Source organism: Lactuca virosa, chromosome 2 (genome assembly GCF_052849685.1).
Source record: "Lactuca virosa cultivar CGN04683 chromosome 2, Lactuca_virosa_CGN04683_v6, whole genome shotgun sequence".
NCBI classification, from domain to species: domain Eukaryota; kingdom Viridiplantae; phylum Streptophyta; class Magnoliopsida; order Asterales; family Asteraceae; genus Lactuca; species Lactuca virosa.
Genome location: NC_136427.1, coordinates 214,989,407 through 215,061,217, shown reverse-complemented (window position 1 = coordinate 215,061,217; position 71,811 = coordinate 214,989,407). Strand labels below are relative to the sequence as shown.

At 37.6% G+C, this 71,811-nt stretch overlaps 2 protein-coding genes and 1 long non-coding RNA gene across 3 annotated transcripts; 2 read left to right on the top strand and 1 right to left on the bottom strand.

Annotated features, from left to right (window-relative positions):
* Positions 1–24,772: 24,772 nt before the first annotated feature.
* LOC145160174 (transcription factor BEE 2-like) lies at positions 24,773–27,488 on the top strand. The gene is made up of 4 exons (XM_079079281.1): positions 24,773–25,348; positions 26,774–26,938; positions 27,021–27,155; positions 27,224–27,488. Exons 1-4 carry the CDS (start codon positions 25,109–25,111, stop codon positions 27,290–27,292), a joined length of 609 nt encoding a protein of 202 aa, XP_078935407.1. The 5' UTR covers positions 24,773–25,108; the 3' UTR covers positions 27,293–27,488.
* Positions 27,489–27,548: 60 nt separating this feature from the next.
* LOC145160173 (tubby-like F-box protein 2) lies at positions 27,549–29,836 on the bottom strand. The gene is made up of 5 exons (XM_079079280.1): positions 29,493–29,836; positions 28,778–29,367; positions 28,605–28,692; positions 28,387–28,516; positions 27,549–28,274 (listed from the first exon to the last, which is right to left on the bottom strand). Exons 2-5 carry the CDS (start codon positions 29,126–29,128, stop codon positions 27,644–27,646), a joined length of 1,200 nt encoding a protein of 399 aa, XP_078935406.1. The 5' UTR covers positions 29,129–29,367; positions 29,493–29,836; the 3' UTR covers positions 27,549–27,643.
* On the top strand, positions 29,828–30,312 carry LOC145160175 (uncharacterized). Its single transcript, XR_013738049.1, has 2 exons — positions 29,828–29,891; positions 30,042–30,312. It is a non-coding gene; the product is annotated as an uncharacterized LOC145160175 (long non-coding RNA).
* Positions 30,313–71,811: the final 41,499 nt, after the last annotated feature.

Here is a 71,811-nt window from a genome sequence, read left to right as displayed (position 1 = left end):
TTTTTTTCCTTTTCTTTTAATTAGATATATTAAAATGTAAATTAATAGTTATATAAAGTTAATGAAAAACTATTTCATTAATTAATAAAAATACATAATTGAAAAAAAATATATAACCGCAATAAAAGTACATTGTTAAAATTCAAGCAAAACTAAAGCATATTAAAATAATACGTCACACCTCATTGTCGATCATATCGTCTTCTAAATATTCGCATGAATCAACTTCAAACATGTCCGAGTCTTCATCTGTATCGTCAGACAAATCATCGTACCAATTGTCGTCGATGGGATTTAGATGGGCATTGAAAATATGTTCCACCGAATCAACGCAGAAGTTGTGATGTCCAACACGGTCGTATACTTTAGACGAGCATTAAAAATATGCCCCACGAACATGAACTTTGAGCTTCATTTTCTTGTAGATAAGTGAGTGATGTTTGCATAACGTTCCCGATAAACTCTGATTTCTACAAGACGTTTTGAATTTGATATATTGAGAATGTAGAGGTTTGTGGTGTTTGTATTGTGGTATAAGATGGAAGGTATGCTAATTATTTATAGCGGAAAAAAAGAAAAAAAAACAAATTTAATTACTTTCCAACGTTCAAAACAGGAAAGAAACATGCGGTGAAATCAAGGGTGGATTCAAAACGAAACTTAACCTGGGTCCATTATACATAAAAAAATATATAAAAGTGGAAAGTACTGAAAATGAAATGTATTTTTGGGTTTTTTTTTTCAACAAAAAATGAATGGTATTTTTTGTATAAGTAAGTACCAAAAAGCAGGTTTTAGTAAATAAGAGTTTTTGGAGTTTTATTTAGTTCTAAATAGGGTGCCCACTCTCAAGTTGGGTCTATACACCCCAGTTAAATGGTCTGTCTCCACCATCGGGTGAAATGGCCATGCACGGAGGGTTAGTGTCATTCCTCACACCCAGTAGATGTGGTGCTCACTACACAATGTAGTGTCAAACTAAATCTACCTCAGTGTGCGCTGTAACTCCTCACACCCGGTAGAGTAGATGTGATGCTCACTACACAATGTAGTGTCCACCTAAACCCTAAAACACCGTTGAGCCTCAAATGTGGAAAAAAGGCAGTACGCGTCTATATATTTGGCATTTTCTTATAGGACAAAGGTTCACTAAATCATAAGAAACAGCCATGAAACTTCTCATTAGTCATAAGAAAAAGACTTGAGTGATTTTATAATTTTAAGATAAACTGCATATTAATAAAGAGACAATCACAAAATTATTAAATGGATGACGTATTCAACTAAATGGCAATATATGAAACTTATTATACAAAATGATATTCAATTTTGTAACATTTTGATTAAGAAATTCATTTATGTGGTGAAACAACTTTTTTTATGCTGCGTAGAATCGTCCACTCGATGTTTTTTTTTACCGAGTATATCGTAGTTTAGGGAATTAGGTTCCTCAGTAAATACTACAAATATCGTTTTTATACAAAATGTTCCATATTTTGTTATATACTGTATTAAGTTATTAAGTACGTAAATGTAATCTTAAACACACTTTTCATGGATAAAACACATATTTTCAATTCTATATTATACGTGGTGAAATATCCGAGAGATAAAAGAGTTCGAATTAAAAAGTGTAAAAATCAATTTTGTTAAACTTAGGTAGATCTGAAATGCAAGGTTTATGGGACAATAATGAACTTGTTATCTATAGAAGACAATACTATAATGATATACTCTACAAAAAAAATCAATTTTGTTATACTTAGTAGATCTGAAATGCAAGGTTTATGTGACAACTGACAATAATGAACTTGTTATCTATACAAGAAAATACTATAATGGTATACTCTACAAAATAGGTACCACAATACGTGTGATCATATTCATATATGGTGCAACTTGTTGGTCATTATAAATCTAGTAGCAATTTATGTCTCGTCACCGTCTATTTTGTCATCATTGTCAGAGTCATAGACAAACGTAGTGTTGTAAGCATGTTTCATACTGAAGACATGTTTTGTATCGTAGATGAAATCATTGTTGTAGGTAGAATGTCATGTTGTTCATGTTGGTGGTGTCGACAAGATGACTGGTCCGATAACTCTTGGGCGGCCTTATGACTCCATTTAGGGATGGGTTGTCTGGTCCACATGGTATGCCCGATAATACATTAGTTATTAGTAGGGGATTTTATCAGATCAACAAACTGGCTCGCATGAGGTTTACCTTTGTTACCCAAACAAAACTACTTATTTAAAACCATCACCATGATGAAATGGATAATGGCACATATTAAAGGACAAACTAACATGATCGCTATAAATTTGAAGAATCTTAACTAGTCATTTCATTACAAAAAGATATCTAGGAAAATTATAGCATTGCCATTCTTAATATTCAAGAAATTATTATTTTTTCTATTAAAATACCTTTATATTATTTATTTTTTTGTCTATGGTGATAGCATTAATTTCGCTAGTTGCCACAAAAATTAAGAAAGCGACTCTTGAACAATTTCTGGAAATCTGTCCTTCGATTATACAGTATTTTGCATGTAATGAAAATCAGACACAAGACCTTATTTTTAGTGAAACGTAATATTTCAATAATCTCCACTGGGCCAACTATCTGAAACATGGCATGGTGGGCTCGTACTGTCATACATAGGACAATCGTCTGAAAAATGTATCGAACATTAAAAAGAATAGTGTTAGAATGTTTTATTATTATTATTATTATTATTATTTTCTAACTGATTGTTTTAAAATTTTATTTTTAAAGTGAAGATCTTTAATGTTTGAGTAAGACAAAATTACATATATATGGTTTGTGTGGTTTGGTGAAATAGACGGTTATAATATAACTTCAGAAAAATGGACAAACTCCGTTTTTATGATTTGTAGATATTGTATAAATGGTCCTTCCAACACATGGCGTCAAAAAATTCCATTAAATTACTATAAAATGACATTTACCCTTTTTATTTATTATTCATTTTCTTCATTTTTTTGTAAATTATTTTCTAAACTATAGGGACCATTTATGTAAAGAATACATTTGTAACTAATAACCCATCCCTTAGATCCTGCCATATTAGTTCCATTTTCAGGTACCCTTTTGATTCTCGATTTCATTTGGGTTTTCGACGACAACAATCGTAGAAGTGGGTGCTGACAGAGAAGGGGATGGTTGGGGTGGGAGGAGTGTGTCGTCGACGAAAGGGGTGGTGGAGGTGGACGTCAACATCATCGACAAAACTAAAGTGGTGGGAGTCTTGGAGCGTCACCAGAAGTAATAGCGATATCTAGAAATCGAACGAGCAGTGCCGCTCATGGTGCGATGCTGAAAGGTGCGTCCGAGTGTAGAGCGTGTAGATATGAATCGACATTGATTGAAGATCTGGGAGCCCTCAATCAACATCGAGAAGGTGTGTGGCAACCAAATCTGTAGTTATGGTTCAAATTTTATTTTATCTTGTGAGAACTCAATTTTCGCCGCTTATACTCCCGAGCTAAGCTTCAAGGCTAACCACCATTGGACTATCGACCTCCATCAATCTCTTCTCATCCGACCTTCCTGTTGCTCCATTGATCTCTTTGGTATCTAGGTATCAAAAATCAAGATTATCAAGGTTTTGAATATGTCTCCCTTATCAAATTTTGATTTTGGCTTGGATATTACAAGTAAGATTTCGTGGTTTATCAAAGTATGATTTCAGATATGATGTTTAAGTTTGTACCTGTTTTGATCGTGAGGCATGATTTTGGTTTTGATCTTGAGATTTTAGTATGTATAATTTCAAATTTGATTTCAGTTTTCAGGTTTGATTCATGGAATTATTTGGATGTTTTTAGTGGTTGTTGCCAAAGATGAATGCGAATGCTAGTAGTGGTTTTCGAAGATGAATCAGAGTATCAAAGCTGATGGTGATTGCCAGATCTTTAATCTAGGTCGAGCGGGTGGATGAGGGTGAGAGGAGATCAATGATGTAAATATAAGACTTATTTAATAAAAAAAATATACAAAAAAGAAAAAAGAAAAGGTAAAAAAGCAATTGTACATGCACTTACGGAGCTCTGTAGTTAGATATAACGGCTTAGGGACGGTCCGTGTAATGTCGACAAAACTTAAGGACTGAATTTGTCAATTTTTCTTTAGTTGTACTATAAGTGCCAGTCTTGCCAAACTACATGGACCATTTATGTAAATAGCTTCAGGTTATAGATTACAATTTTTTTTTCAAGATTCACTTGATATATAATATGTAATTTTTATCTGATAAAAATTTATATCTTAAATTAATTAAGGCAACAATACATAAGCTATAAAACACAACAAAAAACCCTTACTTTTAGTCACATCATACAAAGTAAGTATATAAGTTAAAATATCAAACTAAAAAAGCAAATTATTATTACTTAACAATTAAGTCACAAGCATATTAAGTCATTAACAATTTAACAAATTATCAAACCACCAAATGAATTAAGTCATTAACAATTTAACAAACTATTAAACCACCAAATCAATTAAGTCTTTAACAATTTAACAAACTATCAAACTACCAAATTCATAACAAATGTGTTGAAATTATAAGAAGTTAATGTTACAAACTTATAATTCAATATATCCTTTTGAGTATCCTTTTAATTATTGTTTGTTCATTTATTTTTATATATATAGCTTGTGTTTATTATGATTTTGTGCAGAAGGGTATATCTTGTACAAGTTGTGAAAGTATTGGACTGGAATGATGATATAGTGAAGTTATGAAACACGCGGGTCATATCCGATCCGTATTCATAGTCAGTGGCCCGATTGACTAGTCAGATGTATATATTGGTTGCGTATGTGAGAGTTGTAGAATATACGAGTCTATCTTCTTCCTGATCATTTCATCTTTATCTGATCATTAGGGTTCTAGTTCTTACGTTTATTTTGTTCTTATTCATATTATTCGTAAGAGTGTAGATTAGGTGAGTGACTTTGTAGTGAGGTTATTTTGTAATGAGAAGAGAGATATGTAGTGAGGTTTTGTTATGTAAGTACTCTTGAAAACCTTCTGGTTCTTAATAAATAAGAACCGTTGATGTTGTGATTTCTTGTGTTCAAGTTTCTTTTGATGGTATCAGAGCGTGGTTATGGTAGTTTATGATCTGTTCTTCGTCTAGATCGAGTTAGGGTTTCAGGTCTTCGGTCTGGATCTAGTTCTGGTTCATTTTGTTCTTCTCCTGGGGTTCTTTACATCTGTAACAGATCTAGGGTTTGTTTAGATCGTGAAGAGATCATCAACCTGGTTGTTCTCTTGTCACGTCTTAAGAGTAAACGATCAAGATAGTAGTAAACGTTTAGGGTTAACATTGTGTTAATCCTAACGGCCAACGCTATCACGACGGTCAACGTTAAGACTGTACAAACAAGGTTCTAAAATCAGGTTGGTTCTGGCATTTGAATGCCTGTTTCGTTTTTTCAGCGGTGAATCTGTGTTTCAGATTCATCGGAACTACGTTGCTGCTTGCTGAGCTTTTCTTTTGAGGATCCTTGTAAGTTTCGCACACTTTTCTGACTTTGTTTGTTTTTTGATTCATGATAATCTTGATAGATCAGTTTTTTTCTTCTGATCATAGTGTTACCTGTCTGTAAACTAGCATGTTCTAGACTTATATGTGTTGTGTACTTGTCTAAGTTTATAGAAACTATTGTGAAAAAGTGTGATTGTTTTCTGGTTTTCTGAATTTATCTGATTTCTTGATTGGTTACTCGTTTAATCATGGCTGATACACCACCAGAATCGTCTAGTAAAAATGATGTTGTTGATTTTGATGATCCTCTTTATTTGCATCCTTCAGATCATTCTGTGACAAATATTATAAGTTTCAAATTGCTTGGTACTGAAAACTTTAGGGTTTGGAAAAGCTCAATGACTAGGGCTCTTAAATCCAGAAACAAACAAGGGTTTATTGAAGGTACTGAATTAAAAGATAATAAGGATGCTATTAAATCTCTAAAGTGGGACAAAGTTAATGCTATTGTATGTTCTTGGATTCTTAACTCACTTTCTGAATCTATTTACATTGGCCATGCTTGTTCTGAGTTTGCTTTGGATGTTTGGAATGAACTTTGTGAAACTTATTATAAGGCTGATGGTTCAGTTGTTTTTAATATTCATCAACAAATTAATGGTCTCACATAAGGAAGTATGTCTGTATCTGATTATTTTAATAAGTTGGATGGTTTATGGAAAGAGTTTGATGGCTTAACAAAGTGTCCTGATTGCACTTGTGAAGCTGCTACTCATACTAAAAATCATTCTAAGCTCATGAAACTTATGTAATTTCTCAATGGTCTTGATGATTCATATAACCCAGTTAAAAGTCATATTCTTATAATGGAACCTTTACCTGATGTTAAAACTGCTTTTTCAATTGTATCCAGAGAAGAGTCTAATCAGAAACATGGAAGTGTTTCTGTGTTATCTACTAAAAATCAAAATTCTTCTGCTTTTGCTGGTAAAATTACTGATAACAAGAAATTTAAAGGTAGAAATCAGAATTTAATATGTAAGAATTGTGGAATAAAAGGTCATACTATTGAGAAATGTTATAAGCATATTGGGTATCCTAAGGATTTTAAACCCAAGTCTGAGTTTAATAAGTCGTCAGCAGTATCTGGTACTTCTTCTCATGTTATTGAAAGTACTAATGCTAATGCTTCAGTTGTTTCTTCTGATAAGTCTGGTCATCATTTTTTAACAAGTGATCAATACACAAAGTTGATGTCTCTTCTTCATGAAAGAGAGTTATCAGAAGGTGTATCTGCTAATGCTAATATGACAGGTATATCTTGTAATAATGTTTTTTTAAATAAAAGAAAATGGGTTGTTGATTCAGGAGCTAGTCAACATATGACTGCTACTGAATCACAACTTTCTGATGTTGTTGATGTTTCCAAACTTAATCTAAGAGTTGATCATCCTAATGGTTCAACTGCTAAAATAGATAAGATTGGAAACATTAGTCTTTCTGATTCTATTGGTATGTCAGATGTCTTTGTTATTCCTGATTTTCATGTTAATCTTTTATCTGTTCATAAGATTTGTAAAGAAAATAAGTGTAAAGTTGTTTTTGATGAGAATAACTGTTATGTTCAGGATTCACTGTCAATGGAGACTGTGATGACTGGTAAAGAATTTGGAGGTCTTTACTATTTGGAAAATCAATTGTTAAGTATGTCAAATTCTGTGATTAATTGTCATAAATGTTTTGTATCAAAATTAACATGGCATAATAGAATGGGACATCCAGCTGATAAAGCTCTAAGTACTTTAAACCAGTATTAAATTTTGATAATGAATCAGTTATGCCATGTGAAGTTTGCCATAAGGCTAAACAAACTAGGGAACCTTTTCCTTTGAGTGAACATAAGTCTTTTTGTCTAGGGGAACTTGTTCATTTAGATGTTTGGGGTCCCTATAAAGTTGCTGCTATTGGTGGTTTTAGATTTTTTCTTACAATTGTAGATGACTACACTAGAGCTACATGGGTTTATTTGATGAAGTGTTTAGTTGTTTTCATGAGTTTGTTATGATATTGGAAAATCAATTTAATGTTAATCTAAAGGCTATTAGATCTGATAATGGAACAAAATTTGTTAATCTAAAAATGAATAGTTTTCTTGAAGCCAAAGGAGTTATCCATCAGACTTCCTGTGTTCACACTCCACAACAAAATGGAGTGGTAGAGCGGAAGCATAGGCATTTATTGAATGTAGCTAGATCTTTGTTGTTTCAAGCTGGCTTGCCTAAAAAATTTTAGGGAGATTCTATTTTAACTACAGTTTTTTTAGTAAACAGAACTCCTTCATCTATTTTAAATGGTAAAACTCCTTTTGAATTAATCTATAATCATGTTCCAGTTTATGATAAAATTCGTGTGTTTGGATGTTTAGCCTTTGCTACAAAGTTAAACAATACCGATAAATTTTCTGAACGTTCTGAGAAATGTATTCTTATTGGTTATTCTAATGTTAAAAAAGGTTACAAATTATTTAGTCTTGATAATGGTTCCTGTTTCTTTTCCAGGGATGTGAAATTTTATGAGTCTGTCTTTCCTTTTAAGTTGGATTCTAAATCAAATGAAGTTTCTCAGTTTCTTGAGACAACTTTTTTTAATAATAAGGATCCTTGGGATCCATTTTCCAATGATGAGCTTTCGTTTTCTGAAAATTTTGATGACAATCAAAATAGTGGTGAGTTAGGGTGTAATAATCAGGATGGTGATAAAGTTATTGATCAACCATCAAGTGCAATTGATTTTGGTATTGATGGTAGTTCTAGTTTAGATGCAACAACATCTAATCAGGAAGGTACTCGTGGTTGTGAAACTTCTGGTTCGCAACCTGAGATTGTTGTATCTAATCCCACTAGTAGTTCTGAGGAAAATTTAGATAATAATATCGTAACTTCTGATTCTCAGTTGCTAGGTATTAGAAAATCTAATCGTGAGTCTAGATTTCCTCAAAAATTCAATGATTTTGTTATAGAAGGAAAGTATAAATATGGAATTGAAAGATCTGTTAATTATTCTTTTCTTAGTCAAGATAATAAATGTTTTGCAACCAATTTAAATAAATCTGTTGAACCACAATCTTATTATCAAGCATCTTTGGATCCTAACTGGGTAAATGTTATGAATGAAGAAATTGAAGCTTTGTATAGGAATAATACTTGGAAATTTGTGATTTACCTGCTGATAGAAAACCCATTGGTTGTAAGTGGGTGTATAAAATAAAGTATAAATCTAATGGTGAAATAGAGAGGTTTAAGGCAAGGCTTGTAGCCAAGGGATATAACCAAAGAGAAGGTATAGATTTTGATGAAACTTTCTCAACTGTTGCAAAAATGGTTTCTATCAGAGTTGTTATTTCTCTTGCAATTAATTTTGATTGGAATTTGTTTCAACAAGATATAAATAATGCTTTTCTTTATGGTGAGTTGGATGAGGATGTTTATATGACATTACCACTTGGTTACAATGATAAAAATAATAATAACAAAGTTTGTAAATTACTGAAATCATTATATGGGCTAAAGCAGGCTCCCAGGACGTGGAATGAGAAATTATGTGGTTTTTTACTTGAATTTGGATTTGTTCAAAGTATGAATGATTTTTCATTGTTTGTAAAAACTTCTAATGGTAATATTGTTATATTACTTGTATATGTTGATGACATAATTTTGAGTGGTAATTGTGATGAAGAAATCAATAAAGTCAAAAGTTTTTTAAAGTCCAAATTTTTAATCAAAGATTTGGGAAAATTAAAATATTTCTTGGGAATTGAAGTTATAGATATAAATAAAGGTGTTTGTTTATGTCAGAGGAAATACTGTATGGAATTATTACATGAGTTTGGCATGTTGAGTTGTAAACTAGTAAAGACTCCTTTAGATTGTAATGTTGTAGTTAGAGGAGAAGGAGTTGATGTTAATGATATATTGGTTCAGAATGTTGTTCTTTATCAAAAGTTGGTTGGAAAACTCATTTATTTGACCATTACTCGTCCAGATATTTCATATGCTATTCAGGTATTGAGTCAATTTATGCATTCTCCAAGAAAGTCTCATTTTAATGTTGCTATAAGATTACTTAGATATTTGAAGTTAAATCCTGGAAGGGGTTTTTCTATTACAAAAGGAAATCTAAATTTGAAAAGTTTTGTTGATGCCGATTGGGCTAAGTGTTTAGTATCTAGAAGATCGGTTACATGGTATGTTGTTTTTCTTGGAAATGCTATTGTATCCTGGAAAAGTAAGAAACAAGAAACTGTTTCTCGATCCTCTACTGAATCGGAATATAGAGCACTTGGTGTTATTTCTTGTGAAATTATGTGGATTTTAAAAATACTGTTTGATGTAGGGTTAAAAGATTTAACTCCTGTTTCCATTTTCTGTGACAATGAGTCAGCAATAAAACTTGTACATAATCCAGTGTTTCATGAGAAAACAAAACATTTTGATGTTGATACTCATTTTATTAGAGATATGGTATCAAAAGGTGTTATTGAAGTTCATAAGGTGAGATCAGATTTTAATCTGGCAGCCATTTTTACTAAACCTTTGGGAGTTGCTCAGCATGAATGGATTTGTAAAGGTTTAGGTCTTATTGATCCTTTTCAGAGTAAGTGTTGAACTTATTTGAATTATAAGTTTGCGGAGGGGTGTTGAAATTATAAGAAGTTAATGTTACAAACTTATAATTCATTATATCCTTTTGAGTATCCTTTTAATTATTGTTTGTTCATTTATTTTTATATATATAGCTTGTGTTTATTATGATTTTGTGCAGAAGGGTATATCTTGTACAAGTTGTGAAAGTATTGGACTGGAATGATGATATAGTGAAGTTATGAAACACGCGGGTCATATCCGATCCGTATTGATAGTCAGTGGCCCGATTGACTAGTCAGATGTATGCATTGGTTGCGTATGTGAGAGTTGTAGAATATACGAGTCTATCTTCTTCCTGATCATTTCATCTTTATCTGATCATTAGGGTTCTAGTTCTTACGTTTATTTTGTTCTTATTCATATTATTCGTAAGAGTGTAGATTAGGTGAGTGACTTTGTAGTGAGGTTATTCTGTAATGAGAAGAGAGATATGTAGTGAGGTTTTGTTATGTAAGTACTCTTGAAAACCTTCTGGTTCTTAATAAATAAGAACTGTTGATGTTGTGATTTCTTGTGTTCAAGTTTCTTTTGAAATGAATTAACCACTTAACAAATAAGCAAAGTATCAAACTATAAAAAATTACTATAAATGCATCAGGTTCTTAAAAATATAGCAAAGCTACCAAATTCTTCAAGAGTTTAATAAGGTGTTGTTTGTTTTTTCTAAAAAACTTCTTCTAACCACTTATTGCTGCGCCGCGCAGAACACACGTAACACTTGGCCCTTCGCAGTTTTTTGTTTTTCAGAAGACTTCTGACTTAAAAGCTGTTGTGCGTGTGCTGCGTGACACAACACTTGACCCTCTGGTTCAAACCTCTTCACAACTTACTTTAACTTATTGCAGCAGTCTGCAGAGGTTAAAAAACAAACAAACTTTTTATTACATGTTGCAGCCGTTTGATCCCTCTCTTCTGCTACAGAGGGTTGCAGAGGTGGTCCGCAGACTTCAGACATTTTCGCTTCGAAAAAACAAACGACACCTAAGTACATGTGTTGCTTGCGGTGTTTGTGACTGCCATTAGGATAGAGTACTTGTACCCGCTGCAGAAAGTTTAGGCCTGATACCTCTCACATGCCACCTTCGAGCACCTAACACCTTCTCAAATATTATGATCCAATCAATGGAATCCGGATCACCACCGGAGTCGGTTATGTGCTGAGTCTGTATTCCTGCTCATATTTTGGAGACCATTAGCGACGACAACGTCATCTTTATTAAGGACGTCGCTATTGGGTATGTACGGAGGAACCCCATCCGTTAGATTAACGAAATAATGTAGAGCCACGATTGAATCTTGACATCGACACACATATTGCTGAAGTGAAGTCTTTAGCGATGATGCTGGCTTTAGCGGCGACATTAGGCGCGTTAGACCTGATGTCGCCGCTAAAGCCAACGTCACCGCTAAAGGCTTTATTTCTTGTAGTGAAATTTGATCGTTCTATTTATGAACAATCAGAAGTTTTAAAATACTTAAAACAATTGTTACTATAGATACTCCTACATAGAAATAATTTAACAACTTAACATTTTTTTAGAGTTATTCATTATACTAGTCATAACAAATGGTCGTTTGCAATTTGTGAATATTTGCCCGTATAATTCCAAGATTTTATGACATAAAGTAACATACATCACTAGACATGTTCGTGAGTAATATTCAGTAGAGATATAACGTCAACAAAAATATATGCAAAAATATATACCAAAAAGGCATCGGTAAAGAATTGCATGTCACCTTTTCTCTACGATTATATATATTTTTGGCTTATTCCTCATGCATCGTCTCACCATGCAATAAGAATTTAAGATTGCTTGTTCATTAGTTATTATATTGATTCGATTGCATTTCCATACAATTGTACATGGACATGTCGTTCCTAAATTAATACGGTGCTTCACTTGCAACACTCATCATTACTCTACGAGTTTATGATGAAAACTAACAAATTAGAAGACCAAACACAAAGCTTATAATGATCTCTAATTAACGAAAACACAAAGCTTATAATGATCTCTAATTAACAAAAAGAAACAGTAAAGAAGGCTCACAAACATTATTAAGGATTACTCGGTTCTTTGTAGTCAAAAGAACAATTGAGTAATGGAAAATTACATGATATGATCTTTTAAAAGAACAAAACAACTTAGAAGGCCTAGGTATCATACATTCATGACTTTCCTTGCTTGTTATCATCTATACAATATATATATATATATATATATATATATATATATATATATATATATATATATATATATATATATAATTTATCTATTTTAGAAATAATTCGTTCTCAAGTATATGAATTTTGCTGTTGTTAAAAAAAAGTAGATGCATTTTATCGTTAATTAACAAATAACATGACCCTTATGTAGAGTTGAGTTGTTTCATCTGTCGATGTTGCATTTTGTCCTTTATATCAACATTAGTATGGGTTATATTCATTATTGTATATTTTCATGGTATAATCTGCTGAAATATAATCCTTACACATTTCACGATATTCTCATTCAATGTATTTATTGGAATTAAATATACATTTATGTTTCGTCACTTCGCTCTGAACTGTTCGTAATGCTTTGCCCTTATCCGAAATTGCAACTACAAGTTCACCTTGTCATTAGACTCTACATCTCAACACTTTGTAAGCCTAAATTATTTACTAAGCTTCTGTATGAGTGTTACGATGGTAATTCTATAGATGATACCACCAGAAGATGAATTCATTGTGACATGAAGATTCTATGCAATTGTCATTATGAGCATCTTGCAATTCATAATTTCAAGATCGAATTTGACTTTAGACACATTAATCTGTATAATCTTTATGTTCATTTTTTATGCAACAACTACAACTAATTAAAAAAATTTAATCCTTGTTATGCTCTTCTTTATTTTTTTGGAATCTTTCAAGCTAATTGTTTATAAAACTATTACCATCGTTAACATTAATAGTTTAATACTCTAAATGTAAATCCCAAATTCACAACCTTATTTGGAAATGTTTCATGTAGATTAATTCAATGGATTATATCCTCACATGCACAGGAGGTTCAAAGGAAGAATGAGTTTCCTGTAATATGTAAACAAGGTAAGCAACATAGTTTGTTTCAAGTGATTGCATTCTAGACCTGCAATATATGTGAAAGCTGTCGACAACAGGATCAAAAGCCACTTGTTTAAATCTGCAAATTACTTTTTAAAAGAGTGTCGCGTTTAAAATCTGTAGCTTCACCACGATTTGTTCCAACATTCATGCGATTTCCTGCTCTTAAAACTGCTTCGAGGAGTTTAAGGAATAACCGACTGTTCTTCAGTTCTTCACTTCCTTCTGCTTCTCAATTTTGATTCTATGTGTTGATTTTTGAATCCTTGTGAGATATCAAATAAGAAAGTTGTTGTTTCAATTGAAGAAGATGAAATTCCACGAAGCTATTTATGTTTCCCACCAAGTGTTTGATAAAATGCCCAGACCAAATTTTCTCTTGTTGCAGCTTTATTGTTCAAGATAATGTAGTTTGCCTAGTTTGAGCGTTCCATGTGCACACCAACAGTGTGTTCGTGCGCCATTTCCTTTCCTTCCCTTTTAACCCTTGCTTCATATCTTAAGCTTCATCTCGATGCTTGTTCTCTTATATGGTTTCTTCTTTTACAAGTTCGAGTGATATTTGTCTGTGCCCGTTCAGAAGCTTCCATTGTTGCCCAAATGGTGAAGTGGGAAGAAAGGGGATTGTGAGTTTTATTACGAGGGATGACGGCTAAAGTCGTTACATTGTCGGTATTTTAAAACCGTCTACTAAAGAGTTCGCGAAAAATGTTCTTGGGGGTTTGGTTTTTGATGTTGGGATCCTGGATCGTGTTTTTAAAGCGTCTACCACTACTGTCAGGAGTATCCCCCACAGTTGCCGCCTCGCTTTCTCTCAGGCTTTCAAAACAACTCTTTACAAGGTGATTGCCCAACTCGGTTTGGTTGATGCATGAATTTGTCTGTTACTTCTTCCTCGCTGCATTTTATAGGTGTTTAGGCCCAATGATAGACAAGAATGTAGGTCTGGAAATAGGAAATCCTTACAAAAAAGCTCCATTTTGAAGTCCTTGGATACATGGGGGAAAGAGGATGGTATCTACACATTAGTTAAAAATATGTTAAACAATCTCGAGGTTGGGGCCATGGGACATGGTCGAGGCATCCTTCAGAAGGAGTCTACATCGAGTAACACCAACATCAGGCAGTGTCTCCGTAAGGTTGCAGATGGGCATTTTACCGCAACAATGAAAGTGTTATGCTCATCGGGTGTCGCCCCATACAATGGTGATACTATTAATGTAGGGTTTTGAGCATTCTAACACTCCTAAGTGTACATGCAACCCTAAATATCTTGGATCTATGTTTTCTCTATTATACATGCAAATATGAATATCCAAGGCATTATACTAACTAGCATACAAAAACTTTGATTCGTATGAAATATAACAAGTTAGAATACATACCTCTTTGATATAGAATGACTCCACGAAGCTTGAGTGCCTAGTGCCCCAAGTGTGACACCTAAAATGGTTCACACAACACCAAATACACTTGGAATAACTTGAGAGAACATACACACTTCATGAAAATCGGCTAGCCCTTATTATCACTCATAGTGGCCGATTTTGTCAACAATAAGATGCTTATATAGTTAGTGACAATTAGGGTAAACCCTAATTGTCATGGCTTTCCATTTCCTTGGATCCATGGGTTCAAACATACCATGGAGCATCCATGGAGCATCTTATGGGTTTTAGCCCAACTTGACAATCCATGGAGCATTAGCCCACTATACAAGTATGGGTGATTTACATAATCAACCCATATATTTAATTAGTCTTCTTTTGATCACTTAATTAATTCTAGATTAATTCTTGATCAATACTAATTAAATAATCTTATTAATATATTATAACTTATAATATATTAACAAACCTTAAGTGTTATTTATCTCATTATAGTCTATCTAAATGCATGATGCCATGCAACCCAAATGGACCATGCCGGGTCGGGTCAAGTCTTACCAATTATAGTTATGGACTTAGACATTAATCCAACAGTCTCCCACTTGGATAAGTCTAAAACTATTATTGCGTATGACTTCAAGAACCGACTGACAATCGTAGCTCTCAAAAGCTTCCGTCGAACTCTGACCTTGCCGATGATCTCTGACCTTTGTCAATGACTTGTCCATTAGATAAGTGATCATATATTCCTCCATTCTAGATATCATATGGACTGAGACATGGATTATAAATCATTCTCTCTGTCCATCTGTTGTTTCCTGATTTCCGATTTATGATGACTGACTGATTAAACAAATCAAATCAGTCCTGGCTTGGCCAAGCACTCACATGTGTCATCGCTAAATCATCGAGGGGCCCACATATATCGCTTTTATCCCAAAGGTAAAAGGAATGGATAAACTTTGACTCATATGGCTTGTTCTACTACTTGTTGAATCATACACAAAGACACGTTTTATAACATCGAGTTACCAATGCGTTTTCGTGCAATCAATGTATAACCAAATCATAGTAACAACTCATATCTCTAGGTTTTAAGAATATAAGATATTATCGTCTCATGATCACTCGTGATAAAATCCATGAAGTGATTCAAATGAGCGTGGGTTGAATCCAGTGCTCAGAATTTATGAGCACTCATGAGTGTTATAGCACAACTTTGTCCACCAACTTGGACCTCTACAAGCCAACCCATGACAGTCTTGATTCATATCTACTTCCAACATATGACCGACTGTGGATGGTTTGAATAACTTAGTCATTCCGGAAGAATAACCTAGTTATTATGGAAGTCAAAACATGCAAAGTGAAACACAAGAATAAATGAATCAAATATGGTATCAAACCCTATGAATATAAATAGACCACTTTTATTTATCACCATACTGATTACTCATTATTCATTGTTTCGGTTTTATCAACTTTATACCTGAATTAAAACACTAGTTGTCCCATGCTCCAAGCATGTACACTATGTTTTTCTAAACAATAGCTTTGTCATACACCAAGTATGCACTCTATGTTTATCTATGATCCTTACTTTGTGAACTAGATCGATTGAACATAATTTCAATGATTCTCTTTTCACACTTCCAAATCCTTGTCGTAAATGTAAGAATTCCTAACATTTATCGAAATCTGTTTAGATTTTAAACTTATATGCACTGACCCTCCTGTAATGAATATGTACAAAGTCACAAAGACTTGTCAACAGTCATTATAAGGTATTCCAATGGAGATCAACTCCATGGAAACTAAGTCTCATATTCAAAGTACATTGCTTTGGACATGCTTCTTGCATTAAGTTTTCTAATCTTACATAGATAACTTCCACCTATGGAGACAACTCCATATTCTCATTTTGACTATCACTTCTGAACAAGAGATGCCTCTTTTCAGAATATGTCAATATGGTCCTTCCAAAATTAGCACTATACTTCCAACTGTCCCTGAGCAACCAATCTTCGGTAGACCTCAGATTGTCCTCGACAATTGCTTAATCATTTTAGTCATATCCAATTCTAGACCTTTTCCCTTCTTAATGCCTCTTGGCATTTGGAAAAATTTAGAAATGACAAATATTATAGCACATGAAATCGATCCTGTACCCAAAGCAAATGGTACATGATTCATGATGTCTCACATAAAGACATGATTCTAGACCAGTCTTTTGCTACAATATTTTTATTTGCCATGTTTTCAAAATTTGACTATGAAGAGGGATCCCGTAATCATAATCAAATTTTTAGAACACAATATATAGAATTTTCTTAAGTTGAACCAATCCAACATGAAATTCATATATATATTCTTGACTAAAGATGATTAAGGTCTCAATCTAAGCCTTTAGAACTGAAATGAAGTATATCCTCTCCCTTAATTATAGCAAAACAACTTTTTCAATCCCTGCAGCTTCACGAATTGAAACTTTTGTTTTCTATAATTAACATTGCTAACTTGCAACACTAACAATAATTATCATGCTCCCACTAACATGATGATTATTAGCATAACACTTATGCTCCCACTAGCTTTGACATGTACTCAGAAATCAGTTGGACTTCTAGAAATCAATACTTTATTGACTTTCTTACCAAAGTTCAGTATACTGATACGAGATGCTTTGATAAAACTTTATCAAAATCATACACCTTTCCTTAGATAGCATGCATGTTTGTAAAAAAATTTCAGAACTATGAAAAGGGATGCCGTAATCATAGTCTAAATTGTTTAGACCTTTTGCCATATGCTTCAAATCTACTTGGTGGAAGTGTTTCCTCACCATTATTTTCATGAATCGGAGAGAAACCTTATGACCCTTAGATTTTATGGTGTATGTGTTCTTATCCATGTGAATCGTCAAAACCATAGTCACAAGACAAGGATAATGACAAATCCAAACTCATATGGACTGAACTTATGCAATCTTAACTTCTTGCCACCTGACAGTACAGGGCCTGCCATTGCTTCCAAGTTGTTATGCAACCAATTGAGAACTTTCAGAACTCCTATGCAAAGCCAACTTTAACTGGAATGGGCACAGAATATGTCAACACGATAGGTTATAAACCTCAAGTTGTGTGCTAGTGAAGAACCTCAGGTTTTATTCTTGATTAGTTCTTGAAATTCTTTTTAGGATCTTTAAGACTCCCACTATCCTCTTGACATATAAGACTATCTTGCCAAATATTCAAGAGATAGTGCAGATTCTTTATCAAGACAAACACTTCACACAATTGGCCTTAGTTGGTCTTTGTTTTATCCAAAACATCACAACTTACCAATTTCAAATGTACAAGAGTAGGACACTTTTACTCTTACATTTGACAAGTGTTTTAAACCTTTCTTTAAGATATGTCACTCAAGTTACAATCTTGGAGTATGACTCTAAGAATTGTTTTGGAACGAAGTATGACTCATCTTCCTGATCTAACCATTTCAACAATTCATGACTCCTCTTCTTAGTCATAAGAATGCACTAAGATGACCTTTAGAGGACTAATTGTGATATGATTTCTAAATCATTAAGATGATCACAAACATGATACTAAAGTACTCTCCCATCTTTTCAGATTTGAGAAACTTTTATCTTTCTGCCTAATTTGATTCTTCCCATTCGTTCTGCCATATATTGAGACTTTTCCAATGTTTCAGAATTATACTTAAACTTGTAAGTATAACCATATTTACTAAACTTTAGTAAATCAAATAGTCTTAACGAGCTTTGTGGTGGACATGACCAGTGCACAAGAATGTGTACTCGATCCCTTTAGTCCTTCACTTGACTCACACATCCATGTGAACAAGTAGTTAGTCTTGATTTTCCAATGCTTGAAAGTTCTCATTCATCATACTATTCAACTTGCATGATTCCAAGTTTCGGTCCAATTGAAACTTGGGCGATGAGGAACTTTCCTGATTTGGTAAATTTAGACACTACCACAAATGAAAGAACCAAATCCATTTTCCAATATTGCTGTTAGTGGAATCATATAAGCAACAATTTTCCACAAATGCCATTGTAAGGATACTTCAAATAAATAAAATTAAACAATTTTCTTTTATTTTAAAACTTTGCGGAAAAACTTATCCTTATAATCCACATGGAAAATTGTTGTTACTTATTCCTTAGCAATATATCATAACTTCTTAAGCAACTGCTCAAAATTCTGATGCGATCGAAATCCACCTTCGCGATCAGAATCAGCATATACTTCCTTTAAGATTTCTCTCTATTCTTTGATTCTTAAAACATCAACATGTGACCCAGTCACATCATGTAATGAGGATCTCAGAATAGAACTTAACAGAATTAGATAATGGGCTCTACCTGCTGTAGAGTCAAACTTATTGACTTTAACATCCTTAGGTAAATTTGGCAGCTTTGCAATCAACGCCCCTTCCTTTGGCAAAATAAACATATGGACCCTTTGGTAATGGGACTATCTCAAACTTAGCCTTTCTCTTTACCATTTGGTCAACCGGGTTGACTATGGCCAATCCCTTTCCATTGGGAAGAGAATGCTTTTTCTGGATTTCCAGTGTCACCATTGTCACTGTCCATAAAGTTTTTGGGAAGTTGATCTTCTAATCAAATTTGCTTTACTATCGTTCCAAATCACTGTTGATTCAGCAGCACCAAGCAAATAGATATGATCATTAAGGTTCATGTCATAGTCTGTTTCATAGTTGTCCCAAAGGAACTCACTATGTGACTTAGAAAGTGATTGAACATCCAACTTTCTCAAGACTTTAACACCCAACTCTCCCGGCTTGTCAATATGTGACTTCATCTCTAAGATGTGATCACACATAGACCTTGCTTGCCATTAGGGCTTGAGTGACCTTGAACTTGTGGGTTAGGGAGAATAATTGGAGGAGGTGGAGGAAGTAAAGTTCCAAGAGATTTGGGAAGATCATAGATGTCTGAACTAGACATATTTTGGGAGATATTCAAGATAGTTGATCTAAAGTCCTTAATATAACACCCAATATGAAATATTAAGGCTAGGATCCAACAACCTATTTATAACTGGAAGAGGGATGCCGTAATCCGAGTTATAAAATAGTTGAAGGTAGGTAAATGACGATTTACCAATTTCCACCATGAAAAACGAAATAATTTAATTAGGTTTTTAATTGGATTTGAAACTCCTAGATCTTTTGAGATTCATTGAACTTTTCAATGGCATGTTTCAATCTCGAGTGTGCCCTTCAGGTTTTGTGACTGGGATGCCGAGGATCACAAAACAAGGTGTGAAGTAACCATGCACATATACTTGGTACCCTTAATATTTACCCCTCAATCGATTTGTCGGTTAACCACACGAGCTCCACCGATACTATGATAAATATTAAGTTACCCTTTGCCTACCTTGTTAAATCCAAGTTAGTGTGCCGATTAACCACACGAGCTCCACTAACGGTTTCTACAAAGTGTAAAGTGTAATTTCATGGATTAGCACCTTATTCACATTTTCCTAAGTAACTAAGATTGGGAATTAATAAAAGGTTTAGTTACTTAGTATTTATCATTAATACTTTTAATGAAGGGAGAATTATAGTCCTTGTCCTACCTGTTCGGCTAACGACCCTCCACCAGTCAAGGAAGCGGTGGGTGAGAGTGGACACCCATTAAGCTGCCATTTTATAGGCAACAACCTTATACCCCCCTTATAGACCGGCTTCGTGAATGAGACCTACTAATGGTAAGACTGACTTGCTCTTATACACATATATATTATTAACTTATAATATTATAAAGTATAAGGGTTGAATTTTAACTTTTAAAATTCTAAGGGCTTAACTTGGAATTAAAGTATTCATGAGAGAAACTTTACAAATTCCAAAACTTGAGGGCAAGTTTTGAAAATATTCAAAACCATTTAATTCCATAACTTATGTGTTTAAAGTAGTTTTAATTAAAACTCTTCAAGTTCCATAACTTGAGGACAAGTTATGGAAGACTTTAAACTATTAAAGAATGTAACTCTTCTTCTTTTGTAACTTATGGAACTAATTAAGGTTACACATTTTAATGATTTAATGAAGTGACTCTTGAACCTCCATAACTTGAGGACAAGTTATGGAGTCATAAAACCATTTAATGAGAACAAGACTCTTCATTTTGTAACCATTGCCAACTTTTATGAGTTTTAAGAAACTTTAATGTGACTTTTCATGTAACTTGAGGACAAGTTACACAAACACATTTTAGAATCCACTCTTAGATTAAAATGGATCAAAGACACATAATCAATCAACCTTTTCTATTAATCTAAGCAACTCATATGAACAAGATAATTGGAATCAAACTTTTTCATGTAATTAGCATAACACTTAAACTAATACAAAACATGAATCTATTGACAATTATCTTTGAAATTGGATTAACATGAACATTACCACATCAAAAACAAGTTTATAAGTTCAAAAACAGCTTATGGTAATGTTCCTAGTCCATTTCTAGCCAAAACAGTCGAATATATGCTGTCAGGGGGTCCAACTCGTCGAGTGCATGAACCAACTCGGCGAGTTGGATGCATTTTGCCTTGGACTCGTCGAGTCCCTTTATGGACTCGGCGAGTCTGTTGTCCAGACAGCAACAAAATTCGATTTTTCAGCCATTTTTGCAAGTATAACAAGAAAACAAGCCTAGGCTCTGATACCACTGTAGGGTTTTGAGCATTCTAACACTCCTAAGTGTACATGCAACCCTAAATACCTTGGATCTATGTTTTCTCTATTATACATGCAAATATGAATATCCAAGGCATTATACTAACTAGCATACAAAAACTTTGATTCGTATGAAATATAACAAGTTAGAATACATACCTTTTTGATGTAGAATGACTCCATGAAGCTTGAGTGCCTAGTGCCCCAAGTGTGACACCTCAAATGGTTCACACAACACCAAATACACTTGGAATAACTTGAGAGAACATACACACTTCATGAAAATCGGCTAGCCCTTATTATCACTCATAGTGGCCGATTTTGTCAACAATAAGATGCTTATATAGTTAGTGACAATTAGGGTAAACCCTAATTGTCATGGCTTTCCATTTCCTTGGATCCATGGGTTCAAACATACCATGGAGCATCCATGGAGCATCTTATGGGTTTTAGCCCAACTTGACAATCCATGGAGCATTAGCCCACTATACAAGTATGGGTGATTTACACAATCAACCCATATATTTAATTAGTCTTCTTTTGATCACTTAATTAATTCTAGATTAATTCTTGATCAATACTAATTAAATAATCTTATTAATATATTATAACTTATAATATATTAACAAACCTTAAGTGTTATTTCTCTCATTATAGTCTATCCAAATGCATGATGCCATGCAACCCAAATGGACCATGCCGGGTCGGGTCAAGTCTTACCAATTATAGTTATGGACTTAGACATTAATCCAACAATTAAAGCTTTGGAGGACAAACACCCTTTCAGGCCACCCCCATCCATGCCGAGCCCCATAGTTTCTGAACCTCCCCTTGTAGCAGACTATGATTGTATATTTGGCTGCATTAAATCTTTCCCTAAAGAAACTTCATGTGGGAGAGATGGCTTGAGGGCTCAACACATTATGGATGCCCTTTGTGGAGAAGGGTCTGCTATAGCCACAGATCTCCTACGTGCTTTCACTGTAGTGGTTAATTTATGGTTAGCGGGAAGATGTCCGTCCATTTTGGCAGAGTTTGTTGTATCCGCTCCTCTCACGCCTTTGATTAAGCCATACAACGGGATCCGTCCAATTGTAGTAGGAACTATATGGAGACGTCTGGTTTCCAAGGTTGCCATGAAAGCTGTGGGTAAAGAAATGGCCAACTACCTTAATGATTTTCAATTCGGGGTTGGTGTGTCCGAGGGTGCTGAGGCTGTGTTACACAGTCCCAATAAGGTGTTGAGTGAACACCACACTGATGGGTTTCTTGCAATGCTTACAGTGGATTTCTTGAATACCTTTAACCTGGTGGATAGATTAGCCTTGCTCCACGAGGTTAGGAGGATGCGCCCTTCTATTTCTTTGTGGGTGAATTTCTTATACGGGCAAGCAGTGAGACTTTATATAGGAGACCAACATATATGGTCTTCTACTGGGGTGCAGCAAGGCGACCCTTGGGGCCCTCTTCTTTTTTCCCTCGTTTTGCACCCGCTTTTGTACAAGATTAGAGACAATTGCAAGCTCCTTCTCCATGCTTGGTATCTAGATGATGGGACTGTAATTGGGGACTCAGAGGAGGTGGCTAGAGTGTTGAACATTATTCGGGTGAATGGTCCAGGTTTGGGTCTTGAGCTGAACATTAAAAAAACGAAGATTTTTGGCCCTCCTGTGATGGTGGGAAGCTTCGTGCCGATTTATTCCCAACGGATATAGGGAGACCGTCTTTGGGGGTGAAGCTCCTTGGGGGGGGGGGGCTGTTAGCAGAGTTGCGGGGTTTATTAGCGGGCTAGCCATGAAGAGAGTGGTCAATGTTGTTGATTTGATGGGTCTTCTTCCACAACTATGTGACCCGTAGAGTGAGCTCCTTTTTCTTCGATCATGTATGGGCATTCCAAAACTTTTCTTTGGTTTAAGGACATGTCAACCGGTGCACATAGAAAAGTCGGCTTTGTTTTTTGACAAAGGATTGCACGGGTCTATCGAGGATATGGTGGTATGTGGAGGCCCCTTCTTTGGAGACATCCAATGGCGTCTGGCTTCCTTACCTATTCGTTTCGGTGGTTTGGGTTTATACTCAGGATACGAGGTTTCCTCATATGCATTTGTAGCCTCGAGGGCCCAATCTTGGACATTATAAGACCACATCTTATGTGACAGTGACATATGTGGTATGTACTCTGATTACCTATGTGCTTTGACTCGTCTTCGCGATAGGATTCCGGGATTCAACTTTAGCGGTTTCACTAATAAGGACATCCCCCTAATTCCCACAAAATCATTGGCGTGTGTCCTTTTTAGCAAAATCGTCAAAGATATGGAAGTCGACTTCGACATGACTGTTAGACAGAAAAGCAGTTTTTGAGTGTCTTCGGGCACCTCATGCTTATGATTTTCTGCTAACTATCCCTATTGATGGCCTCGACCAACATATGTCTCCTGTAGAGTATCGAACTATCCTTCGTTACTGCCTCATGATTCTTCTATTCCCAATTGACGAGATATGCTCAATTTGCCGCAAGGCATGTTTGGACACTTTTTAATGGACATGATGTGGTTAGGGATGTTCGTTTTAATGCTTGACGGCATGCTGGTATTTCCGTGAAAAAAGAAGCGCTTGTGAACTTTTTGACGGACCCGCAGGATGGAAGATCCACACTCAGGCCGACTAACATTTTGGTTTTTGGATGGGTAGGAGGGAAGCACGCTTGTGTGGATCTTATTGGGGTCTCTCCTCTCGTCGGTTTGAGGAGCGGGGGTTTCACAGTAGGGCAGACCGCTTTGAAAGCCGCTGCATGTAAAGTGGCAAAACACGAGAATGCATGTATAGAAAATCAACATGTGGTTGTACCTTTTGCATTTGATACATTTGGTTTTCTCATACCAGAGGCGGCGGAGCTCTTCAACAGAGTCCAACGGGTCATGCATTCTAATGTTATATCTTATAGATCTGTATATGTTGTTTTCAAAAGAATTAGTTGTTATTCAGAAAGGGCTAGCGGCACAACTTATTGCCCGTTTGCGTTCCGTCGATATGTATTGACATCTATGATTTTGTAATATATAATTTCGATAGTTATCTACAAATTAAAAAGACATATTGTGTTTAATAGATCGTAATGTATGTAAGACAATAATATTTTAATGAATAGCTCCATTTGTCATGGACTCATGGCTTATTTTACTACTTGATAATTATAATTATTAAATAATAATTATTATTTCAAATCATATACAATGATATAATCTATCATTCTTAAAACACCCGTCCAAAAACATTTATAACCAAGAGTGTCAAATCAACTCAACGACTAAAAAACATTTACGTACAGGGCTTGTGTGAAGAAAAAAAAATCAACACGAAACAATATCAATAACTTGAACAAGTTGCTGGATTTCCCCTGAGATTTGCGCCATCGATGGTGATCAGATTTTGAAAGCGAAATTGATTGAACACCGCCTGCGCCTGCCGGTGCCAATTTTGGTGGTCCCATTCCATTCGTCTCTGTTCCACCCAACCTCTCCATCGCTATAAATCATAAATCTCCCCGGAATCAGATCACATCAACGCACAAGTTTAGGGTTCAGCCGGTTGATATAAAGTTTCAGGAAATTACAGTGGCGGAAATCGACGGAGATTCTCATAATGTCGGAAATCTTACAGATCTTCCAACACTCTCCACCACCACACGTTAAATTCCATGGCCATGAGTTTAACTGCTCGATGGATTCCGGTCTTCCCTCGCCTGGCATCACCGATCATTTTCAGTGTTCAGAGTTCGCCGGAAGTCCTTTCACCAACTTCTTGAGTTCGTCGGTTGATGAATTATCGAAGGTGACCACCATCATTGGGCAGAATCAGAACTTGAACAAGAGAAAACTTGAGGTTTGTCGACTAAAATAGTAAAATGAAAATACACTTCATTCAACTTCAATGGATATTTTTTTAATATTTAAATAATAACATACACACATTAATTAAAATTTGTTATTAGTAAGTTAGTATATTAAGTTGGGTTAATACCTTAAAAACCATTATTTATACACCATCGTTTCGATTTAACCCCAACTTTATTTTTTGTTCTTCATTTACCATTATATTTTAGAAAACGTTTCATTTTCTGGCCCTTGACCGGTCACCAACAGGTCATGATGACGTGTCGGTTCTGCATATTTTTCTAGGTAACATGTCTCGCCCTCAAGGAGAAGTCGTAGTTTCAACTATTACCTCTGTTTTTTCCTTTTTCATTTTAAGTTATTACGTTTTAAAATACCTATTCGTGACTGGCCAAAGGGCTAAAACGAAATTTTGTCTAAAAAACAATGGCAAATGAGGATCAAAAAAATGTTGGGGTTAAACGCAAACCTATACGTAAATGTTGGGGCTAAATACAAACAGAAAAATATGCAGAACCGACACGTCATCGTTACCTGTTGATGACCGGTCAAGGGCCCGAAAATAAAACATTTTTTAAAATATAATGGCAAATTAAGAACAAAAAATAAAGTTGGGGTTAAATCGAAACGAGGGTGTATAAATAATGGTTTTTAAGGTATTAACCCTATTAAGTTATATATGTTTTATTCTATTATTCAGATTAATTTGTTATGACTTCATTTTCTATTTAGCTTTATAATTTGTTTTACAATAAATTAAAAAGAAAACGATACATAATAAAGAAAATTAAATTATTTATCCTAAATTAAAAATGTGATTAATTTATTTAATTTTTATTTGAATAAAACATTAGAGTTAGAATCCATCAATACCCTTTTAAAGTTTAAACTGTTCAATCAAATGAGAACCTCCCATTCCACTTTATCCGTTCACAAAGCATGAAGCCATTAACTCTCATCAAATGTTTTTGTGGATGCCCTTCGGCTACAATAAATACATCATTGAGTAAAAAAAAAAAAAATTAGCGTCTAAACAATTTTACCCTCTTTTAATAATTATGAAAAAGTAGAGTTTTTTTTTTAGCAGGCGATGACCTCCGAGTGGTTTTATTAAGAAGTTATGAAACAACCCTAAAAATAAAATTAATCACATACTTGATTCTCATAAATGGTAATTATATCATTTCTTATCCAATAAAATTTTGGTTATCAAATATAAATAATTAAATAAAAAAAATTCCGTCAAAAGAACTCAAATATGACCGATGAGCGATGACCATCTATCATTCTTATGCGAATAAAAGTTTGAAAAATATTATCTACTTGATATGATTTTGATTATTTATAATCGTAATTCGTAAGGATACAACTCTCTTCATCCAATTACATGCAACATCTTTTCTTTATATTTTAGTTTGATGATGATGTAGAAGTGGACTCTCAAAAGCAAAGAATACCCAACATTAAGACAAACACTTGTAATGGCAACTCAAAGCCAAAAAGGGATTTGAGGAGCGATTACATTCATGTGAGGGCTCGTCGTGGAGAAGCTACAGATAACCATAGCTTAGCTGAAAGAGTAAGTTACCAAATTCATTTGTTAAACCCAACTTAAACAAAGCTCTAATTCATCATTTTATTTTGTGATATAATATTAATAGGCAAGAAGGGAGAAAATAAAAAAGAGAATGCAATTTTTGCAAGATATGGTTCCAGGGTGCAACAAACTCACCAACAAGGCAGCAATTCTTGATGAAATTATTACTTATGTTCAATGCCTTCAAATGGAAGTTGAGGTAACCCTTCTTTTTTCTTTCAATCTATGAAATTGATCCTACTAACAATTTACATGTCCTCTTTTCAGTTGCTAACCATGCAACTTGCTGTTTCAACCACAACTCCTACACTTCAAGATGGACAACTCATTGCCTAAACAGAGATGTTGAGTCTGACTCAGTAGATATGACTCAATCAGCAACTATTAAACATCCACTTAATCAGAATTAAGCATTTTATATAGTGTCTTAATAGCTATATCATATTGCCTAAACAGAGGAATTTTGGTAGAAGGATCAGAGACCCTGTTTTTTTGTCCACGTTCCAACTTAAGGAGGCTTACTTAGTACTTATTACTTATTACTTATTACTTAACCTTGTTTCTCATTGTTTACCCAAACATTATTCAATCATTTGTTTCAATAAAACATATATATTAAATGAGATTAAATATAAATAACACCAATTCATATATGTATGTCATGACTACAATGTCATTCTCATAATCTCATTCACATGCTGGTTTTGTGTCAAAGCTACTAAGACAAATCGCAAAGGCTTGAAAAGCAGACAACGGGTACCCATAATCCATAGTGAAAATATCTTGTCCAATTTTCCCAAATTGTAAAATCACTCTATCTTTTTCTTCATTTGACACATTGTAACAATCTTCAACAGAAGCTCCAATCTGAAAGTTTTTAACAGAAGCAACTGTAACTCGCCCTTTGAAATTCAAACACCAACATTGTAACTGTTCATGCCATCTTGGGGATTTGTTTTTGAGGACTAAAGAGTCTTTTATAGCGGAATTGGAATGAGATGGTTTTTCACTTTGTTTTATAGAATGTGAGGAGGAGAGAGAATGTGGGAAGGATTTAGGAGTGGGGGCAGTGCCCCCTTGTTGAATTGAGGAGATGGGAATGTAATGCATTGAACAGTTCATTCTTCGGGGGCCTCGTGTACGGAGTACATTGAGTTCATATGTGATAGTGGCAATATTGTAATTATATGCTGGTATGCGGGGAGATATTTGATTTGTGTTAATCCTCCGAGTTGAACGTGTGTGATTTGGTTCAAATGATTCATCATTTGGAGGTTGGCTATCGTACATTATGAATTTTGTTCCAAGAAAATTGGACCTATTGTCAAATATAACATAAAAAGATTTGGTTATTAAGATTTAAATGGTGTAAAAAAGGGATTTGAATCTTTGATACACAAATATTGACTTTCGAAATTTCCAAAACTTGCCTTAATTTGCCAACATAAGCAGAGCTAGCTCGAGAAAAATCATCTGCAACCAAAGAAATCAAGAATTCTGTACTTGTTGCCCTTCGGATTTTCTTGGATGCTAACAATAACTTATCACTCTCATCTTCAGCTGTCAATAAAGTAAACTTAATGATCGTAACATATGAATTCACATCTTAAAGTTGAATTCTTTCATAAAATTAAGCATCATTACTTACATGGAGTGAGTCCATAGTACAAACGAAAAGTAGAAGTTGCTCGATCTCTTTTTATGTAGCACTGAATTGGAGAATCACGAGGACCCGGCTGTTTTAAGTTGCAGAAACATAGGTGCAATCAACAATCAAGAATGAAGAATGAAGAATGAAGATAGGAAATTACAAAAATTAACCTGTTTTAAGGAGATGGGGAATGTTAACCTTCCACATTCTTCAGGAGTTTTAACAATCTCTTTAGTGATGTCTCTCCAAGGCTTACAAACCGATGCACAATAAACAACAACAGTTCTTGCAGGCCAAGATGTTTCACTCTCTTCAACTCTACGAATTATGTCTAAAAGCAATTCAGGAGGCAAGTGTGCCCATTGGCCTTCGGTTGTTGATTCTAATGGAGGTACATCAGGGGCAATATGTGATGATCGAGTACAATTTCTCCAGTGTTTTCCTTCGACTCCTCTTCTTGACATGCTTCCGATCACGTCTCTCATCTCCTTCAGCTCGCGAACAATGTTTTTGAATGACATTTTTTAGTAGTAGCTTAACCTGAGGCAGAAACCCTAGAAACGTTTGGTAGAGTTCTAGAGTTTAATTATCAATTTTGATGTTGTACAGATAGATCTGAGGCGATGACTTTACAAAACTGCATTGCTGACTTTGAATCATGTAAGGTGTGAACTCTGAAAACTTGTCGTATTTTACACCTTGTTTTTTAATTATCCTTTGACCAAACTTCACCAAAAATTAATTGCTTTGAATCAGTCTCCTGTTGTGAAATGCGAAGAAAAGTAACGATAACAAATTAACACGTTATCATACTCAGCTTAATGCAATAAAAATCAAAGTAATCTGAATAGGGTCAATTGAAGTGGAATGATGAAAAATGCATACCTCTGAGGCGATCGGATCAGATTGGGAATATCGGAAAATATAGTTTAGTTCGGACGATAGAAAGGAGTTTCAGATCGGAGAAATGGCGGAAAATGAAGAACGTCACGGATTACTTTTGGGTTGTTAGGATTACAGCAAATGATCAGATCCCCTTGTCGCCACAGTTTGCTTCGATCAAGGCATCTCCACCGTATTCACCGCCGCAGTCTCCGGCACCGCCTGACGAGCTCTCTCGGATGAAGAGAAACAACTCCTTCAATCAAGCGCCGAAGGATTCCCACGCCTTTAATTAGTATTATCTGCACAGTATACTGAGAGGATCTTCCAGATTGATTATTCTCCCAAAATCTATACCCCACTACTTCGTTAACTGATTACGTACACCGTAATCCGTATCAGGTTTTTTTTTTTTTTTTTTTTTTTTTTTTTAAATTAATTTCGTTAACTAATTCTCATTTCTCAAGTATCAACTTTAGTTCATAAATTTTATTTCTTACATATTTCGTCATTATTTTATACTTTTATAACACTTCTAGTCCCATGTTCTAGCATTCGTTAGCCTTCATCCGTTAAGGCCGCCTCATGTAACTTGAACATAAGGGTATTTCAGTCTTTTCCCACTAGCTCCTGTTCGAATCCGATTTATAAAGAAGGAAGCAACAGTGGGTTTCTCTTCCTCTTCCATCTTCATCCAAACGTATATTCTCTTTTGTTGCAAATTGTATTATACACATGTGGTGGATCTTTTGTAATAAGAACTTGTGGACATCAAACAATCCTAGTAGTATATTCTATTTATGCTATCAAGTGGTAATGGTAATGGTTTGTAAGTTTTCTTAGTTGTTCACTTCTAACTTCTAATTGTTAGTGTACCCCACATCGGTGGTGCGACACGGTCATATAAATGAGTATATATGTTGAATACTCATTTTCTCAACAAAGACTCTTTTGGAGAGACAATCTTGGATTCTATATATATTAACACTAAATAATTGTTTTCTTCATTGCAACTTTGCAAGGTATCAAGTGCGATTTTTTTGTTGGGTTGATCTAGTGATGTGTTCATGAAAATGTATGTAATTCCAAGACTAATTTATTTTATAAATGCCCTAGATGCTAAAAACAAATGTCTTGTTGCACAAATCGAAGATCGAAGCATTTCATAAGGACTGTTTGGGTGCTTGCTATTACGTTTGGGATGGAATAAATGTGACTTAGTAGATATGGTTTTTTTTCACTTTAGTGGGGGTAAATGATTATTTTACTTATGGTTAACAATTTTTTTTTCTAATAAAATTGGAATTAAGGACCAACCGTACAAGCATATAGAAACCTTAACAAAAGTTGGTGTGTGATTTTCAAAAAGTTGGACTAGAACTATGACCTTATGCCAATCACATATATCATTTCTATAATTTACTCATAAATTTACGTGTCTAATTAACAATTAACAAGTGTTATGAAATCACATACAAAAGGAATATATTTCTAATCAACTTTTATTTTAGGGCAAGGTAACAAAAAGCCAAGGTCTAATATATATAATGTCACGTAAAATATGAACTTATTGTGATGTTATAATTAAATTTTCGATATTTTCCAAGTCATACTTATGTTTTAGAAGTACACCAATTTGATATTTATATACATGTTGATTTTAATTAAAAATTTTAGGTACTTGTTTTGAAATTTGGACGTTACAATTTAGTACTAGAGCTATCATTTAAGTGAAATATATATCTATACATAAATTTTTATACTTAAAATAGGGGTAGGTGAGTTAAGGGGACATATATTCTTGAGTGATCATGGACTAGACCTTTTGAGTTAGTGTAAACTAGTAAATTATTATTTATAAAAGGAAAAATGACACATTTGCCCGACAAAGTATTTAGAATTTGTCCATTCAGTCTCAAAACTTTTTTGGTGCTTTATGAGGGAATAAACATTGAAATGACCTGTCTTTTTAGTCCTTTTAACTTATATTAGCCAGTTTCATGTTCCACTCAAGCATTTTTCCATATAAAAGTCATAAGATAGGTCAACTCAAGTGGAGTCCAGACTTCGAGATTTGTCAATGTCGATCCAAGACCTAATAATTCATTGAAATGATGTTAATTCCTCACAAATTTCAACCATTTTCTACTTAATTCATCTCGACCTTCATGGGTTCAATTCTTCAGTTTGTTCTACTATTTCTCACCTTATCAATCCCTCATATTCTCTGTCAAGTTAAAGTTATGCCGCCATCTTCATCTTCTACACCAAATTTGAAGATTCTATTGTTTAATTAATTAGCATATATAATCACTACAAAACTCGAAAGTATCGACTGTAGAGGAACAAGTAATCATGCTCACCCTAAAACAAGTCTAGCATGGATTTTGAGATTCTGGAATCGTTCTCCATGGAACATCAGTCGAGATCGAAAACCCAAACGAGAACACAATTCACTGACATGCTGCCATTTCCTCATAATTTTCAACCCTTTTCTACTTAATTCATCACGACCTTCATGGGTTTAATTCTTCAATTTTTTCTACTATTTCTCACCTTCTCAATCCCTCATCTTCTCTGTCAAGTTACAGGTATGTCACATCTTCATCTTCTACACTAATTTGAAGATTCATGTGTTTAATTAAGTAACATTTATAATCACTGTAGAATTTGTAAGTTTCGACTATGGAGAAACAAGTAATCACACTGACCCTAAAACAAGTCTAGCATGGGTTTCAGATTTTGGAATCGTTCGCCATGGAACATCAATCGAGATCGAAAACCCAAACGAGAATGCAATTCAGTATCAAAGCCGCAGGGATTTCCCTATATACAACTAGAAGTATTGTTATACTCTAAGGGGGTGTTTGGGAGTACTTTTTGAACTCTAAAAGCGCTTTTAGATAAAAGTGTTTATTGGCTTATAGTGGTGGTAAAATGAGTTTTTAAAAAAGTGTTTGGATTAGCTTTTATGGTGAAAAAGTCAATAAGTCAATAAGTTAAAATGTGTTTGGCTTAAAAAGTGCTTTTTGAAGTTATTTTGGTTGAAAAGCCAAAAGCAGTTTCCAAAAGCCAAGTTTTACATGCTTTTCAAAAAGTGTTTTTTGAAGCAAATGAAAAAACTATTCTGAAAAGTGCTTTTGAGTTTGACTTATTAGCTTTTCAAAAGCCAATAAGCCAATAAACTGTTTTGAAAAGCAATCCCAAACACCCCCTAAATACCATAGAAAGAACACGATACATAGTTCGTACCACCTTTCTGTATGACAGTTCCGAGAGCGAAAACACATACCCTAAATTTCAGCTCTATTTGTATGATTTTGACGTTTAAAATGTGATTTTGACTATTATATGGAAAAATGCTTAAGTGGCACATGCAACTGGCTAATATAGATTAGAGGGACTAAAAAGACAGGTAACTTCAAAGTTTATTCCCTCATAAAGCACCAAAAAATGTTTTGGGACTGAATGGGCAAATTCGAAATACTTTGTTGGGCAAATGTGTCATTTTCCCTTTATAAAATACAACCTTGGCATTGTAATTTATACTGTATTAAATTAAATTTCATATAAAATGAGAAAATTATATACTACCACTTTATAAATAAAGAGGGATACATAAGGGATACCATTAGTTGAGTCCATATTATATTTATCTTAACTTAATTGTGATATAATCTAGTGTAACCAAGAGGGTAGATCCTCAAAAACTCTATGCGACAGGGGTAGAATGGGTCGAGTAGGTTGTAGATATAGGCCATATTAGTGGATATGCATTATAAGATAGCTGTATAACCTTTGATAGTGTCAACAATGGAAATCACAAGGATGTGAAATCCATAAGTAAGAAGAAATGATATCCAAATTCCAAGAAATAAAAGATGAGGAGGTATTTAGAGATCTACAAGGCATCATGTGTTTGTTTGTGTAACGGTGAAAAGAGCAAGTGCACTTAAAGATGTAATTTTGTCACATCCCAAAAATTTCAACAAATATAAACTTTTCAAAACAACTCTTTTATTATTAGAAGTGTCACAAAACCATTGTTTTCGAACATTCTTTAAAATCAGAGTCTCCCAAGATCCAATCAATTGTAAAACCAAGGATGTGTACGGTGACGCCTTCGCATTGCCACGGTCCAATGAAGTACCTTTGTACCTGAAACCATAAACCAAAACTGTAAGCACGAAGCTTAGTGAGCTCCCCCAAAATACCACCACATAGCATAATAGCAAACAACAACATGTAACATGTATACAGAGCCTTAAGCATGACTGGAATGCCGCACCGGCCTACAGACTATCTGGAACGCTGACAGAGCCTTCAACATGAATGGAACATATCACCAGCCTACAGACTATCTGGAACGCTCACATAACCTTCAGCACGACTGGAACGCCTCGTTGGGCCTTCAGCCTATCTGGAACGTTCTCCGGGCCTTCGGCGTGAATGGTAAGCCTCTCGAGCCTGCAGTCTATCCGGGATGCCTTGGGTTTCTTGGCCTTCAGTCCCAGCTAGTCCGCCTCAACCTAATAACCAACACATATCCACACATACCATAACATAACAACATATCGATATAAACATTACCGGGTTTGTTGACTGGCAGCACAAAACAGTACAGTCTCAACCCAACCACACTACATCAACATATGCATAGATAGACATATAACCAGTCAACAAACAATCAGACAGATCTTATATATCACTAAGCATAACATCATCCTATATAACAGGATATAGATCTAACAGAGCAATACAGTGTACCAACATACAATAAACTAGGATAACAATCCAATGGGCCGACTTTAGTGCATACAACCCCAAGATACAGTGAGGAAAAATCACATCACAAACTAAACAAAAGCTGATAAGGTCCCTGACTCCGAAACTCAGCTCTCTAATCGGCACCCAATCCTACCAAAGACCAGTTCCATCAAAATCCCAAAATACCCTCAATGTTCAGACTTGGTGTAACGCCTTTTTTCGAATCATTCCCATTGTGGGGAATGGTGATCAGGGATTGGGTATCAGCAGGCTTCAGATCCTTCAGGAATTGAGTTTTGGAACCAGTTGGAGTTGGATAATGTAATTTGGATGCTTATGTATTCAGTTTGAGTCTTTGAGTCAAAGGGCATTTCGGTAAATTGCCAGCTTGGGATTTTATGGAAAGTGGATGTTCGTTCGGGATATCTTATGGCTATTATGACTTGATAATAGTGTAGAGCATCTCGATACCTTTTCATGGATATAGGGATGGTCGAAATCAGAGTTGTATCGAGAAAGTTATGGTCTTTAGATGATTTAGGGTTTGGGGAAACCCCTAGTACGCGGAGCATACCAAGGTGGTACGCAGAGCGTACCGAGGTGAGGGAGGTTACGCGAGGCATAGCTGGAGGGATGCACAACGTAAGTGTGAGGTTGGGTCAGGGTGCGAGACCTTGTATGCTGGGTGTACGAGGAGGTAGGCTGGGCGTACGAGTGTCAGGTTGAAAACCCTAATTTTTAGGGTTGTACCCTATATAAGCATAATGTTAGCCCTTTTTCTTCATTTCTAAGTCAGCCTCCACCCTCTCAAAACCCTAAATCGATCTTGTAGCCTCTTGATGGTGTTATTGATCTATTAGAAGGTTTTTGGTGCACATTTTGCCCTTGGAAGGAAAGTAGAGAAAATTGGAGTTGTTTGGCTTGGTGGAGAGATCTTGGATCCAGAATTACCATCTTTTGGGGAAGATCTTTGAGGTATCAAGTTCCCATCTTGACTTGTGTATGATTAGATCTCCTCATGGCTAGCTTATTGTGATATCGGTCTTCTTTTCGGGTTTATGGATGAGTTAGTTTGTTTATGGGTTTGTCCATTCAGATCTAAGTCTCTTTTGGTATCCTTGAGCATAAAGGTGCAAGCTTTATGTGTTTTATGGTTTCATGTATACACTAGGTCAACCTTTAAGTCCCTTTTGAGCTTAAGTTCTTCATTTGGCCACGAATGGACATAAAGTTGGCAACTTTATGTGTTAGCCCAACTCACGAAGGTCAGATATGTGTTGTGGAACTTTGTCTTAATGGATTAAGTGGGAAAATCAAGTTTGGGCTGATTAAGGTGAGTACGTTGGGCGCACAAGCAGGTACGCATAGCGTACAAGCCTCCAAGCGAGTACTCTGCGCGTACATACTTGTACGCCCCACGTACTCGGTCTATTGGACTTTGAGTGTTGGGCTTCAGTTTAGACTACCTTTTGGGCTTGGTGGTTTAGGGCCTTGTTGGACCGGTTGGGAATATGTGTTTTGGGACTAAGAAAAGCTAATGGGCTTTAGGGAAAGGCCCATGTAGAGGTTTGGGTCCAATTTGGAAAATTAGGCCATAAGTGGGCCTGGATGTTTATTGGTTGTTGGGCCATTATGATGAGGAGTTTGGGCCTTAGTCTTGGACTAAACTAGGTGAGGGGTAAAATGGTCTTTTTACCCCATGAATGGATGATTGGATTAGGTGTGGACCCCAATTATTAATTGGATGTTATTTGTTTGATAGCGCAGGGATTTTAGCGGATCTGCAGTCAGAGAGTATTCGTGGGATTCAGCTGTCTAAGGTGAGTCTCCTCACTATATCCATGGGTCGAAGGCACCAATGTCGGCCCATTACGTGTTATGTGGTATGATAGTTGTCTCTGTGATACTTGCATGGAATACCCCAGGGGGACACCGCGACAATTAGATATCAGACCATGGGGGAGCCCATGACATTCCAGGTAAAGACCATGGGGGGAGCCTGTGGCATACCAGATAAAGACCATGGGGGAGCCCATGGCAATTATATGTATCTTGCATGATAATTTGTGGTTGTATGTTGTAGGGTATTTTGGGGAACTCACTAAGCTCTATGCTTACAATTTTAGTTTATGTTTCAGGTACTTCGGTTTTCAAATTGAAGGGATCGGGGTGATTGTAGGGCACACACCACATGTTTCCGTTTTCTGTGAATTACTCTGATTTGTCAATGTTTTGCTAAAACTTAGTTACTCCGGTTTTATAGGAAAGATATGTATTAATGATTTATTAATCTAAAAACAAAAATTTTTATGCCATGATTTTCGGGACGTTACACTTGCTCAAACTTGGTCAAAGTCAATTGGTCAAACCAACTAAGTCAACCGAGTCAACCCAGCCGTGTCAACCCAACCGAGCTGACCCAGTGCGAGTACGCGGGGCGTACTCCGGAGGTACGCTGGGCGTACTCCAATCCTTGCAGTTGACCACCATCGGGGTGGTTGATCGAGTACGCGTGGCGTACTTCCGAGTACGCGGGGCGTACCCTCGCATCCTTCAAAATCCAATACGTGCTTAATGGCTTAAGCACTTAAGTTCATATTTCAGATCCAAGGCTCAAATTCAATCTAGAGTCATAAAGTTTCCAACTTTATGACTTTACATACCTATTAACTGCTTAACTCAAGGTCTTAATCCATTAAGACCTTCTACAAGATGCATGGAGCAACACTAACCATTGAGACTTCATTTTAATGGCTTAGGACCCCTCTTAGGGTCTGAAAGGACAACTCAAAACGTCAAGAACATGGCATGTTCAAGATGAGACATTTGGGACCAAAAAGAACATGAAATCAACACATAAGCAAGATCTAGCAAACTAGCCATCAAGGTATGAACATTATACCTTGAAATGATGGAGAAAGGTGCAAAACTTCCAAATCCAAACCTTGCTTCAAGCTTCCAAGCTTTATCACCACCACCTTCTTCTTATTTGGAGCACTCAAAAACTCATACTCAATCTTCCAAGGAATCAAATGAGGCTAGGGTTACAAGGGAACACATTTTCTGCTAATGGAGGCTGAAAAGTAGGCAAGGAATGAGACTTAAGGATGTTTAAATACTAGTCAAACCCTAAAATTTAGGGTTTCCTCCTTTAGGAAGTACGCCCATCGTAGTAGGGCGCGCCCTAGTATGCTTAGCATACACCACATATGCATGGCGTACTTCGAAGCCATATTTACCAAAATGCCATTAAGGCCCTTATGCATATAATTGTTGAACTTAATGTCCAAAACGCAATACACCTTAATATAAGAATCAACAATGGAAGTTCTTTAAACCCAGATGTTATAATTCTCCCCACTTGAATTAGACTTCGTCCTTGAAGTTTGTTGCAGTAACTATCCCATGGTAGTGGTTCCATATCTCCACCTCAGGTCAGTCAGACGGTCCTCCCCCAGGACCCGATCCGAACTAAAACTCGGCTCATTCAGGCGACTACCTACCCATACCATCTTTGACTTGCTAACTTTCATTACTAGAGAAACTATCACCTTCCTCACACAATTCGGACATCCACTGCTTCAACTGATTCTTAAGCAAGCACAACCACCTCGTAACGCAGATGATATGATATCCCTCACAATCTGAACCATACGGAACCCTTCCGATCCTGACTTACCTCGTTGAATCCACTGGGGATTCAGGACCCTTGACCATCCTCTGTTGTTTAACCCTCCATCCAAAAACAAGGCGGTTCCAAACACGAGCCCCAACTAGATAACCTCTGCAGATAGGCATCACCAATGCCAGCATAACCCACAACCTCCTGGCTAAGACCGAATGCCTAGAGAGAAATCCACAAAATTCAGAAACTCTCTCTCAATGCTACAACACCGAATCAACTCTATCAATATGCGTCCCGAGACAAGGAACCCATAATACACGACTGACATTTACCCATTCATTGAATCTGCCTTTTTTCCTGAGAGAATGATCACTACCAACCATGCGAGAAAAGAACCTAAACACATCAATCGCGAACTTTCCACTAATCCCCAAAACCATAAGATACACCCCAAAGCCTCTAATTAACCCGTGACTCCCTGACACGCCATTCCAACCACTGCTCCTACGAGTAAGGATGAGAATTCGAAGAACTCCTCATTTACCTTCGATCCTTAACAACTCAGGTGTACTCCCATCTGGCAACACACCCGAGACATCAACAAAGAACTTTTGATTCGAGACTTCATGACTGATTCCCAACCTTGATGATCAACTCCCTAAAACAACTTGCGAACAAACGGGAGTTATAATGCAACCATTCTGCAGAAACTTTCTTCTATACGACCCATACTCCCAACAACCTTTAACTGTTCCTTTTATCCAAACCCGTTGATTTGCGAGCCTCCTAACCTCCATCAATTTACCAATACTGAAATTATCATAATCAGAAGAAATGAATCAATAATGAATACCGAGCCCACAACCTATATTTGGAATACTCCCGATATTACCTCGATCTTGTCAACATTACCTCATTCACTTGGCAGGGACCTAATCAATGTTCCTCTTAACACGAACCGAGCACAACAATAGCAAAATATTACCACACACAAATCCTTTCACAGAACAAGCTTCTACCAAAGCTATCTTGACCAGACCACATACACCCCTCTCGGCAATATATAATGAATTTACTACAATACATACCCTTAGGGAACCCATAACTGATGGGTTTTAAGCATAACAACAACCTATGTGTTCATGCAACCCTAATTTCTTTGGATCTAAGTTTTTCACAAGTTGAACATGCAATTGAATACCAAAGCAATAAACCCTAGATCTAGCATACAATTTCGAAAATCATATAACAAAAGGGTTTTGATGATTACGTTGCTTGTTATGTAGTAATAACAAGAACTCCTTGTAGATCCTTGAATCTTGAAAGCTTAGTGCCTCAAATGTTGCACCTCTAATGGTTCACAAACACCACTAGCAAAAGGATGAGAGGAGAGAGGAGAGAATTCTTCAGCATTTCGGCTAGGGTTTGTAGCAAGCAAGCAGTGGCCGAAATGTTGGGTTTTGCATACTACAACATCCTATGGTGCACATACAACCCTAAATACCTTCGATCTATGTTTTCACTAATTATACATGCAATGATGTTTCCAAGGTATTAGCCTACAACTAGCATGCAATTGACATATACCATACAAGATACTAGTTAGGGTAACATACATTTTGTATAGCTTGAAGTCTTGATGTATTTGGCCTTAAGAGCTTAGCCCCAATAGTGTGGAAGCCTCAAATGAAGTCACAACACATCATGAACAAAGGTGGAACTTGAGAGAGAATTCCATGCACCAAAAACCTCCATATTTCTCTAAGAATATGCTAAGTCACGTTTTTAGGTCATGAAGCAACATATTTATATGGTGGATTCCAAGGGTCATGGGTTTAAGCCAAATCCATACCCATGGGTTTTATGATCCATGGTTCATGTGGCCCGACTCTTTATGTATCCATACATAAACTTGGTCGAACATGTATCATAAGCCCAACACATATAAATATAACTAATTACCAAATTAGTCCCCATAGATTTAATTAGTCTCTTTTTATCACAAAATCAATTCCAAATTAATTCTTGATCAATACTAATTAAAACATATGATTTCATATTAATATATTATAACTTATAATATATTAACAAATCATATATAACCTTTTCTCAAGAATCCATCCTAACAAATTGTCCTGATGATATGCAACCCAAATGGACCATGCTACTCTCGGGTTAAGTTCGTACCAATAATAGTTATGGGCTTAGACATCTAATCCAACAGTCTCCCACTTGGATAAGTCTAAAACTATTATTGTAAGTACGACTCCAAAACCCGACTAGCAATCGTAGCTCTTAAAAGCCGCTGTCGAACTCTGATCTAGTCAATGACGTGTCCATTAGATAAGGGATCATATATTCCTCTATTCTAGATATCATATGGACTGAGAAATGGATTATAATCATTATCTCTGTCCATCTTTTGTTTCCTGATTTCCGATTTATGACGACCGACTAATTGAACAAATCAAATCAGTCCAGGCTCGGCCGAGCACTTACGTTTGTCATCACTAAATCATCGAGGGGCCCACAAATATCGCTTTTATCCACATGGAGTAAACGGAACGGATAAACTTCGACTCATATGCTTGCTCTATCTACTCATCAAATCACACACAATAATGCGTTTTATAAAACCAAGTTACTGGTGCGTTTTCACATTATCAATGTGCAACCGACTTGTAGATTGCAACTCATATCTCTCCGTTTGAAGAATATAATATATTATCGTCTCATGATCACTCGTGATAAAATCCATGAAGTGATTCAAATGAGCGTGGGTTTAATCCAATACTCGAATCTTATTCCAGGAGCACTCATGAATACTGCAACTATGTCTAGGCCACCTAGACAAACTACAGACCCATTCATGATAGTCTTTCCTCAATACCTACTTCCAAAGTATGATCGACTGTGGATGGTTTGAATAACCTAGTTATTCGGGAAGTCAAAACATGCAAAGTGAAACACAAGAATAATACTAATCCTATATAGCCCCAATACTTGTGAGAGTAAATAAAACACATTTTTTTAATCACCATATCGATTGCTCATTATTCATTGTATAATGTTTCGAATTATCAACTTAACACTAGAATTAAAACAATAGTTATGCCATGCTCCAAGCATGCACACTATGTTTTTCTATGGTCTTTACTTTGTGGAATAGATCAATTGAAAACATTTCAATGATGCTCATTTCACAATTCCTAATCCTTATGGCAAATGTAAGAATACAAGATTCTTTGCCATTTACTGAAATCTGTTAGATTCTAAACTTATATGCACTGATCCTTTTGTAATGACTACGCACAAAAGTCATAAAGACTCGGCAACAAACATTACAAAGCATTCCAATGGAGAGCAATTCCATGGAAACGAAGTCTCACATTCAAAGTACATTCCTTTGAACATCCTTCTTGCATTAAGTTTTCTAATCTTACACAGATTTGAAGAACAACTTCCACCTATGGAAACATTTCCATTTTCCCATTTTTGACTATCACTTCTGAACAATAGTTTCCTCTTTTCAGAATATGTCAATAAGGTCCTTCCAAAATTAACACTCTACTTCCAACTGTCCATGAGTAACCAATCTTTGGTAAGTCTCAGATTGTCCTCGACAATTGCTTAATCATTTTAGTCATATCCAGTTCTATTCCTTTTCCCTCTTAATGGCCTAGGCATTTGGAAAATTTAGAACGGATGAATATGATAGCACATGTAATCGATCCTATACTCAAAGCATATGGGACTGGTGGTTGTCGTGGCCGACAAAATAAATACCCTAAATATTACACACTAAAATAGTGTACAGTGGTAAAGGGATCGTATCCACAGAGATTGGCTCAATTTAAATCTCTATGTAAATCACTCGTACAAGTACTTGTAAAACAAAAGTAAAAGTAAAACAGGGAGTTTGTAGCTTTGTCCAAGAGGAGCACAATGGTGGTGTCAGAATCGCGAGAGGTGGCCGGAAAACGGCCGTAAAGTGGCAGTTGAGTGGTGGTGGCGCCCGGAATTGCAGCAACAGATCGGACCGGATTTTTGGTGGGGTTTGTAGAGCTCAAAAAATGGAAGAGAATGGCGGTGGTTTCACGAAATTCCGACCGGCGGTTTGGCGGGAAACTGAGTTTTATTTTGAAGGTGGAGGAGCTCTAATGGAGGTTAGGGGAAAGGAAGAAGAAGAAGTGGGAAGGAAGAAGGGCCGGCTGGAGACTTATTAGGTTTAAGTTGCGGTCAAATCTGGTCAAGACGTGGTCAACGAAAGTCAACATGTCACGCGGATGTGTCTGCGAGTACACGCGGTCCGCATGAATAACCCTGGAACTATTCTGCTTTGCATTCGTACACGCGGTCTAATTCAGAGATGGTATGCGATCCGTTTTAATAACCCATGCGGACGGACTTGCGTGTACATGCGGTCCGCATGAATTAGCCTGATATCCTTCTGCCTTCTGATGTTGGACGCGAACATTTTTGGGAACCACACGCGGACCATTTGTTATTAAAGGGGACACACCCCCGAGTACACGCGGTCCGCGTGAATGCTGCATCAATTTTCTCAATTTTCGCCCTTTGACCAAAACGAACATAGGGTCTTAAAATCCAACTCTTTTGTACTGCAAGAAGAAAGAAGAAGAAATGCTAAATGCAAAAAATGATCTATCTAAGACATTTATTCGGGATTAGAAACGATGAAAACTTTAAGTTTTCCAAAAATGCCCTTCTTTAGCGTCTTTGGCGAGACGTCCTTCCCTTTCGAATTCAGTATACCGGGGCATCCAAGTGGATGACATCTAGGACATTCGCGTTGAAACCTTCATAGAAAGGTTTCAAACGATGCCCATTGACCTTAAAGATTTGCCCCGTTTCTTCACTTTGGATCTCAACCGCTCCGTGCTCAAAGACTTTTAGCACAACAAATGGACCTATCCATTTTGACCTCAACTTTCCGGGAAATAATTTCAATATCGAGTGGTAAAGCAAAACCCTATGTCCCGGCTCAAAATGCTTGCGTGTAATGGACTTGTCATGTAAAAACTTCGTTTTCTCCTTGTAAATTCTTGAGTTCTCATAGGAGTCATTTCTTAACTCCTCCAACTCTTGAAGTTGAAGCTTCCTATGCCCTCCTGCCTCATCGATGTTGAAGTTGGATTGCTTGACCGCCCACAATGCACGATGTTCCAATTCCACGGGAATATGACATGGTTTTCCAAAAACCAACCTAAATGGAGACATTCCTATCGGGGTCTTATACGCGGCCCGATAGGCCCACAAGGCATCATCAAGCCTTAAACTCCTATAATTTCTTGAAGGATTCACAGTTTTCTCAAGAATACTCTTCACCTCGCGATTTGAAACCTCTGCTTGACCATTCGTTTGAGGGTGGTAGGCGGTAGAGACACGATGGGTCACGTTGTAATTTTTTAGCAAGGCCTCCATCATCTTGTTGTAGAAATGCGTCCCTCGATCAGTAATCAAAGCCCTAGGCACACCAAATCTCACAAAGACATTAGATTTTAAAAAGTCAATAACTTTTTTGGCATCATCCGATCTTGTGGCTTTGGCCTCAACCCACTTAGAAACATAGTCAACCGCGAGCAAGATGTAAACGTTGCCAAACGAAACGGGAAATGGGCCCATGAAATCAATCCCCCATACGTCAAAAATTTCACAAACAAGGATTGGATTTTGTGGCATTTGGTTCTTTTGCAAAATGTTTCCCGTCCTTTGGCACCGTTCACAAATTTTACAAAACATATAACAATCGCGTGACATGGTTGGCCAAAATAGTCCACATTCAAGGACCTTTCTCAGGGTCCAGCTAGGTCCGAAGTGTCCCCCACAAGCAAATTCATGACAGAATTGTAAAATGGATTGATGCTCTTGTTGGGGCACACATCGCCTAATGATTTGATCGGGACAATGTTTCCACATATAAGGTTCATCCCACACATAGTATTTTGCATCACTTTTGAGCTTGTCTTTTTGAGCACGTGAAAATGTGTCGGGATACCTCTTTGTGACCAAAAACTTAACGATATCGACATACCAAGGAGTAGATTGAGTAAGGGAAAAGAGATGCTCATCCAGAAACTCGTCCCTCAACGGGAAAGGTGTTTCATTTGAAGTGATCCGGCTTAGGTGGTCGGCAACAAGATTCTCACATCTACTCTTGTCCCGAGTTTCCAAATCAAATTCTTGCAATAATAAGATCCACCGGATGAGTCTTGGCTTTGCATATTTCTTTGTCATCAAGTACTTGAGAGCCGCGTGATCCGAAATACACAATAACTTTGGTGCCAAGTAGATATTGCCTAAACTTCTCCAAAGCGAACACTATGGACAATAACTCCTTCTCCGTGGTGGAGTAGTTTCTTTGAGCATTGTCTAGTGTCGTCGATGCATAGTAGATCACATGGGAGGCTCTTCCATTCTTTTGACCCAAAACGGCGCCTATTGCATAGTTACTTGCATCACACATGATCTCAAAGGGGAGATCCCAATTTGGTGCTTGCATGATGGGGGCGGATGTAAGCAACTCTTTGAGCTTGTCGAAAGCTTCTTTGCACGCCTCATTGAACTCGAGATCAACATCCTTTTGCAAGAGTTGGCACATTGGGCTTGTTATCTTTGAAAAATCTTTGATGAATCTCCGGTAGAAACCTGCATGGCCCAAAAAAGAACGAACTTCCCGAACACAAGTCGGGTAAGGTAAGCTTTGAATAACATCTATCTTGGCCTTATCTACCTCAATTCCTTTCTTTGATACAATGTGACCCAAAATAAGACCTTGACTCACCATAAAATGACATTTTTCAAAGTTTAAAACCAAATTTGTTTCAATACATCTTTTCAAAATTTTGGCGCCATTGCCGGGGATTGGTTTATATTTAATCAGTTTGTTTCTCTATGCCTAGATCTCATTGTGCAGGTACTCTAGTTTAAAACTCAAAAATTGAAAAAAAAAGTATGGTTTGGAAATGAACAATCCTTGCATTAAAGACCAACTTTCTGAGGTAACTCAGTTAGTTATGATGATTGGAAGTGACCAAAGTGTGCAACCCACAACTCTTCCTTGCGATAATTGCACCCAAAATGAACATCATTCGATATGTGTCCATATTTACAAGGAGAATGGGAAGAAGTACAAGAAAAGGGAAGCTACTACTTGTCAAACCAATGGAGTTATGACCAGCCTCAACATGTTCAATGGTGGGACAACAACCAAGCTTGGGAAAATAACCAATACCAAAACCCATACCAAGCTTGGGGAAATAACCAATACCAGCCAACTCCACAGTTCCAACAACCCTATCCTTACCCTCCTCAACAAACAGAAATGCCAAGCATGTCCTTAGAGGACATTGTTAAAAGCATTGCCACTTCTACCCAACATTTCCAGGAAACAACGCAAGCTATCCTCAAAATCTTAGAGAAACAAATAACACAACTTGCTCAAACAATAAGTATAATGGAAGCTCAAGACAAACTACCTTATGAAGAGAGCCCATGGCATAGCACATGTGTTATTCCTTTAAAAGATGAGAAAAGTTTTGATGGCCTAAGAGTGTTATATGAAGAAGTGGAAGAAGGAGTAGAAGTGGAAGAGGCTAACAAGGAGGAAGAAGAAGACATTGAGAAAGTTGACAATGAAACTATATAGGAAGTGTTGGGGGTTAACGAAAGAGAGATTGAGCCACCCACTACCATTGAGAAACTAACTCCAGTGGTAGAACAACCACAAGATCCAGAAGCGATAAATCTGTCGGACCCTTCAAAGGATACGTATCCCGAGAAAGAAGACGCCCCACCGGTCACCTACTCAACCACCATGTCAAAGAGGGAAGAGTTAGTCACCTTATTGAACAAATACAAGAAAGAATATGGTTGGATGATTGCTATCATCAAAGGTCTAAGTCCGATATGGTTTTCCCGTAAAAATAAAGTCAAATACAAGAAAAGAGTCATAATGGAGGTGTGGGAATTAAAATAATGTCGACACGGGGAAAATCTTCAAAGTCAATGGGCATCGTTTGAAACCTTTCTATGAAGGTTTTAATGCAAATGTCCTAGATGTCATCCAATTGGATGCCCCGGTATACTGAAATTAAGAGGGAAGTACGTCTCTCCAAAGACGTTAAAGAAGGGCATTTTTGGAAAAACATTGTGTTTTCATCTTTTCTAATTCCGAATAAATGTTTTTAGATAAACCCTTTTTTCATTTCACATTTCTTCTTCCTTCTTGTTGTGAAAGAGTGTTGAATTTTAAGCGCACGACGTTCGTTTAAGTCAAGAGCGAGGATTTGATATTTTTCACCGGTAAACAAATGGTCCGCGTGTACTCAAGGGACCGTCCGTGTGAATAAACAAATGGTCCGTGTGCACTCGCCCAAGTCGTCCGCGTCATTCTTTGAATTTAGCATCATTATAGAACTTTTCACGAGGACCGCATGTACTCGAGGGATCGTCCACGTGAATAAACAAATGTTCCGCGTGTACTCAAGGGACCGTCCACGTGAATAGACAAATGGTCCGCGTGTATTCCAGAAATTATCCGCGTGGATTCGTTGACCAGCTTTGACCAGCTTTGACTTCCATTGACTTGTTGACCAAATAACTTAAGTGACATGCAACCTTTCTTCTTCATTAGCGCACCAGTTGTTTCTCTTTCTCTCTCTATGCATTCTTTCTCCCTCAAGAAACCATTAACCCAAACCCTCCACCCATTCACCCTTATCCACCTCCACCTTACCCCTACCCTTACCCCCAACACCCATATCCTCCTCCCGATCCCCCATTTTAGGTACTTTCGCTTCGCCCCAAGCATTGAGGACAATGCTTATTTCTAAGCTTGGGGTGGGGTATTTACTTTTTCTTTTTGCTTTCTTACGCATTCTAACTTAGGTTGCATATCATTTTAGCCTTAATTTGCATTCATTTTTTTTTATAAAACTCCAAAAAGATTTTATTTTCTTCTTTTTCACTTTTTATTTTTACATGACATTTAGCTTAGGGCATTAGCATTCATGCATTTTTGTTATCTGTTTATTCTCACCCCCTTTGATGCCATGGAACATGTTTACAATTATTGTATCATTATTGGTCCAAGATATTGTTGCTATCTCACCCATCGAATCGGGACCACTAGCTGTAGTTTGGGACTTCATACTTGGGATCAGATGCTGGAAGCTTAAAGGGGTAAGTGATCATGGCCAGGTAGCTTTCATGAAGAATTATGCGTGCAATACTAACAACTGTAGGATATACTATAGCAATGGATGTTCTTAGCCTTGCGGTCACTACCGCCGAGAGGATTACACTTGATCATGTTTGAACCGTTAGGATGAAGCATTGGTGCTTGTCCCCGAGTAGAATCCATATCCGGTCTCTTTACATCACCATATTATTTTTGCGATTTACTTAGGATTTTAGAGAGTCTTTTAGCCCACATTAGGGCATTTTCTTTATTTATGAAAAACCAAAAGTTTGAAAAGGAGCTTGCATATTTACACTCCACACATGGTCATTTTCACACTTAGACCATTCAGATTATTATTTCCCCCCTCGGTTCCACTTACATAATTTTGGGAACCAAATTTTGAGTCAAAAAGTTTTCTTGATAAAAGCAAAAATTCAATATGTTAGTGCATTAAATTCTAGTACTCTAGTTAAAAAAAAGAGAGAAATTTTCATGGCTGTAATAATCTTAGATAGGTGACCGGTTCAATTATTGAACAAATTTTCCTACATTTTGGTCACCCGGCGTTTGATACTTATTTATTTATTTAGGAATGTTTTATTGTATATAGATCAAGTTGTTTTCGCAAATTGGTGATGTTAGGCAGACGGTCGAGTCGGATACTACAAGAGGTTTGGGCCAACACTAAGTGAACTGATTCCTACAACGGTCCCCGAGCGACGAAACCCAATCACACTTGAGAGTGGCCGACAAACGTGAGATCATGCAACTTTCGTGATAAGAGTGTACACTTAAAGAAGAGCTCCACACAAGCCCATCCAGCTGCTTTCTCCCTACTACAGATGTTCTTCATTGTATGCATGTTCCATTGGGGCTGCGACTAACCATCCCTCCTTACTCACCTAAAGGAGTTGTCCTAGCTGTGGTTTATGGTTCCATTGTCATCGGATGAAAAAGTCATGAGATAATAGCAAGATTATTCTGACCATGTTGACTAACGGTGATCAGGTTTCGTGGTTCTATCCATTCTTTTTATTTTCTTAGGATAGTTCATCCCGAGTTCATTTTAGTCTTGTCTTACTTGATGACAAGTAAGGTTTAAGCTTGGGGTGATTTGATAGTTTCATTTTATTTACTTCTTTTTATAGTTTATATTAGCACATTCCATCTCATTTTAGTTAATCTTCATTCATATTTTCTCTTTTTGTTATTTTTCTCCTTTACCGGGCGCTTTCTAGTCTTTTGAGCTTATTTGCAGGATTTATCGAAGACTATTTGTCATTGGAGGTATGGAAGGAGTGCGGGAATTTTGGAGGCTTGCAGTTTGCTTGTGGACTTGAAGTGGTGTGATTGGGCATGTTGTCAACATAATCAAAGGAGCAAGTTGGGCTTAATTTTAGATGAAGAATGATGATGATGTGAAGAGAATTTTGAGCTATAGAAGATCAAGGAAGCAATGGCCCATCTTAGGAGAGTCAAGAAGACACAATTGGGCTATCAAGAACCTTTACGTGTGGGCTGGACCAAGAAATAAAGGAGCAAAACTAGAAGGCCAATCAAATATTCAAGAGTTAGTGCGGATTCTTATCAAGACAAAACACTTCACACAATTGGCCTTAGTTGGTCTTTGTTTCATCCAAAACATCACAACTCACCAATTTCAAATGTACAAGAGTAGAAAACATTTTACTCTACATTTGATAAGTGTTTTAAACCTTTCTAACATTATGTCACTCAAGGCTTGATCTTGGAGTGTTACTCTAAGACTCGATTTTGAAACGAAGTATGATTCATCTTTTGATTTAACCATTTCAACAATTCACAATTCCTCTTCTTAGCCAAACAAATGCACCAAGATATCCTTAGAGGATCAATTGTGACATGGTTTTCATAATCATTAGGATGATCATAAAACATGATACTAAAGTACTCTCCCATCTTTTCAGATTGGAGAAACTTTTATCTTTCTGCCTAATTTGATTATTCTCATCCGTTCTGCCTTACATTGAAGCTTTTCCAATGTTTTAGAATTACACTTAATCTTGTAAGCATAACCATATTTACTAAACTTTAGTAAATCATGACGAATAGTCTTATCGATCTTTGTGGTGGACCTGACAAGCGCACAACCAAGTGTACCCGATCATATAGTCCTTCACTTGGCTCACATATACATGTGAACAAGGAATTAGTCTTAATTTCCCAAAGATGAAAATTATCATTCATCATACAATACAAGTTGCATGATTCCAAGTTTCTATCCAACTGAAACTTGGGTGATGAGAATCATTCCTTATTTGGTAAATTATGACACTACCACAAACGAAAGAATCAAATCCATTTTCCAATATTGCTATCAATGGAAACATATAAGCAACAAATTTTCATAAATCCCATTGTAAGGATACTTAAAATAAATAAAATAAAAAATTTTCCTTTTATTTTAAAATTGGGGAAAACTTATCCTTACAATGCAATTACAAACGAAAAACATGATGTTATCTATTCCTAAGCAATCTATCATAACTCTTAAGTAGCAGCTCGAAATTCTGATCTTCACGATCAGAATCAACTTACTCTTTCTTTAAGCTTCCTTACTTTTCCTTGATTCTTCAAAACATCAAAATGCGACCTAGTCACATCATGTAATAAGAATCTCCAAATAGGAACTTAATAGAGTTAGATAGTGGACTTTACCTGAAGTAGAGTCAAACTTTTTGACTTTACCATCCTTATGATCTTTCAGGTAAATAGGGCAGCTTCGCAACCAATGCCCCTTCCTTTTGGCAATAGAAATTTATGGACTCTTTAGTAATGGTACATGGGACTATCTCATACATAGCCTTTCTCTTTACCAATTGGTCAACCGGGTTGACTATGGCTGATCCCTTTCTGTAACGCCCGTAGATCCGGGCTAGTCAATTTAGAGATAATAGGGTCGAAAACGACTTTTCGACAAAAATATTATTTACAATAAATAATCTTAACCAAGTTGTAGAATATGTCTCAAGGTTTCCGTACATATAAAGAACGCCGAAATCCGAGTTATAACGAAGAAGTTATGACCCGTTGAAGTTTTGCGGCAAAACCGGCATGACACCGGGAGACGTAAATAGTGAATTTACGATAGAGCGACTTTTGGCCTTAGTGATCTAAACAAAAGTTGTAGTGTACGTTAAACCAAGAACATACAAAAAAAGAACGCCCAAATCTGACTTCGTATGAGGAAGTTATGAATTTTCTAAGATTTGGCATAACAGTGCACGGCCTGAAACTCGAATTTTAGTTCGAGCGGTTTTTGGCTTATGCGACCTAAATGAGAGTTGAAGATCTCATTAATATGAACTCAACGGTAAAAAGACAGACGAAAACGGAGTCCGTATGAAGGAGTTACGAATTTTTCGCGGTCATTTAACAGTCTAATCTTCTCCTACTGTTAAATTTAAGATCGGTCGAGAATTAGCCAATGTAGTCTAAATGAAAGTTATAGATCTTGTTTTTACCTACGCGTGGAAAAAAAGAACGTCGAAAACGGAGCTCGTATGAGAAAGTTACAGGGTTTAGAAGTCGGCAGGGTGCTGCTGCAAAAGGGGTGACGTGGCTGAATATGGGCCAAGGCTTTCTCCCCAAGAAAAGCCATCAGGTGATGACACGTGGCACCGAATCGGCGAGTCCGTGAACCGACTCGTCGAGTCCATCAGGAATTCAGCCTATAAATAGAGGTGTCGGGTTCCTCCATTTCCCACACCTTTCCCCACTTCTTTCTCTCTCTAAACTCTCTCTCTAAGCCTCCCTAACCCCCCAAAGCCTAGGGTAAATCCCTAGCACGAGGCGGAAGCCCCGGAGCGCCCGACGGCTCCGAGAAAAGAGCCTTTCGGCTCAGAAACTCTGCTCCGGCGGAGCCCGGTTTCCAAGGAAACCCGCTGTAAGTGAGCTACGCCTAACCTATCTTTAGTATAACTTATGTTTTAATATAGTAATGTTATTAGGACCTTAAAATAATTATTTGGGCTATTATTATGAGTTGTATAAGAGTGTTGCTTAACGCTTATATAATAATAATAATAGCTAGACTATTAATTAGTCTCGGTGAATATTGAGCTAAACCCTAGTGGTAATGATACTAGGTTTTGTCGAGGGAAATTGTTTTAAGAAGTAACGAAGCGCTGTCCGAATTCAGAATCACCACCTAATCAGGTGAGTGCATAGTAACTTTCATCTTACACATAGATATGAAGTATTTTATATAAATTACGTGCTATGTGTGTATACTGTTTGAATACTTGCTGTCTATGCTGGATGAAACATTTTATACATGTTTTAAATGATATAAACTGTATATGTATTTTATATCTACAAAATGTGTTGGGTAAAACATGGGTAGATTAGAGGTGAGATAAATGATGAGCGATGAAAGATGAGATAAATGATGAGCGATGAAAGATGAGATGAATGATGAAGCGATGATATATGAGTGATAAAATATGGTGCGAAGCGATGACCTAAGCGATGAGCCAAAGCGATGACCTAAGCGATGAGCCAAAGCGATGAGCCAAACGATGACCCAAGCGATGGCCCCGTCATCTAGCAGAGTATGGATGACAACCACGGAGTATTCTAGACAGTCTAGTGGAACACTAGCAGGCTCGCAACCTGTAGGTGTTGTGAACGATGTGTTCACCCGGTGTACTCTAAATGACAGGTATTACGAGTGGACTCTTAAAAACGATGTTGTCAATAAATGAGATAAACCCTGGTGACTATGCAGACTTAGTGCCGATTCCTTAGGATACTCCTTAGGAATGAATGAACGAGGAATAACTGAATCTTAGGGTAGATCCTTAAGAGTAAAGAAGATAATGGGGGATGGGTAATTGGGTTGATTGTTTGATGTTTAACATAATAATTATATTATTGTGGGTTGAAAACCCTATGTACTTACCAGGTTTCCCAACCTGACCCACTCAGTTTATTTGTATCACAGATGTCGATATGAAATTATATTACACTGAGAGATTTAAAAGAGATGTAGATCACTAGTGTAAATGAATGTAAGTTCTGTTTATGCTTATGTTTCTGTATTGACGATGACATCCCAAATGTTTTAAAAGTGAATAAAAATACATTTCTTTAGAAATGCTTTGATAACGTATTTATCATATTTTACTGGGAACAAATTCCACGACATTTTTTATTGAAAGAAGAACTCTGATTTTTATAAAGCATAAACAAAATCGGTCTTTTATGGCCGTGAAAATGGGGATGTCACAATTGGTATCAGAGCATTAGTTTAAGCGAACTAGGAATATGGATTTATTTCTAGACTTAAACTTAGAATGCTAAGCAATGATTGTGAGGAGTGTGTCTAATAAAATTTAGGTAATACACCTGAATAGACACAAGCACTAGCTTATTTAGGGAAAATACCTAACATGCTTTTATGTGCTAAATGATTTATGATATGCATTATATGATCGGATCTATGGTCTGTTGCCGACCGGATCTGGAAACCTTATGTGTTCAGGTTTCTAAACGTTTAATTACGGTATTAGAACTGGCATATAACTTTTCGGAGTAATAGGGAGATTTACACGTCAGTCGTAAATAAAATCTTTCCTATCTTAATTCTCGTCATTACACATCGAACGTCTGAATTGGTGTATAGATCGAAATGGCAAGAACCCGAAGTGGAGTCGGGAACGCAAACGGAAACAGGAATCAACCTCTAGTGATTGAGCAAATACCTGTTGTGGTAGCCACTCTTGAGCCCATCACGATGGCCGGAGTACAGGCGATGATCCAAATGATGTTGGATCGTCAAATGGAGGAAACCAGACGTTTGCTTCAACAGAATCGAGAGGAAGCTACAATTCCGAACGTACAACCTGAGCTGGTCCCCGAACAATCGGAGGAAGGAAACTACACCCGCCCTGTGAGTCAAGCTGAGACTCAAGGAGAACGAAGAAATGGCCCGGAGAGGGGAAACAACAAGGATGGGCGAATGTATAAGAACTTCTTGAGTGCAAAACCACCGAGTCTTTCCCGAAGCCCGAAGCCGGTTGAGATTATGGACTGGATCTCCGAAATGGAGATGGTGTTTGAGAGCTGTGACTGTAGCGATGGGCAGAAAACCGTCTTTGCAGTCAGACAATTAAAGTATGGAGTACTAAGCTGGTGGAAGCTACTAGCTAACACAATGCCTAAAGGGGAAGCAAGGAAGATGTCTTGGGAAGATTTCCTGGTGCAACTGAAAATGCAGTACTGCTCTGAGCAAGATCTTCTGGAGATCAACAATGAGTTCCAAAATCTGAAGAAAGGAAGGATGAGTGTCACTGAGTATGCTGCAAGTTTTACGGAGAAGATGAAGCTTGTTCCTTACCTAGTTCCAACTGAGCTCTCCAAGGTCAACAAATTTGCCCATGGATTACCAGCGGACTTTGGTCCAATGGTCAAGCAAGCAACCACCTTGAAAGCCGCCATCTGGGCTGCTAAGAATGTGGAGATCCAAATAAGAGAGAAGGGTCTAGAGAGAGCTGAAGTTGGCGAGAAAAGGAAGCATGAAGGATCTTCAAGGTCCAACAAGGAGAGAAAATTCCTGAAGTCTGGAGGAGGGGGAAGTGAAGCAAAATGGTGTGATAAATGCAAGAAGAAACACTTAAGGAAAATGTGGCGAAGAGGTGATATGTTTCAAGTGTGGAAAGTCTGGCCATTACGCCAACGAGTGCACATTCAACAAGAAGGTATGCTTCGGATGTAACAAAGAAGGGCATATTTCTAGAGACTGCCCAAAGAAAAACGAAGCAGCAAGGCCAAATGCACCGCCAAAACCAAGGGCATTTCACATGATCCTCGACGAAGCAGATAACAACGCGAGGAATCAAGGATGAGGACTTCACATCCGAAGATCGAGTTATGTAGTAGCCATAGTATCGTATGATGTAGCCTGTTAGAGGCATAGTCTAGGGTGAACTTGAACACCTATGTAATCGTTTCAAGGAATAATATAAAACCTTCGTTTTGCTATCTGATGTGTTAATTTTTTATGTGATTTTCTTGAATGGTGACTTGGAAAACTGCGAGACAATGCTTGGGACGAGTATGAGTAGGTGTGAAAGGTAGTAGATGCATATACGACCGGAAGCACAGGACTCACGCTTGGATCAGGGAAAGTCACAAGGTTACCAAGAAGCTAGTAATTGATTTCATTATTATTCAAGTATGTCGTTACCATTGTTTTGGTAATGATTAAGAAGATGATTGTTATTCCGACCCTAGTGGTCATATCGAATTGAGTCCGACTAAGACGAGTATGTTACGTGGTTTAAAGAACCAAGTCCGATGTAGCATCCGACTTAAGCTAGAAGATTGAAGTGAAAGATAGTCGAAGCATCGCAACCGTTGTTAAGATTAGAAGGTTGTACCTAGAAGTACTACATGATAGAATGTGATTATATCACATTAGGACATGAAGGAAGGTATATTCCATTCTGGAATTTGACTCTAAAAGACCCGAGTCTAAGTGTTGCATCATACGATGAGAGGTCATTAAACACGACACATCAGTCCATTGTAGTAATAAAGGAACTTATCTTCAGAAGAAGAAGGAGTCTCCAGAGAGATTGTGACTCGAATGTCATAATTTGGAGTCTAACGAGCAGGTACAAAGATCGAGTACCGCTTGCAGTCAAGGAGTCCAAGAGTTATATACTCGTTCGAAGCAAACATCAAAGTTACGGTTATTACATAGGATGAAGAGATAACGTATGGAGTCATCATGTGAGCCCCGTTTCGTTGATGATTCCGGGACGTAATCATCCTAAGGGGAGATAATTGTAACGCCCGTAGATCTGGGCTAGTCAATTTAGAGATAATAGGGTCGAAAACGACTTTTCATCAAAAATTATTTAGAATAAATAATCTTAACCAAGTTGTAGAATATGTCTCAAGGTTTCCGTACATATAAATAATGCCGAAATCCGAGTTATAACGAAGAAGTTATGACCCGTCGAAGTTTTGCGGCAAAACCGGCATGACACCGGGAGACGTAAATAGTGAATTTACGATAGAGCGACTTTTGGCCTTAGTGATCTAAACAAAAGTTGTAGTGTACGTTAAACCAAGAACATACAAAAAAAGAACGCCCAAATCTGACTTCGTATGAGGAAGTTATGAATTTTCTAAGATTTGGCATAACAGTACACGGCCCGAAACTCGAATTTTAGTTCGAGCGGTTTTTGGCTTACGCGACCTAAATGAGAGTTGAAGATCTCATTAATAGGAACTCAACGGTAAAAAGACAGACGAAAACGGAGTCCGTATGAAGGAGTTACGAATTTTTCGCGGTAATTTAACAGTCTAATCTTCTTCTACTGTTAAATTTAAGATCGGTCGAGAATTAGCCGATGGAGTCTAAATGAAAGTTGTAGATCTTGTTTTTACCTACGCGTGGAAAGAAATAACATCGAAAACGGAGCTCGTATGAGAAAGTTACGGGGTTTAGAAGTCGGCAGGGTGCTGCTGCGAAAGGGGTGACGTGGCTGAATATGGGCCAAGGCTTTCTCCCCAAGAAAAGCCATCAGGTGATGACACGTGGCACCGACTCAGCGAGTCCGTGAACCGACTCGGCGAGTCCATCAGGAATTCAGCCTATAAATAGAGGTGCCGGGTTCCTCCATCTCCCACACCTTTCCCCACTTCTTTCTCTCTCTAAACTCTCTCTCTAAGCCTCCTAACCCCACAAAGCCTAGGGTAACTCCCTAGCACGAGGCGGAAGCCCCGGAGCGCCCGACGGCTCCGAGAAAAGAGCCTTCCGGCTCAGAAACTCTGCTCCGGCGGAGCCCGGTTTCCAAGGAAACCCGCTGTAAGTGAGCTACGCCTAACCTATCTTTAGTATAGCTTATGTTTTAATATAGTAATGTTATTAGGATCTTAAAATAATTATTTGGGCTATTATTATGAGTTATATAAGAGTGTTGCTTAACGCTTATATAATAATAATAATAGCTAGACTATTAATTAGTCTCGGTGAATATTGAGCTAAACCCTAGTGGTAATGATACTAGGTTTTGTCGAGGGAAATTGTTTTAAGAAGTAACGAAGCGCTGTCCGAATTCAGAATCACCACCTAATCAGGTGAGTGCATAGTTACTTTCATCTTACACATAGATATGAAGTATTTTATATAAATTACGTGCTATGTGTGTATACTGTCTGAATACTTGCTGTTTATGCTGAATGAAACGTTTTATACATGTTTTAAATGATATAAACTGTATATGTATTTTATATCTACAAAATGTGCTGGGTAAAACATGGGTAGATTAGAGGTGAGATAAATGATGAGCGATGAAAGATGAGATAAATGATGAGCGATGAAAGATGAGATGAATGATGAAGCGATGATATATGAGTGATAAAATATGGTGCGAAGCGATGACCTAAGCGATGAGCCAAAGCGATGACCTAAGCGATGAGCCAAAGCGATGACCTAAGCGATGAACCAAAGCGATGAGCCAAACGATGACCCAAGCGATGGCCCCGTCATCTAGCAGAGTATGGATGACAACCACAAACTATTCTAGACAGTCTAGTGGAACACTAGCAGGCTCGCAACCTGTAGGTGTTGTGAACGATGTGTTCACCCGGTGTACTCTAAAAACCCATTGACGGGTATTACGAGTGGACTCTTAAAAACGATGTTGTCAATAAATGAGATAAACCCTGGTGACTATGCAGACTTAGTGCCGATTCCTTAGGAATGAATGAACGAGGAATAACTGAATCTTAGGGTAGATCCTTAAGAGTAAAGAAGATAATGGGGGATGGGTAATTGGGTTGATTGTTTGATGTTTAACATAATAATTATATTATTGTGGGTTGAAAACCCTATGTACTTACCAGGTTTTCCAACCTGACCCACTCAGTTTATTTGTATCACAGGTGTCGATATGAAATTACATTACACTGAGAGATTTAAAAGAGATGTAGATCACTAGTGTAAATGAATGTAAGTTCTGTTTATGCTTATGTTTCTGTATTGACGATGACATCCCAAATGTTTTAAAAGTGAATAAAAATACATTTCTTTAGAAATGCTTTGATAAGGTATTTATCATATTTTACCGGGAACAAATTCCGCAACATTTTTTATTGAAAGAAGAACTCTGATTTTTATAAAGCATAAACAAAATCAGTCTTTTCTGGCCGTGAAAATGGGGATGTCACACTTTCCATTGGGAAGAGAAGACTTTTCTGGATTTCTAATGTTACCATTGCCAATGTCCATGTAAGTTTGGGAAGTAGATATTCCAATCAAGTTTGCCTTAACAGTGCTCTAAATCATTGTTCATTCAGCAGCAACAAGAAAATATATAAGATCATTAAGGGTCATGTCATGGTCTGTCACATAGTAGTCCTTCAAAGAACCCGCTATATGACTTAGAAAGTGATTGATGAACCCAGTCAACAGCCAACTTCCTTGAGACTTCGACACCCAACTCTCCCAGCTTGTCAACATGTGACTTCATCTCCAAGATGTGAGCACATACGAACATTGCTTTCCAATAGGGATTGAGTGACTTTGAACTTTTCAAGAATTTATGGGTTAGGGAGAACAATTGGAGGAGGTGGAGGAAGTGAAGTATGATTTCCAGTCCCATTAATGCACAACAAGGGATTAATCTTTCACCTTGATTGCCATTTGGGATATCATCTTCATCAGGAAAGCTTTATCCAAAAGGATAAGGAAGATCATAGTTGTCATAACTAGACATCTATGAGGGAGAAATTCAAGTTTAGTTGATTTAAGTCCTTAATATAACACCCAATATGAATATTAAGGCTAGTACCCAACATAATATTTTATAACTTGGAAGAGGGATGCCGTAATCCAAGCTACAAAATATTTGAAGGTAGGTAAATGACGATTTACCAATTTCCACCGTGAAAAATGAAATTTAACATTAGGTTTTAAATGAATTGAAACTCCTAGATCTTTTGAGATTCATTGAACTATTCAATGACATGTTTAAATCTCGATTGTGCCCTTCAAGTTTGTGACTGGGATGCCGAGGATCACAAAGTGAATAACCATGCAAATTAACTTGGTACACTTAATGTTACAACCACCTAATCAACGTGCCGGTTAACCACACACGCTCCATTGATCTATGTTTAACATCAAGCTACCCTTTGCCACACATTGTCAGTCCCAGATTAGTGTGTCAGTTAACCACACACGTGCCACTAACGACTTAACAAGGTGAAAAGTGCAATTTCATGGGTTAGCACCAAATTCACATTTTCCTAAGTAACTAAGATTGGAAATTTATGAGGGTTTAGTTACTTAGTATTTATCATTATACTTTTAATGAAGGAAACATTAATTTCCTGTCCTACCCGTTCGACTAACGACCCTCCACCAGTCAAGGAAGCGGTGGGTGAGAGTGGACACCCATTAAACTGCCATTTTATAGGCAGTAACCTTATACCCCCTTTATAGACCGGCTTCGTGAATGAGACCTACTAACGGTAAGACTGACTTTGTTCTTACACATATATATAAATATTAACCATATAATATTATAATAGTATAAGGGTTGAATTTTAAACTTTTAAAATTCTAAGGGTTTAATTTGGAATTAAAGTATTTATGGGGGGGGGGGGACTTTACAAATTCCAAAACTTGAGGGCAAGTTTTAAACAATTCAAAACTTTTGGTTTCCATAACTTATGAGTTTAAAGTAGTTTAATGAAAAACTCTTCAACTTCCATAACTTGAGGACAAGTTATGGAAGACTTTAAAACATTTTAAAAAAATGAGACTGTTCATTTTCATAACTTATGGAAATTTTATGAGTTTTAAAATTCATAAATGAGACTTTTCGTATAACTTGTGGACAAGTTACAAAAACACATATTATGAACAACTTTTAGATCAATTTGGATCGAAAACAATTATCACATAATTTTTCTATTAATCTAAACTAATTCATAAGAACAAGATAATTCATATCATCAATCTTCGAGAAATTAGCATATTCAAATAAACTAATACAAAACTTGAAATTATGACAATTATCTTTTGATTGGATGGGAATCATCATTACCATAACAACAAAATCAAATTTTATGAACAAAAACACTTTGTGGTAATGATTTTAATCCAAAACAGGCCGAAAAAACTCGAATATATGTTGTCAGGGGCTCCAACTCGCCGAGTGCAAGAACCAACTTGACGAGTTGGATGAGTTTTCACATGGACTCGTCGAGTCCCTCAAAGGACTCGTCGAGTCCCCTGTCCAGACAGCAAAAAAAAAACGATTTTTTCAGCTTATTTCAGCAAGTAGCATCAAGTATAATTTGAAAACAACTCATGACTCTGATACCACTGTTGGGTTTTGCATACTACAACATCCTATGGTTCACATACAACCCTAAATACCTTGGATCTATGTTTTCACTAATTATACATGCAATGATGTTTCCAAGGTATTAGCCTACAAGTAGCATGCAATTGGCATATACCATACAAGATACTAGTTAGGGTAACATACCTTTTGTGTAGCTTGAAGTCTTGATGTATTTGGCCTTAAGAGCTTAGCCCAATAGTGTGGAAGCCTCAAATGAAGTCACAACACATCATGAACAAAGGTGGAACTTGAGAGAGAATTCCATGCACCAAAAACCTCCATATTTCTCTAAGAATATGCTAAGTCACGTTTTTAGGTCATGAAGCAACATATTTATATGGTGGATTCCAAGGGTCATGGGTTTAAGCCAAATCCATACCCATGGGTTTTATGATCCATGGTTCATGTGGCCCGACTCTTTATGTATCCATACATAAACTTGGTCGAACATGTATCATAAGCCCAACACATATAAATATAACTAATTACCAAATTAGTCCCCATAGATTTAATTAGTCTCTTTTTATCACAAAATCAATTCCAAATTAATTCTTGATCAATACTAATTAAAACATATGATTTCATATTAATATATTATAACTTATAATATATTAACAAATCATATATAACCTTTTCTCAAGAATCCATCCTAACAAATTGTCCTGATGATATGCAACCCAAATGGACCATGCTACTCTCGGGTCAATTTCATACCAATAATAGTTATGGGCTTAGACATCTAATCCAACACGAAAATACTAACAGGTGGGGTCTTTATATAGTTGTGGGCTGCTAGGGTTTCTGGAGGAAACTCTAATTTCCTGCTTAAGGCTTTAGCAACCCATGGACCTCCCACTAAGAAGCCTTAGACGAAATCTATAGGGACTCCCTATAGAATTTCTTCCACTCCTAAGTAAGGAGTCTATCAGCCCAGTTTCACAACTATTAGTGATTTGCAAAACAACCCCTGTTCCTTTAATCGGTTTCTTTAATCCCGATATTAATTCCAAATTGATTTCTGATTAAATACTAATTAAATAACATGATTTCTAATTAATATATTATTTTCATAATACATTAATAAATCAATTTATTATTCCAAATAATAAATTCAACCTCTCTCTCCAAAAGTCATCCTGTCAAGTTGCTAGGGTGAAGGCAACCCAAAAGGACCATGCTACTATCAAATCAAGTATATACCAATTATAGTTATGGGCTTAGACACCTAATCCAATAGTCTCCCACTTGGATAATTCTAATAACTATAACTACAAGTATGACTTCGAAATTTGACTAGCAATCGTAGCTTTCAAAAGCCGCTGTCGAACTCTAACCTAGTCAGTTGTGTGTCCTTAGATAAGGGATCATATAATCTTCCATTCTGCAAGATATCATGTGGAAAAAGATATGGAAAATAATCATTCTCATTGTCCAACAGTTTGTTTCCCGATTCCTGATTTGTATGACGAAGAACTTAATTGAACACATCAATTCAGTCTTGATTGGGCCCGACACATAAGTCAACACAAAATCATCGAGGGGCCCAAGATATCGCTTTTACCCCTTGGGATAAAAGGAACAGATAAATTTTGACTTATATGCTTGTACTATTTACTTATCAAATCGTACACAACAATACGTTTTATAACATCAAGTTACTGATGCGTTTACGCACTATCAATGCACAACCAACTCGTAAATAACAACTCATATATCTTGTAACGCCCGTGTTTTGGGGCTAAGCATTAATTAGATGATGTAATAGTCTAGTTCAACTACTGTAACACTTTTTGAAATAATAAAGATGAATTATTTGAGTATTATGTGAAATTATGTGTTTATACTTAATTATAAAGGTAAAATAAATAAAGGATAAAATAAGCGTCAAAATTAAAGTGTGAGATAAACCCGATATCTTTACATAAAGTTATAGTGGTGGAAACAAGGATTTCGGATATATAAAGAACGCCGAAATCCGAGTTATAACAAAGAAGTTATGACCCGTCGAAGTTTTACGGCAAAACCGGCACGACACCGGGAAGCGTAAATAGTGAATTTACGATGAAAGACTTTTTGGCCTTAGTGATCTAAACAAAAGTGGTAGTATACGTTAACCCGAGAACATACAAAAAAAAAAAAACGCCTAAATCTGACTTCGTATGAGGAAGTTAAGAATTTTCTAAGATTTGGCTTAGCAGTGCACAGCCCGAAACTCGAATTTTAGATCGAGTGGTTTTTGGCCTACGCGACCTAAATGAGAATTGAAGATCTCATTAATAGGAACTCAACGGTAAAAAGACAGACGAAAACAGAGTCCGTATGTAGAAGTTATGAATTTTACGCGGACATTTAACAGTATAATCTCCTCGTACTGTTAAATTTAAGATCGGTCAAGAATTAGCCGACAGAGTCAAAATGAAAGTTGTAGATCTTATTTTTACCTACACGTGGATATAAAGAACGTTAAAAACAGAGGTCGTATGTGAAAGTTACGGATTTTAGAAGTCGGAAGTGTGCTGTGCGAAAATGGGTGATGTGGCACAATCTTGGCCATTGCTTTCTCCCCAAGTCTTGCCACTAGATGGTGACATGTGGCACCAAGTTCAACCATTTTTCACCCTATAAATAGAACCTCTCCCACCATCATTTTCTTCACACCTTTCCCATTCTTTCTTCTCTTTACTCTCTCTCTAGAATCTCTCTGTAGCCCCGAAACCCCCCGAAAAGCCTAGGGAACCTCCCTAGCACGAGGCGGAAGCCTCGGAGTGCTCGACGGCTCCGAGACAAAGAGCTTTTCGGCTCGGGAACGCTGCTCCAAGCAAAGCCCGGTTTTCTATAAAACCCGCTGTAAGTGAGCTACGCCTACGCTATTTTTAATATAGCTTTTATTTAATTATAGTAACGTTATTGGGAACTTATAATAAGTACTTGGGCTATTATTATGGGTTATATAAGTATTGTTTAACGCTTATATAATAGTAATAATAGCTAGACTATTAATTAGTCTCGGCGAATAATAGACTAAACTCTAGTGGTAATAATACTAGGTTTCGTCGAAGGAAATAATTTTTAAGAAGCGAAGCGCTGTCTGAGTTCGGAATCACCACCTTTTCAAGTGAGTGCATAGTTACTTTCATCTTACACATAGATATGAAGTATTTTATAAATTACGTGTTATGTGTGCATATTATCTGAATACTTGCTGTCTATGCTGGATGAACGATTTTATACATGTTTTAAATGATTTAAACTGTATATGTATTTTATATCTACGGAAATGTTGGGGTAAAACATGGGTAGATGTAATAGATGATGTGTGATAAAATGATGAGAGGCCTCGATGTTGTTGTTGTTGATTCCAGTCATCTAGCGGAGTATAGATGACGACCACAGACTCTTCTAGACAGTCCAGTGGAACGCTAGCAGGCTCGCAACCTGTAGGTGTTTGTGAACGATGTGTTCACCGGTGTACTCCATCCACCTCATGGTTGCCTTTAGGACATTTATTGCTGAGGAACCCCCTTAGCAGTAGTGTCCATCCCAATGATGATCCTTAGGCTAGGTCCCTTATGATAGGTGTTTAGGGACGTAAAGTGAGGATAACGGGAACGGGTAATCGGGTTATTGTTGGTTGATGAAATTAAATAACTTATTTATTGTGGGTTGAAAACCCTATGTGCTCACCAGGCTCCCAAGCCTGGCCCACTCAGTTTCATGTATTACAGGTAGTGGCGCTCGAGCATAGATGTGATGTTTTGGATGAGGGATTATGGATATAGGCCTGTAGATATGAAATAATGTAGTAAGGCTTAAATTGTACTGTTTATGCTTTTGATCTGTATCGAACATGACATCCCGAGTCTTTTTAATGAAATACATTTCTATGGAAATGCTTTGATAAATCTTTATCATATTTTATTTTGGGAACAAATTCCGCAACACTTTTATGTAAAATGTTACTCTGATTTTTAAACAAGCATAAACAAAATCGGTATTTTCTGCCCGTGAAAAATGGGGATGTCACAGTTTGTCACACCCCAAAACCGAGAACGGCGGAATACGTTCTGGGGTGGAGGACGTCATGTACAATATCATAACAATGCATAATAGTAAAGACAAGCAACAACATCCATTGCATTAATATAACACCCAAACGGACTTCAATCCGGCCAAAAATGTACTGAAATGTTTTTGAATATTATATGAAGTGTTTAACTGTAGAGATTATACAATTGAAAATTTCGGGTTGTCACTTCATCCCCCCGTTAGAGGGAATTTCGTCCCGAAATTAGAGTTCAGGCAACTAAGTTATTACAAAATAACTAAGTAAAAAGATGAGGATATTTAAGTCTCATTTGATCCTCGCGCTCCCATGTGAATTCCGGTCCCCGCTTGGCGTTCCAGCGAACCTTCACGATTGGGATGCGGCTTTGTTTCGTTCGTTTGACCTCGCGGTCCATGATCTCTATAGGTTCTTCCATGAAGTTGAGGCTCTCGTTGATCTCGATCTCGTCGAGTGGGATTACAAGAGTCTCGTCGGATAGGCACTTTTTCAAGTTTGAGACGTGGAAGGTAGGATGTACATTACTGAGTTCGCGGGGTAGGTTGAGTTTGTAAGCTACGGGACCGATTCTAGCGAGAATCTCAAAAGGCCCTACGTATCTTGGATTTAGCTTTCCACACTTTTCGAAGAGTATCAAGCCTTTCCAGGGTGAGACTTTCAAAAGGACTCGGTCTCCCACCTGGAATTCCAAAGGTTTCCTTCGTTTGTCTGCGTAGCTTTTCTGTCGGTCTCTAGAGGCTTTCAATCGTTCACGAATCTGAACGATCTTCTCTGTCGTTTCCCGAATGATCTCCGGACCCATGAGAGTGCTGTCAGGAACTCATCCTTTTGCTAATTGAGTGTCACCCACCTCAGCCCAACACATAGGGGATCTGCACTTCCGGCCGTAGAGGGCTTCAAATGGAGCAGCCTTGATGCTCGTGTGATAACTGTTGTTGTAAGAGAATTCGACGAGAGGTAAGTGGGTATCCCACGCCTTCCTGAAGTCGATCACACAGGCTCGCAACATATCTTCCAAGGTTTGGATAGTTCTCTCACTCTGTCCGTCGGTCTGTGGATGGTAGGCTGTACTCATGTCCAATCTCGCTCCTAAGGAGTTTTGTAGTGACTGCCAGAACCTCGAAGTGAATCTACTATCTCTGTCGGAGATAATAGATATGGGAACACCATGCAGTCGTACGATCTCCCTAATGTATGTTCTTGTGAGCTTCTCCATCTTGTCGGTTTCTTTGATGGGCAGGAAGTGTGCGGACTTGGTCAATCTGTCGACGATGACCCATATGGTATCAAGTCCACCCGTTTTCTTGGGTAACTTGGTTATGAAGTCCATAGTGATCCGCTCCCACTTCCACTCAGGTATCTCCGGTTGTTGGAGTAGACCTGATAGTTTCTGGTATTCGACCTTGACCTTCGCGCAAGTAAGGCATTTACTTACGAAGGTAGCAATCTCTGCTTTCATGTTAGGCCACCAGTATGACTTCTTGAGATCCAGATACATCTTATCTGAACCTGGGTGGACGGAATATCGAGTATTGTACGCTTCCTTCATGACCAAGTCTCTGAAGCCAACGTGTCTCGGTGTCCAGCTCCGGTCCATGAGATATAAGGCTCCGTCACCCTTGGTTTCCAAGTTCTTATCCATTCCTCGCAGGGATTCTCCCGCTATATTTTCAGGTTTCAAAGCTTTGAGCTGAGCCTCCTTAATTTGTGTGGATAGATGCGAATGGATAGTCATTGTTAGTGACTTGACTCTTCGGCCAGAATATTCTTTCCGACTTAGGGCGTCAGCTACTACGTTGGCTTTACCTGGATGATAACGAATTTCGCATTCGTAGTCATTGAGTAGCTCGACCCACCGTCGTTGCCTCATGTTGAGCTCTTTCTGGTTGAAGATGTGTTGGAGGCTTTTGTGGTCGGTATAGATGGTGCTCTTCGTACCATAAAGGTAATGTCTCCAGATTTTTAGGGCGAACACAACCGCTCCTAATTCAAGGTCGTGCGTGGTGTAGTTGACCTCGTGTGCCTTCAGTTGTCTTGAGGCGTAGGCGATGACCTTACCTCGTTGCATCAGAACACAGCCGAGCCCTTGGTTGGATGCATCGCAGTATACCACGAAGTCTTCTATCCGTTCGGGGAGGGACAGTATTGGTGCGGTGCATAAAGCTCGCTTCAGGGTTTGGAATGCCTTCTCTTGTTTCTCTTCCCAGTCAAAGGCCACACCTTTCTGGGTTAATGTAGTCAGGGGTTTCGCGATTCGAGAGAAGTTTTGAATGAACCTACGGTAGTAGCCAACGAGGCCTATAAATTGACGAATTTCTGTAGGCGTCTTTGGTGCTGACCAGTTCTCAATGGCTTTAATTTTGGAAGGGTCCACGTGGATTCCTTCTTCGCTCACTACATGTCCTAAGAATTCGACTCTTCGGATCCAAATTCGCACTTAGAGAACTTCGCGTATAGCTTCTCCGATCGTAAGGTTTCCAGGACTTGTCGTAGATGATTGCTATGCTCTTCCTTACTTTGAGAATAGATAAGTATGTCATCAATGAAGACGATGACGAACTGATCCAAGTAAGGACGACATACCCTATTCATTAAGTCCATGAATACTGAGGGCGCATTGGTCAGTCCGAACGGCATTACTACGAACTCGTAGTGTCCGTAACGAGTTCGAAAGGCTGTCTTCAGAACATCCTCCTCAAGCACTCGCAACTGGTGATACCCGGACCTCAGATCAATCTTGGAAAAGTAACTTGCCCCTTGCAGTTGGTCAAATAAATCGTCTATGCGAGGAAGAGGGTAACGATTTTTGATCGTAAGTTTGTTGAGTTCCCTGTAATCGATGCACATACGGAAAGATCCGTCTTTCTTCTTCACGAACAAGACTGGTGCTCCCCAGGGTGAGAAGCTCGGTCTTATAAAGCCCTTGCTGAGCAGCTCGTTAAGTTGACCGGACAGTTCTTGCATCTCAGCAGGCGCTAGGCGATAGGGCGATTTGGCTACGGGGGTGGCTCCTGGGATTAAGTCGATTCGGAACTCGACTTGACGTTGGGGAGGTAATCCCGGTAGCTCTTCCGAAAAGACGTCGGGGAAGTCACGTACCACGGGGAAGTCTTTCAGGTCTTTTGTTTTCTGGCTCGTGTCGACGATGTGTGCAAGGAACGCGCGATATTCCTTACGCAAATACTTCTGGGCTTGAATACTTGAGATGATACGAAGGCTCGTATTGGGTTTGTCTCCGTAGATCGACAAGGTTTCGTTATTTGGTAGGTTCAGACGGATTTCTTTGTCGAAACACAGAATATCGGTACGATGGAGACTCAACCAGTCCATGCCGACAATGACATTGAAGCTCTTGATTGCTACTGGTATGAGGTCGATTGGAAACGAATGGTTATCTAGCGTGAGGGTACAAACTATGTAGATCTCGTTAGAACTCTCTGTTTTTCAGTTAGCCATTTCTACGACGAAGGTTTCTTTTAGTGGTTTCGGTGATTGTTTAAGTAAGTGTTTAAAGTTTTGGTTTACAAAACTCCTCTCTGCCCCACTATCAAATAGGATACAGGCATAAGAGTTATCAAGAAGGAACGTACCCGTGACTACTGTGGGGTCTGCTACTGCTTCATTGTGGCCAATAGCAAGTAGTCTGCCTGTTCCTCCTGCATTCCCAGCTTTCGGGCAATTTCTTTTGAAATGCCCTATCTCGCCACAGCCGTAGCAGGCCTGGCTCACTCCTGTGCTGGGGACCTGGGAAATGGGTTTGGGCGGTGTTCGGCAAAACCGAGCGGTATGGCCCTTCCGGTCACAGTTAGTGCAGTGCATTTCCCGGCAGGGGCCGTTGTGATGGAAAGAGCACTTGGTGCACTTGGGTAGGCTCCCTGCATATGTTTTGGCGGGTACAGGGGCAGCAAGAGTAGTGACAGCATGGACAGCCACTGTTTGTTGGTTCTTTGAAGAGGATTGGGCTGGTTTACCCTTCTTTCGGTCCCACCGTTTCCTTTTGTTTTCGGATGTCTTGGTCTGTGCAGTGGTAACCGTTGTGGTTGATGATGGAGTGTAAGGAACTTCATGATCAATCAACCTTTGGGCCAATTCCTTGGCACTTTCAAAGGTCGTAGGGTGTGATGCTAGAACGTTCCCTCGATACGGGGGCACTAAACCCCAGATGTATCTTTCAATTTTCTTGCCCTCAATGGGGACCGTGTTAGGACACAGAGTCACCAGGTCGCAGAACCTGGCTGTATAAGCCACTATGTCGGTCCCTTTCATTTTGAGGTTCCAGAGTTCCTCCTCGAGTTTCTGAATTTTGCCCCTAGGGCAGTACTCCCTTGTCAGAAGGTCCTTCAGTGTGTCCCAGCCCATGGAGTTGGCTGTTACTAAAGAGAGTGATTTCACATGGCCATTCCACCACGTCAAGGCCCTTTCGGTGAAAGTGCAAGCTGCGAACTTTATCTTGCTCTCTTCAGGGCACGAGCACATCTCGAAGATGGCTTCAGTTCTTTCGATCCATTGGGACAATGCAATGATCCCTCTGGTCCCATTGAAGAATGTTGGTTTGCAGTTCATGAAATCCTTATAGGTACACCCCTGTGTACGTGGGTGGATTTCACCATGTCTAGAGTTGGTGCCCATTCCGGCTCCACTTGCATCGCCAGAATTTATTTCGGCCATAGCTACGGTCACAGCTACGGTTACAGCTGCCTGAAACATCACCGCATCAAACTGTTGCGGAGGAGGTGGTGGTGGTGTTTGACTTGCAGACGTGTTTCTGGTCGGACGCTTGCGAGGCGACATCTTTTACTGCAAGTTTATAGAAACGATGATAGCCGTAAGAATCAACTGTAAGTACAAATGAGAGTGTTTCATGGACTAAATCGCCATAGTCCAACTGTTAGGTAGTGACATAACAATAGAGTAGGGAAACGCAAGAGTAGGAACTTTCCAATAGATTAGATATCTGCCAATATTACTGGTATTACTGATGTAAAATGAGTTCAGGAAAGTTGACGTAACAGTAGGTCTGACATCAAACCATCAGGGGAAAATGTTGGCAGTTTAAAAGTCTAGCCAGAGTACTTTTAAAAGTTAGGAATATTTTACAGACAAGTGCTCTCTAGAGCATAGGAAAGAAAGGCTATTCCTTAATTCAAAAGTAAAGACGAGCTGACATCTTCTACCGGCGACGGGTGTCTCTTAGACGAATCCTTAGGTATGCCAGTTGACGTACAACTTCCAGAAGATGTCGCTCATGCGCTCTCTGACGCACCCGGAGTTCCATGACTTCGGCTCGGGATGCAGCTAGTTGCTGCTGCAGAGTCTCATTGGTCCTCCTAGTCCTATCCACCGTCTCTTCGAGTTGACGGATACGGACCGTGTGAAGGTTAGAGTTGGCATCAATCTCTACTACTCTGCCGATGGCTGCATGACCTTGCTCGATGTTCCTAGCAATTCTTTGGACCATGATGGGCAGGACTCGGTCAGCTGATCCTCCTTCACTTATATTGTAAAAGCTTCGGTCTCCGTTGAAGGGCAATGGCTGACCCTGTTCATCACTCCATCGATTCAAGGTTGTTGCCCACATAGGAGTGGGACCTTGAAACGCCGGACGGGGGTTGGGGTTTGGGATTGGAACTTTTTGGGGATGGTTGTTGACTTCTGGTTCGGAGTCGGAGTCATCTGAAAAGCCTTCTGCCAGGTGATCATCCAAAGGGATTGGGTGATCATCTTCCGTCTCATTATCAAGCCATCCTCCCATGCCTTGGTTTGGATAGTACGGATCGCCAGGGAGATGAAAGCCAGCCATGCTATCTACGCGAGAAATGGGGAAAGAATAGTTAATAGACGTACTAATCTAAGATACTTATAAGATGATCGTTATTAGTTGATCCAATACTTGCATAGTGCATACCAATTACATGCAACTGAACCAGGATAGACCTTCAAATAAGTGACCCTAACCCTAAATCCACAACCAAACAAGGAACAGGAAGTAAAGCAAAGATCACAGATTCTAAGTCTATAGCACCTTAGTCACATGTAACCGCAGAGTATCCACTTAGCAACTATTGTCCTACTAGTAACGACCTTTTTAGTTCTCACATATGTAATTCATAGTAATGCAGAATACTCCTATAGTATTCTTGTTCTAATGTTCTTGTAGTAGTGTTGGTAAGTTTTTAGACTTGTTGCAACACCACAACCACCCTTAGGCACATGCTAGTCACTCCTAGGAAAATATAGTTGATCAGGCTACATCCACCCAGATTTGACTATATGTCCCTAAGCCTAATTGTGCTGTTTAACAATCTTAATACTTTTGTTCTGTTCTAGTATGATACTGACCCTTTGTATGAATGGATGTATATATATACTTAGTTAAATATCTTATTATTTAAAAGTATATATTCTTGGTCAGAGTGTTTTAATCCCGTTGTGTTTATAGTTCGTATATCTTTTATGGGTTGATATACTTGATTCACTATAAACAGTGCTCTGATACCAATCTGTCACACCCCAAAACCGAGAACGGCGGAATACGTTCTGGGGTGGAGGACGTCATGTACAGTATCATAACAATGCATAATAGTAAAGACAAGCAACAACATCCATTGCATTAATATAATAATTGTAATACAAGCGTGTTCTGTACAGTTTTAAGACACCAAAAGCATAATCAAAATAAAAGAGGAGTCTCGTATGTGCTCCATCTTCTCAAAAGCTGCATCTATACCTATCTACGGATGACCTGAGAATACAAGTTATTTTGAAAGCGAGTATCAGCATTTTAATGCTGGTGAGTTCATAAGTATTTAGTGTCATTGCTTGTATAAAAATGTTTACAACAATGTAGTATAATAACTGACTTCAATGTTGAAAATAGTATACTCCCTAGAAAACCCTATGTTTTCCAATAAAAGTAGTCTTCTACCAAGACCCGGTTGTTTGCGTGTTTGATCCTTTGAAAATGTAAAAGTTTTCCCAGTGAAACTATTAGTATGAAAATATAGTTTTAAACTTCATTTATGTAAAGTAATTGGGAAAAATAGTGTTTTACCCCAGCAGTGGCACTGCCGGCTAAATGAAATAAAATGCAGACTCCAGGTAGTATTAAATGTACAATACACCTCGGGGAGCCTGTTTGGCCTTTAATTCTTAATGTGTAATTAAAGGTTTGAATGTGAACTCGTATGTAACCATGCTGATTGACGATCGAATAACTGATGACCCTCCGAGTCATATGTAGTGATGTGACATTTTGTCACCCCTTGGCCTTTCGGCTGGGACTGTAGCTAGCAGTCGGGATGTGGGAGTGTCTGTCCCGTATAGATCTATACACACAATGCCCGCTCTCCCTCCAGGAGACTCTGGTTACACGGTGATACCACTGTGAAGTGTCGTATCGAGAAGTAGTATGTCACATTCTAATTATAGTGTATTCTCTTGTATAATGTATAATGTATTTTCTGGTATAATGTATAGAGTGTTCCCTTGTATAGTATATAGTATTCTCTTTGTATAGTATTTAGCATGTATTGACTCATAACCGTACTGACTCTAATAGGCGTCACTGTAATAGAAGTAATGAGTAATAATCCTTAACTATACCTATTATAGTTAAATAGTAATGTTGGTTGCATGCCTCTGATACACAAGGTACTGAACTGAAGTGAAGACTTTTATATCCAACACAAATATATATGATATATAACTAAGAATTCAACGACAATCGGACAAATAACAGAATACCCTAAGTCCACAACCAAACAAGGAACATGAAATAAGGTGAGCTATCAGTCCTAAGTCCTTCAAGTCTTACTTATATAAATATATTAGTATAGATATGGGTTTGAAAATAAAGCAAGTTTAAAAGAGTTTGAAAACAGTTTTGGCATTTAAAGAGTTTGATAAAAGGTTTGAAACACTTGAAAATCCCAAAGTTTGATGCTGATTTGAAAGCAGAAGCAAATCTTGTAGTCTGTTCTAGTTATTAATCACATATGATTAAAGCAATAACTAGAAATATTCAACTTGTATTCCCCCCCCCCCCCCCCCCCCGTAAAAGCATTTAAAATCATTTAAAAGTTTAATTAAGGGGTATGAACTCACCTGTAGTGAGTGGATTGGATGGAAGTGCCGGGTAGGATGCTAGGTGTCAAGTGAGGACTTGAACACACACATGGATCCTATGTAACATGTAGTGATACATAAATGTATCTAATTAGTTATTTAATCACTAATTAAGCAAGTAAAGACAC

Bases quoted from the DNA above. Each gene is read 5' to 3' on its own strand.
- LOC145160174 (XM_079079281.1), top strand. From the start codon at position 25,109: ATGTCGGAAATCTTACAGATCTTCCAACACTCTCCACCACCACACGTT. The intron at 26,939-27,020 runs GTAAGTTACCAA...TAATATTAATAG, and splicing joins ACCATAGCTTAGCTGAAAGA to GCAAGAAGGGAGAAAATAAA. The intron at 27,156-27,223 runs GTAACCCTTCTT...TCCTCTTTTCAG, and splicing joins GCCTTCAAATGGAAGTTGAG to TTGCTAACCATGCAACTTGC.
- LOC145160173 (XM_079079280.1), bottom strand. From the start codon at position 29,128: ATGTCATTCAAAAACATTGTTCGCGAGCTGAAGGAGATGAGAGACGTG. The intron at 28,693-28,777 runs GTTAATTTTTGT...AACTTAAAACAG, and splicing joins TCCCCATCTCCTTAAAACAG to CCGGGTCCTCGTGATTCTCC. The intron at 28,517-28,604 runs GTAAGTAATGAT...CTTTATTGACAG, and splicing joins GTACTATGGACTCACTCCAT to CTGAAGATGAGAGTGATAAG.